Source organism: Malus domestica, chromosome 07 (genome assembly GCF_042453785.1).
Source record: "Malus domestica chromosome 07, GDT2T_hap1".
In the NCBI taxonomy this organism is placed as follows: Eukaryota; Viridiplantae; Streptophyta; class Magnoliopsida; order Rosales; family Rosaceae; genus Malus; species Malus domestica.
The window spans coordinates 24,295,431-24,351,504 of record NC_091667.1 but is presented as its reverse complement, the minus strand read 5'-3'; the positions used below and the strand labels follow the sequence as shown (position 1 = coordinate 24,351,504).

Sequence of the window (56,074 nt, the reverse complement as noted above, 5' to 3'; positions counted from 1 at the left end):
TTTTTCCTGTTTTGAATTAGTTTTGAGAAGTTGGATACCAAACAAAGTTTTGAATTTAAAATTTTTAAATCAAAATATGTGTTCTGAAAAAAATCAAAATTTTGAGTTCCGTTCTCAAGTTAGATACCAAACAGGCCCTAATATTTTGTTTACCCTAATATAATCCTTCAATAAATTAAAGAGCACAAGATGATAGAGAAAATTTGGATCTTGTTCAAATAAACCGGCTGTATTCGAACTAAAGACTAGCTTTTAGTATAATAATGTTGTTCTTTCAAATGTTAAAAAATGTTCGAAGTTCGGATTGATAATACATGAAAAAAAAATGACAGTATTATAATTCGTAACCGATAGTGTTTTGGGAATACGACATTAATAAAGGTAATGTTGTATGGTAATAAGGTTACATCACTACTAGTAGGCAGTATATGTTGACTCCCTACCATGCATATAAATGGTTACATGACAAATGCAATTTTGAAGATAATATGAACCCATTATCGTTGATTATTAAAAGCATGCAGTCATCATCGTAGGGCTGCTTGCACCGACTTAAAGTAGCTGTTGTTATTGCAAGCGATATCCCTTGTCGAAACTACACTGTAAAGAGAAAGAAAAGTTTGATTTCAAGATGCAGTGGGTTAAAAAAAAGGGTAAATTATATTTTATCCTCTCATGTTTGGGGTCGATTTCAATTCCTTACAACATCTTTAAAACATTTCAATTTCATACATTTACTTATCATTTTATTTCAATTTCATACAACCGTTAGAAAATTTGTTAAGTTAACCGTTAAGTGATGACATGACAAATATGAGATACTCATTTATGATGACATGACTACCACATTTATGCCACGTAGCTAAAATCTTAACAAAAAATTTAAAATATTAAAATAATTAACGAAAAAAAAAAAAAAAACCAGAAATCGTCTTCCTCGACCCACACCCTTCTCCCATCCAGGGCCAATCTAGAGATTTTTGAGGCCTGGGGCACGACAACAAAAAATGTGCCCTCACTTTATATAAAAAAAAATTATTTGTTTTCACACGTAAGACATCGATAAAATTATACTTAGAAAATCAATTCAAACTTAATAATTTAGAAACACGGAAAAACTAATTTATTTTGTATCGTGAGAAGGAAACAAAAAAACTCTGGGTTTACAAGTAGATAGATATGAGTTTGGTTTTCCATCTGAACTTTTAAAGTGTTTTTGTATAAATCATGAGGTGTTTTTTCATATTTACTAACCTTGTCAATATGGGATTAAAAAAGTAATGATGTTTTTGAGTCTTTAATTGATATGTATAAGTAATAAATGGGTACTAAATTAATTTTTTTGATAACACGTCATATGATTTGCAATTTGGTCTAAATTTGGTTAACACATTACTCTTTGTTGAAGCTTAGATTTGAATTAGAACAAATCTTTAAAAATAACAACCCACATAACTACTAACTACTAATTAAAAATAAATTAACAACCAAACAAAAATTCGTAAAATGCATGCATGTATATATAGTTGTCCACACGCAAACAAAGCAAGTTGCTAATATTTTGTTTACCCTAATATAATCCTCCAATAAATTAAAGAGCACAAGATGATAGAGAAAATTTGGATCTTGTTCAAATAAACCGGCTGTATTCGAACTAAAGACTAGCTTTTAGTATAATAATGTTGCTCTTTCAAATGTTAAAAAATGTTCGAAGTTCGGATTGATAATACAGGAAAAAAAAATGACAGTATTATAATTCGTAACCGATAGAGTTTTGGGAATACGACATTAATAAAGGTAATGTCGTATAGTGATAAGGTTACATCACTACTCACTAGTAGGCAGTATATGCTGACTCCCTACCATGCATATAAATGGTTACATGACAAATGCAATTTTGAAGATAATATGAACTCATTGTCGTTGATTATTAAAAGCATGCAGTCATCATCGTAGGGCTGCTTGCACCGACTTAAAGTAGCTGTTGTTATTGCAAGCGATATCCCTTGTCGAAACCACACCATAGAGAGAAAGAAAGGTTTGATTTCAAGATGTAGTGGGTTAAAAAAAAAGGGTAAATTGTATTTTACCCTTTCAGGTTTGGGGTCGATTTCAATTCCTTACAATATCTTTAAAACATTTTAATTTCATACATTTACTTATTATTTTATTTCAATTTCATACAACCCGTTAGAAAATCTGTTAAGTTAATTGTTAAGTAATGATGTGACAAATATGAGGTCCCCATTTGTGATGATGTGGCTACCACATTAATGCCATGTGGCTAAAATCTTAACAAAAATTTTAAAATATTAAAATAATTAACTAAAAAAAAAATCCAAAAATCTTCTTCCCCAACCCACCCCCTTCTCCCATCCAGGGCCAATCTAGAGATTTTGTCACATCTCGGTCCAGACCCTCACCACATTCTGGGCTCGACTCCACCGTAGCGCGATATTGTCCGCTTTGAGCCCCGATCACGCCCTCACGATTTTGTTTCTGGAAACTCACACGAGAACTTCCCAATGGGTCACCCATCTTGGGATTGCTCTTGCGCGAACTCGCTTAACTTCGGAGTTTTGATAGAACCCGAAGCCAGTGAGCTCCCAAAAAGCCTCGTGCTAGGTAGAGATGGGAATATACATATAAGGCTTATAGGATACACTCCTTTGGGATATGTGGGATGTTACAATCCACCCCCTTAGGGGCTCGACATCCTCATCGGCACACTTCCGGCCAGGGATTGGCTTTAATACCAAATTATCACATCCCGGCCCAGACCCCCACCACACTCTGGGCTCGACTCCACCGTAGCACGATATTGTCCGCTTTGGGCCCCGACCATGCCCTCACGATTTTGTTTTTGGGAACTCACACGAGAACTTCCCAGTGGGTCACCCATCATAGGATTGCTTTCGCGCGAACTCGCTTAACTTCGGAGTTCCAATGGAATCCAAAGCTAGTGAGCTCCTAAAAAACCTTGTGCTAGGTAGAGATAGGAATATACATATAAAGCTTACATGATCCACTCCCCTGGGCGATGTGGGATGTTACAATATTAGGCTATGTAGTCGGCCCAAACCCAAAACCTAATCCCCTAACCTAGCCTAACCCAAGCCTCATTTCTATTAACCCAAGCCTTGTGGCCCAAATGACCCAAAACCCAAACCCTTTGAACCTAGGGCCTTCGGCCCACTAAACCCTTTAACCTAAACCTAACCCTAAGCCCAACCCGATGGAATATTCCATGGAAAAATACCCGGGACACTTCTTAGGGTAATTCGACGTCCTGAATCCGTTTCCAACATCCGTTTTCCCAAATTCAACTGTTATAATAGAGTTTTATTAATTGGACCCTTTATGTGCTTAGGGGTAATTATTTGTGGCGTCTCCGTCTTTGCTAGTTTACGTGGCTCTTCAGCGGTGAAGTATCTGTTAGTGGGCCCCTTATAAAATGCATGTTTTAATAGTAGAAATGCATATTCATTATATTTTATATTTATAAGTCTTATGTATTCGTTGTTTTCATCATTTGCACTAAAAAATGGCTTTCGTCACCCTCGGGTGTCAGCCAGCACGTGGCTATCCTGATATTCGACGAAATATCTGGATCGGGGCGTGTCATATTTTAGGCCTGGGGCAACATAAAAAAATGTGCCCTCACTTTATATAAAAAAAATTATTTGTTTTCACGTAAGACATTGATAAAATTATACTTAGAAAATCACTTCAAACTTAATAATTTAGAAACACGAAAAAAATATTTTATTTTGTATCATGAGAATGAAACAAAAAAACTCTAGGTTTACAAGTAGATAGATATGAGTTTTGTTTTCCATATGAACTTTCAAAGTGTTTTTGTATAAATCATGAGGTGTTTTTTCTTATTTACTAACCTTGTTAATATGGGATTAAAAAAGTAATGATGTTTTTTAGTCTTTAATTGATATGTATAAGTAATAAATGGGTACTAAATTAGATTTTTTGATGACACGTCATATGATTTGCAATTTGGTCTAAAAATTTGGTTAACACATTACTCTTTATTGAAGCTTAGACTTGAATTGGAACAAATGTTTAAAAATAACAACCCACATAACTACTAGCTAATAATTAAAAATAAATTAACAACCAAACAAAAATACGTAAAAATTGAAAAGAATAAACATGCACTTAGCATTTCGAACTTAGGACCTCTCATTAATTTTAAACAAAAAAAACCATTGATACTAATTAAACTTCTTAATCATTTAGCCAATGTTTTTTTATATTTATACTCTTATGAAAAGAAATTTGTAAAAATTAAAAGGTAAATAAAGCACACATGATGTTTTGAACCCAAGACCTCCTCATTAATTTCAAACAACAAAACCACCAGTTCTATTTAAATTTCATTGTCATTGAACCAACTTTTATAAATTTATACTCTTATGAAAACATATATAAATATACCGCCATAATAATTTTGGTGCCACCAAGTTTTTTGGACCCCGAACGGTCGCCCTGGCAGCACTGGGCCTAATCACAAATGGGAACCCCATATTTGCCACATTATCACTTAACGGTTAACTTAACATATTTTTTTAACAGTTGTATGAAATTGAAATAAAATGATAAGTAAATGTATGAAATTGAAATGTTTTAAAGATGTTGTAAGGAATTGAAATTGACCCTAAACCTGAGGGGGTAAAATATAATTTACCCTAAAAAAAGACTCTATTCCACACAACATGTTCTGAATTCGATTCCTGACATTGGTGAATCGCACAATGATGGCTATGAGGAGGCTGAAAGACTCTATTTATCTATTTATTGAGAGTATAGAATGATAATAAAAGTTGAATCGTCATTAAAATATGTTATGTTGAAGAAGGTTGATGGTCCACCATAAAACTAAATGACGATATGAAAAGTAGTCAAACTCGTTATAATTGTTTATCTATGAAAGAAAGTAGCTCAAATGCGACTCCTTTCTGCCGTGAAACTCCTTTCTGCCATTCAACATATGTTATTTCTATATCTTCATACGTACTCCAACTTAATGTCTAATTTATGTATGAATGCAATTAGGGTTTCCATCATCCAAGTTGCAATTGGGACAAAAAGTATTGTGCTTAATCTACTTGTATTTGTTTTGATTGCAAGAAAAGTACGATCCATTATGTAAAGATACAGAAAGCCCACAGAGAAATTAAGCCGATCTGTATATGCTTTTGCAATTTTGCAGGACTCGTCATAAAATTTCTTTTTCCACAAAAAGAAGAGATACTAATTTTTTTTAATAAATAATAGTATCCACACTAAGAGGCTGGGGAACCGGAGTGAGCTAAACCTTACAATGAGTTTGTCATAATAATGTGGTTCAGCTTCGCATTTGGTGAGAATCAAACCTAAGACCTTTCACGTACAAATGAAGAGAAATACGATTAAACCGTAGTACTAAATAACTAAAACAAAATGTTTTTAAAAAAAAAAAAAAAACTCATAAAACATAATAAAAACACAAGCAAATTAGATTTAAGAAAAGTGAACAAAAGGGATTAACTTCTACGGTATGATGATATTCCTCTTTCCTTGTAAGTAAGAGGTCTTAGGTTCAATTCTCGTAAAAAACACATTATTACTAGCTCATTGTAAGACTAAACCCACCCTCTCTCGCTTAGTATAGATAATATCGTTTGTTAAAAAAAAATTAACTTAAAAATTAAATAAATAGATTAAGTTGAAGTTGGAAAAAGGGCAGGGAATAGAAGCATTTTGAGGCATGATTTCTTGGCTTTTTGAAGTGGGAAAGATTCTAAACCAACCAGGAAAGAAATGTAGGGTTGTGAAATATAACATGCATGGGACCCACAAGAATCAAAATTATGTATCCAAAATTCCAAATTCATCCAAGTTGGCCACAAACCTAATCAAGAGTCAAATTTGGTTTATGGTATAGATGGTCCTACTCTAAGACTTACATGGCAAAACCATGTGTCAAAAATGCCTTCCCCATTTTCCTCTAATTATCCATTGTGTCTATTTCTATGCCTCCTTGTCATGGAAAATTTATATTGTTTTTTTATTGACGAGGGAGGGAATTCGAACTTGAATCTTCTTTCATTGTTAAAAAATATGTATGTACTACGAAGTTAAAGATTAGTTACAAATAATTCAGGATACACTTTTAAGTTATTGTTTTTACCACGTTGGTATAACCATCATTTAAAAATGTTTTACGATTTTATTTTATTTTATCTTCACAATTTAAGATTCACTCACGAATTACTTGAAATAGTAAAGAAACTTGTTTAGGTACGGTAAAGTAGTATACTTATATTTTTACTCTGATCAGTGATTCTGATAATGAGCTATGTATGCATCAATAATGGACGATACTTCTTTCTAATAATTTCGTTAAATAGTACTAATGGGTGCATATTTTCATATACTTTTATCATATGTTTCATTTGAATTTTGTATACATGAATGGGTTAAATGCAATAAATTCTATTGTTTTATTTATAGGCATTCAGTATTGGAGTTACAAGAAAAAAAAATGGAAAATGAGCTTTTTGGGTGTCTAGAGTAATTTCAGTGGAGCAAGAGGCTAATTAACTGCATCAAGACATATGCATTACAACAACAAGATGAAACCGAGCGGTTTTGGAATCAAATAGACATGGGAATACCATTCAATGAATTTTAGGAGAGAACTTAATTACTAGTTTTATTACTTCCGTTTATTTTTTTCATTTCTTAAATAAGGACATAAAGTGCACTAGGATTAGTAATTAGTAGGCTTTTAATTGCCTTTAAGCACTTGCTTGCCGATTGTTTTATATAAGGAGATCCTTCTCCTTATGATAAGGGGGTCAGCCACCAAAAAAACCACAAAGAACAATTCACATAGGGGTTGCGGCAAGGAAGGGCAAAGAGGAAGAGTTACATTGAACTTTTTCTTTGCTAGGGCTACGATGTAGCCTGATTATGAATACTTAATTGTCTCGTGATATTGTTATTATCAAGTTTTTCTTCCTTATTGAGTATCTTTTGCTATTTGTAATACGCTTGATTTTTATTTAGATGTTTGATCACCATCTAGGTTTAGATTAAGTTGATTTGATGCAAGTTAGAGTAGATGTCATACTTAACTTGAGTTTAGCTTCTTGCAATTGATACACCTATTTGCATATGCCATACAATTAGAGTTTATGTAATTTTCCAACGATTTCCATAGAGTTTAATGGGTTCTTACCTGTTTAAATTCATCTAGATGCCATAAAGGGTTAACATGTAAGGATATTTTTGATGCAACCAGATGCCATGGCCGTTGAATAATTTAGGGAAAATCAATCATCAATATTATTGGAGAACTACTTGAGCATAACATATTAAGAGAATGAAGTAGAATTAATTTCGGTGAATTCGGATGTCCTAGGTCTTATTTTCTTATGTCTCAATTTATAATGCATTTTATTTTCAAGCTTTATTAATTTTAAGTTTAATTCAAAATATCATATATTTTCCATTAAAGTTTCTCCACTATAATTTGTTTCAATTTAGTTAGTAAAATTTTTAGAATCAATTCTATCTCTGTGGAACGATATATGTGCTTCAATACTATACTATTATCTAATTCGTATGCTTGCGAGCACTAAAATTTAAGACTTAATGAGGTAAATTTTACTTATCTAATTTTCCTAACAAGTACCTACATCAAAAGAAACTCTTGTGGAAAACTTTGTATAGGCACCATACCCAATTGATGTGGCTCTCTTGTCAGGTGTGTCGGACGGATGACGTGACCCAACAGTCGGACCTTCGAATTTCTCCTACATTACAAACACAGACACATACGATGATATATTATATGTCACGCAAGTGGAATTGAGTTTTATTTACAGTCGAATGGAGTTGAGTTAGCCCAATGGGTTTGTTTTGGGCCATTGGCCAAATGCGACCGTCAGCCATAGGTCCGGGGTCTGGGATTAGCTTCGGAAAGCCGTAGGTGTCCCGGGCCTCTCAAGATATATTTACTATTGTACCCTTCCCTCTGTCCCTCCATTTCCCTCCTTATTCAATTTCCAATACGTAACGATCGACGACGGCGTTTCTCCCTCCATCAATCTCAGTGTCCCACAGTCTCACAAGCAATGAAATTCTAGAGAGAGAAAGAGAGAGGAGAGAGATATTGAGAGAGAAGTTAGGGTTTCAGCTCGGGTTTCACGATGGAAGGTCTCATCATTCTCGATACGGACAACGGCGGCGCCGGAGGTAAAAATTTCTCAGAATTTGATTTTCTTTAGGTCTTGAAACTCGATCTTCTACTATTGTTTTTGTTTATTCATGAATCAGTTTTTGATTTTGTGGTATGAATCCATTTCTTGATTTAGAATTAAATAAATTAATGAATAAATTAATGTTTGAGGGTTTACGATTTGGGACGAAATGAAATTACGAACTCTGGTGCTGTTTGGGTGGGATTCATAGGACTAGGGTTTGCTGAAGTTCTTAAAATCTCGTTATTGCTAGCTATCAAGGTTTTCTCGAGTAAAATTTGTGTAGGATAAGTGCAAATATGTTGGATTTTGAGAGGCACAAGCACAACTAGTTTCAAGCTCTGGTTAGTTGCTGACAAATGTAGGGAAAGAGGGGAATTTTTATTTCTGACCGGTGTAGCTATTCGATTCAGTCCGCGGGAGCTTTCCGTTATCTGGAAATTTTTGTGGACATCTGCTTTGTTGTGATGGTAGGCTTGGTAGCCATTTAGTTATAGGGATTTTTGGGTTAGCTTTTGCTGAAAATGCCAGAAGGTTTGGTGTGAATGCCAGATAACAAGGCAAAAGGTGAGAAAATTGCTAAGGGGTTGTCGATTGGAAGTAACTCACGGAAGAGGCTTGCTGATATTAGCAACTTGCAGCAGCGGCGACCGAAACCATCGATTCAACAGGTGAAGCAGCAATTTGATTCAGATACAAATAAAGAGTATATTGACAATCTTCAGAAGGTACATTCTCGGTTGTATCTCTCTTAATCTCATATGGCTAAGTATGTTGATGATGCGGTCGGTTTAGCTAATTTTGGGTTTGTTGAACCTGTTCACAGGAAAACAGGACATTGATGAAACTTCTTACTGACAGAAAGTATCCTTTTGGGCCATCTATTTTCCTCATTGTGTTCGAAGGAGAAATTTTGGGAAGATCTTGGAGACTTGGTGCAAGGAATTGCTCAGACGGAGAAGTTATTTATAGGAGGAGATTTAAATGGACACGTGGGCAGGGAGACAGGCAACTATGGAGGTTTTCATGGTGGCCATGGTTTTGGGGAGAGAAACGAGGATGGGGAAGCTATCTTGGATTTTGCAATGGCATATGATCTCTTCTTAGCCAACACCTTCTTTAAGAAGAGAGAAGAACATGTGATCACCTACAAGAGTGGGTCGTCAAAAACACAAATAGATTTTCTTCTAATGAGGAAAGGGGATCGTATAACTTATAAGGATTGCAAAGTTATACCAGGAGAGAGCGTGGCTAATCAACATCGCTTGTTGGTGATGGATGTACATATCAAAAGAGTAAGACAAAAGAACAAGACTTGGAAGTGCCCAAGGACTAGATGGTGGAATCTAAAAGAAGAAAAACAAGTCATTTTCAAAGAGAAGGTAATCACCCAATGTGTGTGGGATAGAGAGGGGGAAGCTAGCCAAATGTGGGATTCCATGGCTAGTTGTATCCGAAAAGTAGCAAAAGAGGTATTAGGAGAGAGTCCAAGGGCTTTGCCCCACACCAAAAGGAATCTTGGTGGTGGAATGAGGAGGTACAAACAAAGGTGAAGGCTAAGAAGGAATGTTGTAAAGCCTTATACAAGGAGAGGACCGATGAAAATGGTGAAAGGTATAGAAAAGCGAAGCAAGAGGCGAAGAAAGCTGTCAGAGAAGCTAAGTTAGCGGCTTACGACGATATGTATAAACGACTAGATACCAAAGAAGGAGAGTTGAATATCTATAAACTATCTAGAGCAAGGGAAAAGAAGACAAGGGACCTAAACCAAGTGAGGTGCATCAAGGATGAGGATGGAAAGGTTCTTGCTACAGAGAACGCGGTTAAAGACAGATGGAGAGGTTATTTTCATAATCTTTTCAATGAAGGACATGAAATGAGTGCTTCTTTAGGGGAGTTGAGTAACTCAGAAGAGTGTAGAAACTACTCTTTTTATCGTCGAATCCGGAAGGAAGAAGTGGTTGTAGCTTTGAAGAAGATGAAGCATAAAAAAGCAATAGGCCCAGACAATATACCAATCGAAGTGTGGAAACTTTTGGGAGAGACAGGTATAACATGGCTCACTGACCTTTTCAATAGGATTTTGAAAACGAAGAAGATGCCAAATGAGTGGCGAACGAGCACTTTGGTGCCTATCTACAAGAATAAGGGCGACGTACAAAATTGCATGAACTATAGGGGTATTAAGCTAATGAGTCATACAATGAAGCTCTGGGAGAGAGTCATTGAGCATAGATTGAGGCAAGAGACACGGGTTTCGGACAACCAATTCGGGTTCATGCCAGGGCGCTCAACCATGGAGGCAATCTATCTCTTACGAAGATTGATGGAAAGATATAGAGATGGGAAAAAGGATTTACACATGGTCTTTATAGATTTGGAAAAAGCGTATGATAGGGTCCCAAGAGACATTCTTTGGAGGATTTTAGAGAAGAAAGGAGTACGAGTAGCATATATCCAAGCTATAAAGGATATGTATGAAGGAGCAAAGACTGCCGTAAGAACTCATGAAGGACAAACCGAAAGCTTTCCCATAACTGTAGGATTACATCAAGGCTCATCCTTAAGTCCTTACCTTTTTGCGTTGGTAATGGATGAGTTAACAAGACATATTCAAGATGATATTCCTTGGTGTATGCTTTTCGCAGACGATATAGTGTTGATAGATGAAACTCAGGAAGGGGTAAATGCAAAGCTTAACCTTTGGAGAGAAGTGTTGGAATCTAAAGGTCTTCGCCTAAGCCGATCAAAGACAGAATATATGGAGTGCAAGTTCAGTGCAAATGGAGGCCAAAACGAGTTAGGGGTGAGGATCGGAGATCAAGAAATACCAAAGAGCGACCGTTTTCGTTACCTAGGATCTATCTTGCAAAAGAACGGAGAATTAGATGGAGATCTCAACCATAGAATACAAGCTGGATGGATGAAGTGGAAGAGTGCATCCGGCGTGTTGTGTGACCGCCGTATGCCACTGAAGCTCAAGGGAAAATTTTATAGGACGACAATAAGGCCGGCGATGCTGTATGGCACAGAATGTTGGGCGGTGAAACATCAACACGTACACAAAATGAGTGTAGCGGAGATGAGGATGCTTCGTTGGATGTGTGGGCACACGAGAAAGGATAAGATTAGGAATGAGGATATCCGGGGTAAAGTAGGAGTAGCCGAAATTGAAGGAAAGATGAGAGAAAATCGGTTACGGTGGTTTGGACATGTGCAAAGAAGGCCTACTGACGCTCCGATTAGAAGATGCGACTATGGGACAGAGGTTCAGGGCCGAAGGGGTAGAGGAAGACCTAGGAAAACTTTGGAAGAGACTCTAAGAAAAGACTTAGAGTACTTGGATCTAACGAAGGACATGACACAGGATCGAGCACAATGGCGTTCTAAGATTCATATAGCCGATCCCACTCAGTGACTTGGATTTTCCAAGTCTCCAACCGAGAAGTTTTCCTCACTCGGGAAATTAAGGGAACACTACCCCAACCTACATGCTCCACTCAGAAAGCTTCAACATACAAGCTTCAACAAAAGAAAATTCAAAGACCTTAGCGAAGAAGGCTTTGGTGTATTTAACACAATACGTTGAAATGAAGGAAAGCTTATTTATTGATATCCCCGATAAGCTACAAATATGTACATATACATGAGTCAAAATAAACACACAAGAGGGAGCCTTCACAAAGGTTGCTTAGGAGAAGTCTCAGCAGTCGGTAGAGCCCCAGAAAGAGAAGGCACCGGAGGGGGATCATTTGGAGCCTCAGTACTGGACAGAACCCTAGAAGGAGGAGGCATCAGAGGTTGATCATTCGGAGCTTCATTACGCGGTACAGCCCCAGAAGACGAAGGCAATAAATGCCTTTGGAACAAACCCACAAATCTCTGATGATCAAGTAAAACCTGACCATCAGTTTCCTTCATTTGGTCAAGCTTCCTCTTCATGTTTGTAGCATAGTCATGTGCGAGCCGGTGCAACTGTTTATTCTCATGCTTGAGCCCTCTAATCTCCTGTTTGAGACTCATCACTTCAGCCGCCAATGATTCAACTTGGCGGGTTCGAGCAAATAGGCGTTGGGCCATATTAGACACAGAACCTGCACACTGAACACTGAGAGCCAGCGAATCCTTAACAGCTAACTCATCAGACCGTTTGGAAAGTAGTCTGTTATCTTTGGGAGTGAGAAGGTTCCTGGCCACCACCGCAGCGGTCATATCATTCTTCATCACAGAATCCCCAACGGTAAGAGGACCAGTAGGGGAGACGAAGGATGGGCGCCATATGTTGTCTGGAGAAGGCGGGGCTGCCTCTTCAACAAGGTTCAAGTCAAAACGACGGTCGGAGGGGCCAGACATTTTCAAAGGTGTTGAAGAGAGAAGAGGTCGGACAAATGAAGATCTTAGAAGTGCAAGAATGAAGCTTCTACTGGTGGAGATTCAAGTGTGCTTTGGAACTTAATGCCAGCCCCTATAAAAATCTGCACTCGACGGAGCTTCAGAAATCGAAGAGGCGCCTGCTCAGAAATCGAAGAGGCGTTTGCTTTCTCAAAAGTTGGGCTGCTCAAAGACCACGAAGGCCGATCTCAGAAATCGAAGAGGCGCTCGCTTTCTCAAAAGCTGGGCTCCCCAGAGACCACGAGGGCCGATCTCAGAAATCGAAGAGGCACCTACTTTTCCAGCCTTGTCAGCACCTGTCACACGCACACTCAGCTTTGCGGAAATTATGGGCATTCTGTCGAAGACTTCTGGGGAAGTAGAAAACACATGAATCTTACTGTTCAATCACCCACTTCCCACACGCAACAATAGCTCATGGGTACCACAGATAATTTTGCCAAAGTTCTCTGCCAAAGTTGAGCACGTGAAGCTTGCAGCTCCCACTACATCGCTCTGACCAAGAAGGGTAAAAGAATAGCAAAGAAACAGCACTAACAAAGTTTAGACCCATAAATTTTGAAGGTCTAGCTACCATATTATTACCCACAAGGGTAAAGGAACAGTACCACTGCTGGATAATTGGAAAGTCCCTGTGTGTCAACCTCTGTGCTTCGTGGCAAGGTAGACTAGCAAACATGCCCAACCTTTACTCACATTCGAGAAAACACTCCCAATAAGATTGCTTGCTCCAAAATCGAAGAGGCACCGTCCTCCGAATCTCGAGAGCCAGACTCCCAACATGACTACTTTCTTAAAAATCGAAGAGAGGGTAAAGGAACAGTACCATTGCTGGATAATTGGAAAGTCCCTGTGTGTCAACCTCTGTGCTTCGTGGCAAGGTAGACTAGCAAACATGCCCAACCTTTACTCACATTCGAGAAAACACTCCCAACAAGATTGCTTGCTCCAAAATCGAAGAGGCACCGCCCTCCGAATCTCGAGAGCCAGACTCTCAACATGATTACTTTCTCAAAAATCGAAGAGACACTACTCCCCGAATCTTCGAGAGCCAAACCCCCAGCATGATTGCTTTCTCAAAAATCGATGAGGCATCGTTCTCCGAATCAATCGAAGAGGGGCTCGCTTTCTCAAAAGCTGGGCTGCTCAGAGACCACGAGGGCCGATCTCAGAAATCGAAGAGGCACCTACTTTTCTAGCCTTGTCAGCACCTGTCACACGCACACTCAGCTTTGCAGAAATTATGGGCATTCTGTCGAAGACTTTTGGTGAAGTAGAAAGCACATGAATCTTACTGTTCAATCACCCACTTCCCACACGCAACAATAGCTCATGGGTACCACAGATAACTTTGCCAAAGTTCTCTGCCAAAGTTGAGCACGTGAAGCTTGCAGCTCCCACTACATCGCTCTGACCAAGAAAGGTAAAAGAATAGCAAAGAAACAGCACTAACAAAGTTTAGACACATAAATTTTGAAGGTCTAGCTACCATATTATTACCCACAAGGGTAAAGGAACAGTACCACTGCTGGATAATTGGAAAGTCCCTGTGTGTCAACCTCTGTGCTTCGTGGCAAGGTAGACTAGCAAACATGCCCAACCTTTACTCACATTCGAGAAAACACTCCCAACAAGATTGCTTGCTCCAAAATCGAAGAGGCACCGTCCTCCGAATCTCGAGAGCCAGACTCCCAACATGACTACTTTCTCAAAAGCGAAGAGAGGGTAAAGGAACAGTACCATTGCTGGATAATTGGAAAGTCTCTGTGTGTCAACCTTTGTGCTTCGTGGCAAGGTAGACTAGCAAACATGCCTAACCTTTACTCACATTCGAGACAACACTCCCAACAGGATTGCTTGCTCCAAAATCGAAGAGGCACCGCCCTCCGAATCTCGAGAGCCAGACTCCCAACATGATTACTTCCTCAAAAATCGAAGAGACACTGCTCTCCGAATCTCGAGAGCCAGACCCCCAGCATGATTGCTTTCTCAAAAATCGAAGAAGCATCGTTCTCCGAATCTCGAGAGCCAGATACCACAGACCACTTTTTCAAAGTGCTCTGACAGAGTTAAAACATGTGAAACTGGCAGCTCCCACTACCGTGCTATGACTAAGCAGGGTAAAGGAATAGCATTACTACTTGTTGTTAGGGAGACTCCTATATATGTCGACCTCCATCCCCAACGGACAGGCAGACCTGTAAAAATGCTCAACCCTTCATCATATCTGAGAGGGCACTCCCAACGAAGCCTTTCGAAATATTCAGCTTTCTTTCCCCCCGATAATACCTCTGCAAACAAGCTATACTAGAGCAAGAATATCTCATATCATCAGGGTTAAAAGCAAGAGTATCCCATATCATGCTTTTTCCCTGTCTTTTCCTTTGGCCTTGTTTTTACCTGCAAGACAAGGAGAAAGAGAGCAATCAATCAGCACTTGGAATCAAGCTTCCAGCCAGGAACTGACTGCCTGGAACCCCTTACCTGATTACTTACTTGGCATTGCTCTCGAGTACTCATCTTCAACATCTTATGTTTCCAGGGAAGATTCCGCATCTGCTTGAGGAACAGATAGGGCAAGTGCGAAGGATACAAGGAAGCATGTGGAGACAAGCGTAACAACACACGTGCCGATACATCCATTACTCTGTCAAAAGCAAAAGTATCCCATATCAGCAGGGTGGAACGTACTCTAGATTTGATGGACTTGTTTTGACCCTCAAATTCTTCAGTCGGCCTTATACTCTGGAGGAAACCAGAAAACCCTCCAGCTCAGTTCAAGAATAAGCCTGTGGAAAGTTACTTCTTCAAAAGCAAAAGTATCTCATATCATCTCTTCTCATTTTTCTTCTCTTTATCCTTCATGCTGCTGCAAGATGGGGAGAAGGTGAACAATCAGTCGGAGCTCTGATTGCTTACCTTGTCTGTCACCTCTTTCAGCAGACCCCCTAGCTCGGCGACTTGGGGGACTCCTACTACATGGTTTGTATCGCGCTTGACCAAGCCTGAAACTACAAGTAAGCTTCAAGTGAAATTGATACATTACCTTGTGCATCTCCACCAGTTGAAGATACCACCCCTGGATGGAGGAAGAGTACTTCCAGAGAAGATGCCACATCTACCTATGAGACAGATAAGGCAAGTTAAGACGACACCACACTCCGATACTTAGAAGTTTCGTGATTACGAGATCATTCTCCCACAATATTTCCTAATGTCATTTGTACTAAATCATTCACTTGTACTCACTAAAGGAGAGCTTGAACCTATGTACTTGTGTAAACCCTTCACAATTAATGAGAACTCTTCTATTCCGTGGACGTAGCCAATCTGGGTGAACCACGTACATCTTGTGTTTGCTTTCCTATCTCTATCCATTTATATACTTATCCACACTAATGACCGGAGCAATCTAGCGAAGATCACAAAAAGCGACCGTTTTCGCTACCTAGGATCTATCTTGCAAGAGAACGGAGAATTAGATGGAGATCTCAACCATGGAATACGAGCTGGATGGATGAAGTGTAAGAGTGCATCCGGCGTGTTGTGTGACCGTCGTAGGCCACTGAAGCTCAAGGGAAAATTTTATAGGACGGCAATAAGGCCAGCAATGTTGTATGGCACAGAATGTTGGGCGGTGAAGCATCAACACGTACACAAAATGGGTGTAGTGGAGATGAGGATGCTTCGTGGGATGTGTGGGCACACGAGAAAGGATAAGATTGGGAATGAGGATATCCGAGGTAAAGTAGGAGTAGCCGAAATTGTAGGAAAGATGAGAGAAAATCGGCTCCGGTGATTTGGACATGTGCAAAGAAGGCCGACTGACGCTCCGGTTCGAAGATGTGACTACGGGACAAAGGTTCAGGGCCGAAGGGGTAGAGGAAGACCTAGGAAAACTTTGGAAGAGACTCTAAGAAAAGACTTAGAGTACTTGGATCTAACGGAGGACATGACACAAAACCGAGCGCAATGGCGTTCTAGGATTCATATAGCCGACCCCACTTAGTGGGAAAAGGCTTTGTTGTTGTTGTTGTTGTTGTTGTTGTGTGTTTCTCTCATTGATGTTCCTAATCTGCTTCGGCATGGCTTGCTTTTTCGGTTTTCTTAATTCTATTTGGTAGCAAAATCATAGAATTGAGCAGAGTAGAGATACAGAACTTGAGAATCAATCTGCAGAAAGTACAACAACAGAATTTACAACTCGCCCAAGCAAATAGCCAGATCTTAGGGGTACTTTTTTACATGTTTTAGTTGTTGATTATTCCAATCTTCCACGATACCTGGTAATTTCATCAACTAATATAAAATCGACTTTCTAATTCAATTTTGCAGGAACTCAATTTAGGTAAAGATAGGGTATGTTAAGTTTCGACTGGTGAAGTCAGAGTAGTGTGTGCTTTCACTTTCTATTTTATATTCAAGTGAAGAAGCATGAACTAACAGCATTATGCTTTTACTTTTAGCTAAAGGCACTTCAACATGAAATTGGGTGCAAAAATGGTTTGCTCAAAGTGAGAAAACTGGAGGCTGAGGTGAGTTTAACTAATTAAGACTTTAACCTGTTTTGTAAGGTTATAGACTTTTTTGTTGAACTGTAAACCCTGTGTTCCTAGGAGAAACCCAAAAGAGTAACGTGCCAAAGTACAGAAAATCAGGTAGTTAGCACATTCCTTTCTTGGTTCTGAATTAAACTTTGAAGGAGTGATCTGATTTGTTGACCTCCTGTATTCTTTACAAATTTCCTTTCACTATCCACAGGTAGAAGGTTTAACTAAGTGTTTTGAAGCGGGGGAGTCCTTGCAAGCAGACAAGAAGGATGGTCCTTGTAATACCCAAGGGGATCGACATCTAAAAAATCCACGTAAATGTTAACTTGACAACTCATTGTATTTCTGATATCTTGTTTCTGTGCTAACAATCTTGAGATATAATTTGCATGCAGTTGTGGCTTCTCATACTGTTGAAGCAGTCGAAGTTAAAGAGAAGGCTGATAATAAAAGGTTTGTTTGTATATGTTTGATTGCTTAATGCATACATGTTTTCGGGTTTTACTTTATTTACATGTGCTCTGTGGTTTCCTCATAGAGGCTTGAGAAGACAGTCTGCAAGGTTTAAAACTGAAGAACACGAAGCAACGGAAGAAATGCTGGAGACCAATGGTTGCAAAATTCCCGTCCTTCCTCTTTGCAATAATGTGGTTCATGAAAGTGAGACGACATTTTCATCAGTGGAAAAAGAGGCTCCTACTATTGAAGCAGTCCAAGCTAACAAGAAGGCTTACCACAAAAGGTTTGTTTGTGTATGTTTGATTGTTTTGTGAAGTACATGGTTTCAGTAGGTTTTCATATTACTGACAGATGCTTTATGGATTCTTAATAGGCGTTTTACAAGGCAGTCTGCAAAGTTAAAAACTGAAGAACAGGAAGCCACTGAAGAAATGTTTGAGACCAATGGTGACAAAATTCCTGTCTCTCTTCTACGTGACAACGTGGTTCATGCAAGTGAGACGATATGTCCATTAGGGGGAAAAGACGATACTACAAGTGCAGCAGTCCAAGCTAAAGAGAAGGCTTACAACAATAGGTTTGTTTATTTATGCTTGATTGCTTTGAGCAAGTACATGATTTCATTAGGTTTTCACATTGCTAACAGATTCTTTATGGTTACTTAATAGGCGTTTTACAAGGCAGTCTGCAAAGTTAAAAACCGAAGTACAGGAAGCACCTGAAGTGTTTGGGACCAATGGTGAAAAGTTTCACGTCTCTCATCTATGTCATAATGTGGTTCATGAAAGTGCTCCGACATGCTCAGTGTTGGAAACAGAGGATCCTATTACTGAAGCAGTCCAAGCCAAAGAGAAGGCTGACAACAAAAGGTTTGTTTGTGTATTTTTGATTGCTTTAAGGATGTACATGTTTTCAGTCGGCTTTAACTTTATTTACAGATTCTTTATGGTTTCCTGATGGGAGTTTGACTAGGCAATCTGCAAGGTTTAAAACTGAAGAATTGTTTGAGACCAACGAAGACACGGTCCATGTCTATCCTCTAAGTGACGATGTGGTTCATGAAAGTGGTTCAACATGTTCTTCGGTGAAAAAGGAGGATGAAGGATACACTGCCCCGAGATCTGAAGGCCAGGAATGTCGAAGATCATCTGCAAGGCCACTGCGGCGGCGAGCAACTCAGGCGATTAAGTCATACAAGGAAACTCCAGTTAATGTGAAGATGCGCAGAGAAAATTGAGTCAGTTGATGCTTAGAAGATTAACTACATTGTTGTGCCTTTTGGTATTAACTAATTGTTTTGTAAAATTACTCTCGGTTCAGGAAACATGCCTTTAACTTTGTAAAGTTTAACGCTAATCTAGTTTCCGTTAATATAAGCAGCAGATGATGGATTAAAATGCACAAACTTAACCTGAAATGTGCAATGGGGCTCGTAGTTCAAGCAGTTAAGAGCATACTTTGCATCCGAGGTTCTAAGTTCGACTCCTCCTCCCTACTATTGTATCCAAAACTCAAGCTTCTCTCTCTCTCTCTCTCTCTCTCTCTCTCTCTCTCTCTCTCTCAAGGTATTGAGATCATTGAAAGTATGATTTTTGTCGATTTTTTATTCCCTTGCAGTAAAATATTGTTCTTACTTCTTACCAGTCATCTAATTAATCACAGGAGCTTATGATTTTTTTCCTTCTGGTTTTTTTTTTTTTTTTGGTATTGGCTTTTTAGCTAAAATGGTTTTGAGATTTGCATAACTCTTCACTTTGTTCCTTGAGATTCGAAATCAATAAAAGTTGTCATTGAGTTTATCCACCATCAATTATTTTAGTCATTCCGTGAAAAATTATGTTAAATAAGAAGGACAAATGTATCCTCAACTTAATAAACAATGTGCCAAAATGATTTGATAGAAATTGAATGTATTTTTGTCATTTTATATTTACTTAATAGAGATTTTTCACGGAAAAACCAAAATGATTGATGGATGGACAAATTCAGGAACAACTTCTATCAATTTCAAATCTCAAGAACCAAAGATAGAAGTTATGCTAATATCTGAAAAAAAAATCTTTCGTATATAACCTAGATTAATCTTGAATAAATAAATGACTAGCCCATATCACATCTTCACATGCAAAAGAGGAGACAAAAGGGGTCGATTCTTTCTTTCTTTCTTGCATCGTGATCAAATCACCCCTTTACAACGCCAAGCCGCGTTCTTGCATGAACAAAACAGGGAAAAGGAAAGCCTAAGCAAATGATCCAAGTTGAGGAAAAAGCTTGTTTTGTAGAGTCTTGGACAACAAACAAATATGCTTTAAACTTGGAATTGTGAGTATCCTTTGACTAAGACATATATGCATATTTTAGTTGGACCATAGAAAGTTTTCACATCTCATCTCATGCTAGTTTTTTTTTTATATATAATTATCATGGATACTCAGTATTACGGTTTGGTGGTATTCCTCTTTATTTGTGAGTCAGATGTCTTAGGTTTGAATCTCATGGATGACGAATTCGATACCAAATTATGTTGCCCATTATGTGGTTTAGCCGAACTTTCCCATTCGCTTAGTGTAAAATATATTGTTCTACTACAAAAAAAAAATCATGTATTGTTATTAACAAAGCAAAGCAAAACAAAACAAAGAAAAAAGAATTGAATATTATTTTTAAGTGTTGCTAACAATCCTACGCCTCAAATTCAATATAGGAAGTGGTCGAGACTCAAATTTGTACCCACTGAAACATAATATTTAGGAAACTGTATAAGGAAAATGTGCGTTAGCAATCGACAAGAAGTTTGACACGGAAATGATCAATCAACACGATCGGCAACCTTAAATTCAATTTCGTCTTTCATAGGCAAGATTCTTAGTTCACGTTTTTTAATTTGCATGGTATATGTAAAGAAACATGTGAGACATTTCACTTGCAATGCTTCGTGTCCATCGTGCCAATTTCCCAACGGTAAAAAGAATTTATAATTGTCCTATATTTCTCAAAAGTGCATTCATTATGGTGCTATCCATACACCCATTGACGGATGCAAGTAGGATCAAGGTGGTCTTGAGATTAAAAAAATATACATGTGAGAATATTCTGAGGATTATTCAAATGTTTGGACATGTCATTTTTGTGCCTATTAAATGTTTGATGTAATGCATACTAGGCATTTCTTGACAGGTTGTGTCGACAACAATCGACAAATATTACTCATCAGTTTCTTTCGGCATGTGCCGCTATCTGTTGTCATGTGTGCAACATAGTTTGGTTGACAACAACAAGCCCACCAAGCGTTCGACGAACCTTAGTGAATAAGCTAATTCTTTTTTGCGCACTTTGAGCTTTGTTCCTATCTAAAAAACTTGTCTTTAACACTGGGACCCCTAAGGTTCAAATTCTGAATCTGCCACTACATAAACCAATATCACACCTCTCTCAATTCAACCATCAGATCAAATGAATTAAAGAAGATCAATATACGAAATTAACAATTATGTGTGCGAGGTAAAAAGATCTGTTTGAATAGTACCATTCTATTTAATATTTTTATGACGTGTCGCATTCTTATTGCACCACACAAAAGAGCCCACATAAGTTTTTCATATATGCTTTGCATGTGTGTGCATGTGAATATAGAGCCGTAAAAAATGACAAATTGGAGAAGGTGGACTCATCATGGCATGTAAGATGTAGGAGGACCCACGCGCAAGTTATGGTTGGACTGATCTTCCAATACGACGAGCTCACGAAATCTGAAAACAAAGGATCGAATAGGAGGAGGATTCTATCTTTTTCAAAATTTTGGGATAAATTTGTTACCCTAAAGAGGGTCCTCAAGGACCCTACCATTATCTCCTCTGCCATTTTTTCGAACGTTACTTTTGGTGCAGTTCACTTATCTCAGTCATGGATATGAACAGGAGATCTCCATGCAGACATTGTCACATGTGGTTGGAGGAAAAATATTCGTTCTAATTCTACGACACACCATAACATCATACATGATGCCATTGTTGTTTTCAATTTTGAGTTTATCGAAGTTTTAATTTTTTTTTTTACAAGTAGAAGGAATATCAATGGCATCATGTAGAAGGAATATCACTAATCAATGATGTACACCAGCATATTGAAAATCTCTCCATTCTTAACAATTTTACATGCAAAAAGTAATATCACTAATTAAATTGTACTGCTAGTGACATCTAGGTTTTATTAATGAGTAATAAAATCCATTCATTTATTTTAAAAAATTATTGTGTGGTACGTGAACATGTATTTGTTCCTACATAGAATTTGCAATGTTATCGTACTATATAATAATTGTTCATTCATCAGCTGCAATATTTTTATTTTTTAAGTAATTTTCTAATTCATGCAATTATCCGCAAATCACACATCCTAATCCATCAAGATTCAGTGGCTTTACAGCCGCAATATCTTAGTGCGGTCACTATTGTCAATATTACTAGTTTCAAAATTTTAACTCTAAGGATTTGGTCTAGTACAAAACGAGCAAGGTTTGAAATCCCAACTCAAGTTCAAACTTCCAAATATGTATTTTTTGAGATTATCTGTTATGGTTTGACGTACTATGTTAATAGATGCTAAAAATACGTTGTCATCTTATGTGATAGTCTGCCTTCAATGGTGGAATATTTTCACATTCAATCTATTATATATAAGGGATACTTTAGATGCGGTCCCTAATCCTTAACATTCTTTGATTAGAGCCTTAATGGTATTCAAAGTTTGATCAAAGTCCCTTGACTTTGTACACCTCATTATATTACTATTAATATTTATATTTTTATAGTTTTGACATTAATTGTTTGATATTTTATGAAATTTATAATCCTATAAATTTAAAATCCCTCATTATAATACTATTAGTGTAACATCTCACATTGCCCAGGGGAATGGATCCTGTAAGCCTTATATGTATATTCTCATCTTTACCTAGCACAAGGCCTTTTGGGAACTCATTGACTTCGGGTTCCATCGGAACTCTGAAGCTAAGCGAGTTTGCACGAGAGCAATCCCAGGATGGGTGACCCATTGGGAAGTTCTCGTGTGAGTTCCTAGAACAAAACTGTGAGGGCGTGGTTGGGGCCCAAAGCGGACAATATCACGCTAGGGTGGAGTCGAGCCTGGGATATGGTGGGGGCTCAGGCTGGGATGTGACAATTTGGTATCAGAGCCAATCCCTACTCGAAAGTGTGCCGACATGGACGTCAGGCCCCTAAGGGGGGTGGATTGTAACATCTCACATTGCCCAGGGGAGTGGATCATGTAAGCTTTATATGTATATTCTCATCTCTACCTAGCATGAAGCCTTTTGGGAGCTCACTGGCTTTGGGTTCTATCGGAACTCTGAAGTTAAGCGAATTTGTACGAGAGCAATCCTAGGATGGGTGACCCACTGGGAAGTTTTCGTGTGAGTTCCCAGAAACAAATTCGTGAGGACGTGGTTGGGGCCTAAAGCGGACAATATCACGTTAAGGTAGAGTCGAGCCTGAGATGTGGTGGGGGCCTAGACCGGGATGTGACAATTAGAAACGGTTACAATAAAAAAATTCAAACATTTTCATTGAATAAATGGATAAAAACTATGTAAAAATAAGAAATAATAAATGGCAAAAGAATGTATCCATAGTGTTAAAAAAATTGGTACATTTCACATATGTACATTAATAAGAAGAATGGGTACATTATAAATAAATTAGGGTACATATAAAAGATTAAAAAGTTATGAGTACAAATGAATTTTTAAAAAATATAGGCCCTAAAAGAAATTAATACATGGGTACAAAATAAAACTAAAAAGAAAATATTGCAAATTTTAAAAAAATGTTACAAATTAAAAGTCGGTACAAACTAAAAATATAAATATATGATACAAAGTTTAGGCATAAAACATAGATATATCATATGTAATTTTTCTATCATTGATTAAATATACAATGTCACGTGACGGTATACACATGGGTACAAACACAAATAAAACTTTAAAAAATATGGGCACAAAAAAAAAAACTAATATATGGGTACAAATTAAAAATGAAAAGAAAATTGATACAATTTAAAAAATATTTGCAAATTAAAAATAGGTATAAACTAAAAATAAAAATATATGATAAAAAATTTAGCCATAAATATACTAATTGTAACATTTTTAACACTAAAGGATTATATTTTAAAATAAAAATATTTTATTATTCAAATAATTAATGATGTTATTAATACCCAAAGACCTTGATCAAAAATTAAAAATGAATAGGATTTTAATCAATGAAGAACAAAAAGAATGATGTGAACCTAATTTCTCCTAGAACACAAAAGATGAATAGTGTTGGTGTCATAATGCTTTACCAAAGATAATTGGACAAAAATGCCCTCAAAACAAAAAACTTCAAAAGCATCTCAAAATAATGCATCAAATAAGACAAGGACATTTTTATCATTTTAATAGTTTCTATTTCTAATAATTAATGATTTTGTGGTTTTTTTTAATTTTTAAATGAGTATCTCACAATAGACTAATAATAATGTGATTCAATTTATCTATTTTTAAACACGTTCAAAACATCTTAAGAGGTGTGTAATGCCGATTATAAAAAAGATCATTCGTACGTGGATAATAATGTGATTAAATTAGTTGTCAAATGATTGTTTTTTTTTTCTGTAACAAACGATATTATCCATACTAAGAGGGAAGGAGGTGGACTTTCATAATGGGCTAGCAATAATGTGATTCAGTTAGTTGTTTATTAAATATTATTCTCACTATTTTAAACACATTCAAAATATCTTAAGAGACCTGTAATGCCGGTTATAATAAAGTCTTTCGCACACGGATAATAAAGTGATTAAATTAGTTGTCAATTTTTTTTTTTTTTAGCAAACTATATTATCTACATTAGAGCAGTTCTAGCCATGCTGGTTGCTCGGGCCACAGGGGAGGAGAAAGGGCCCTCGGGCCGGTGGGTGCAGCTCCAGCCGTGTGGAGGCCGAGCGACGGTGGGAGCCCGAGCGAAGGGGGGTGGGGAGTCGACGGGCCTGTGGCCCGAGGGTTTTACAATTTTTTATGTTTTTTTGTGTCAGAGAGAGAGAGAGAGAGAGGGGGGGGACCGGTTGCAATTTTTTATTATTTAAACAAACAAAAAAAATTATTATTTTAATTGCTTATTGCCAGGGGGAGGGTTCCAAGGGTGGAGATGTAAATGTCAATTACTGTTCATTAATGGTAGTTACCATTCATTTAAGGCAGTTACTGTTTAATAGGGTGGATTAAATAGTGGATTGCCAGGGGGGAGGGCTCCATGGCTGGAGTTGCTCTTAAGGGGGAGGGGGTGGGTTTTTCCTCACAATGGGCTAACAATAATGTGATTCAATCAATTGTTTATTACATATTATTTTCTCTATTCTTAATGTTAAAGGGTAGAGACTGATTTTATTATGTAAATTCAGCTGCTTCAATTGGTTTATGAGGGATTTCTTCTAGCATGATATAAGATTATTCATTTACTTCGAATATTTGATTTTTTTTCGAACATGATTTAAAACGTGTAAGTCGCGCATAGTATGCCGTGATTCAAAAAATACCTTCTGCATCTGTGTGAGTGCGTGCATGAAGGCTAGTAAATTAAAATTTGCTCAGTGGTTGCGGCTCAATGAAATACGTATAAGCTCGACTTTTTCTCCTTCTGAGAGTCAAAAAGAACACCTGAGAATAAACCATAAAGGAGAAAAGTGTTACAGATCAATCGGCTTTAATCATTCATCAAATATGACCTTTTTCTTATTGTTATATTATCTGACCAAGGAATTTCTCCAACATTAAAGTAATGGATATGGATTGTCTGTTGTTTATGATTCGAGAAGCTCTCGTCACTTTAACGTCTTGAAGCGATAATGATTTTATCTTTGTTTGAGATGTGATTAGTGATGTTATAAATGAAAAAAAAACAAAATATATATATATATATATATATATATATATATATCATACGCGTTGAACAGTGTATTCAGCGAGTGTGATAATTCGAATACTACTCTGTGTAAAATTCGTCGATAGTCACACGTGCTATGCGGGGCTCAGCTACAGGCAAAAGGTGCAGCTGATGAAGACTTAGGTCTCTTAAACTGCAGATTTCACATTCACATTCCTAAAAAGTTTAGTCCTTGTGTACACAATAGGTAGGGTAGAAAAAAAGCACTTGGCGCGCAATTGAGCATCTATAAATGCTTTTGGCCTTGTGTGTTTTGTTCAACGTCCATCATATCACAAGAACTAGAAACCAAAGTATATACTTCTAAGCAACCAACACTAAACCTAATGGAGGTTCAGTGTAGCCCTTTTAGTTGGGAATTCTTCTATCAGGAAGAGGTATTGGGTTTCGTTCGAGCTCGTATGACGACAATTTCAGCTTTCAATTTCTCAAATTCTATTTTCTTATACGCATGGCTAATTAATTTTATTTATTTGTATTTTTTTTGCAGGGGATAGAAGAGCTAAGGCATTCTCTTTTGTGCACAACTTTGGAGCTTGAGGCAACAATTTTATCAGCAAAGGAGAAGATTTCAACAAGAGAAGAAGAAATTGTTCGTCTCAAAGATCTCCTCAGCAAAGCCCTCCAAGAGAGAAATGAAGCTGAAGCAAAATGCCAAACCCTAGTTTTGGACAAACTCGTGCTCCAACAAGAGCTACGGAAGCAGCAACAAAAAGATGAGGATAATGAATCAAAAGGCAGTCAATCTAACAAACACTTAACCTCTTCTGACTCCGAAGAAACCATTGTTCCATCTCCGAATTCAGACCCTATTATGATGCCGCCGGCACCATTGTCATCACCGCCGCCACTGCCACTGGCTGCTTTGAAATTGGGAGCTATGAAGCCGTTGCCGGAAAAAGGGAGGCTACTTCAAGCAGTGATTGAAGCCGGACCGCTGCTTCAAACCCTTCTCCTGGCTGGACCGCTGCCTCAGTGGGAGCACCCTCCTCCCCAACTAAAGTACATTGAGATTCCACCGGTTGCCATTTCTCCTCCACCACGGCGACTTCAACACCATGACTCTTGCAATTGTAGCGGTACTAGTTGTTTCGGTCACAAGAGAAGTTTGGTAAGCTCTGATGATTCTGGTTCTGATTCATCACCCAACACCAAGCGCCGAAAGCTTGTTCTCCATTGACCAACATTTTGTGCGTTTTAGTTACATAATTTTCTAAGGCTGCACATCCTTTTCATACTGTCAAACATGCAAGGGCAGCAGTATGGAATGGATTGCTACAATCCATATCAGTTAGAATTTTTCAAACATCCATCTTAGAAATGAAAATCATAGCTTCTTTAGGTTCGTCTGATAACTATTTTGTTTTTAACTTTTAACTTGGAGGAAGACTTGAATGATTCAATCTTCTCTTCTCAGAATTTAGTTGCTCTAATTCTCTAGTTAATGTAAAATTAGTGGGAGCTATAGCCTCCAATTAATGTAGAATCACATTTTGTGTGTGCCTTTGGTATATTGGGGATGATCAAAAGTGACAAAATTTCGGAAAATGTTATGATCTAGTTTAAGGCCATAATTGTGCTCATGCTATTTCTTCTCACTTTTTTGCTTTTTTTCTTGGTACATAAAAGTAGCATAATTATTGTGACAAATAATCATAAATCTCCCAGAGATTTTTTCTTTTTATGAAGCATGCATACCTACCATTCACCTTCACTGTGAGTGTCTGCCATAATCCCACCAAAGACATCTATAATTAGATTCTTTGTTATCATGACTAATGCATTTGCACAAACCATACCTTAAAAAAAAAACCCGATCAATTAAAAAAGGTTTTTTTAATTTTTTATTTTAGTTAAAATGGTTTTTGAGATTGGCATAACCTCTTAATTTAGTTTCTAACAATAAAAATTGATAGAAGTGATCCATGTAAACGTCCACCGTAAATTATTTTGGTCCTTCCATGAAAGTCTGTCAATATCCTCGTTACATTGTCACGTAAATGACTACTTGACCACATTTTTAAGGGTGTTTTTGTCAAACCTACCCATCCACTTAATGAGGATATTGACAGATTTTTCACAGAATGACCAAAATGATTTACGATGGACAAACACAGGTACCACTTTTATCAATTTTCATTGTCAAGGACCAAAGTGGAGTTATACTAATCTCATAGACTATTTTAGCTAAAAATTAATTAAAAAAAAGAAGAAGAAAGAAATAATGAAAAATGATCTCAAATAGCACTATTACGACAATGTTCTCAAGTCGCAATGTTGTTGTAGCAAATCAATAGCAATAATACTTTTTTATGGTATACCAAGATTATCTTCTATCAGATAATATCAGCATCATATCGCGATGATATCGATATTTGAGAGCTTTTATCATAAACCTTCATAGCCAGCAAAGGTTCAACAGGAAACTAAGTTCACACAGTAAGATCAAATTTGAACTGGAATGTTTGTACAATAATATGGTTCACTTGGAGGGTTTGGTTTAGACTAATGAAGTAAGTCAATGAAATTAAAGGAAGTAATAATATATAATGTTTATGGACGTTGCTTTCTTATTTTGAAACCATTGAGCCATACGATCATCATGAACTAACATGCTCATTGCTCAGTGAGAAATCTGACAATAAGGTCCCATACTTTTTGCAAGGGTAATGGTCTACTCAACAACATATCAAATTTTCTCTAACTTCAATTTCTATTCACTTTTACATCAATCTAAAAAATTGTGCACAAATAAAACCAATAATAAAATTTTGATCAAAACAAGAAATGGAAACACTATAATAAGCTGTATATAAACGACCAGGAAGTGCTTTCTGTTATATATTTAGTGTTTGTCCGATTCCACTTTTTTTTTTTTTTGAGAACTGGAAATAGAATAATCAGGGCCGAAGCCAAAGGAACACGAAGCCCACCCAAGGGGGAACAACACAGAAAGCAACAAACATAGAGCAGGGGAGGGCGTACAGAAGCAAAGACGCTGCACCAAGTGCCAAGCGTCGGCCCCTCAACTGCAAAGAAACCAAAAACTAGGGAGGGCAAAGAAGCCCATCATTGTCCGATTCCACTTTTGTTTAAAAGTTAGTAGCCAATTTTATTGTGCGTATTTCCCATCAATCCATTGTCACTGTCGATTGGTATGTGATCACATGCTTTGTAGGTCAGTTTGTATTTAACATTCACGAGCTAAAGTGTACATAATCGGGACATTACGAAAACGAATATTAAGCACAAATTTTAACGTTAAAAAAATAGTAGGATAATATCGATGGTAGATATATAGAGAGCATTGAGATGCGTGAAAACTATTTTTAAAGTGCAATCTTTTCTTTCAAAAGCAAAGTTTTTTTTTTTTTTTGTTTTTTTTGTTTTGGGCTCAATATGTAGCTTTACGAGCTAAAATTGTTATGGACCCTAATGAAATGAATATTAAATTACTTGAAAATTATTATTAGCGTTCCAACTGGCATGATATATATATATATATATATATATATATTTTTTTTTTTTTACCGTGCATGATAAAATCATTAGTTTGTTGCTAGGCTAGAGCAAAAATGAAACGGTAATTTAAATGTCATTTAACCTCTTGAAATATTATTTCAGTTGAAATTGACCTCATGAACTATTTTTTTGGTAAATTAATCCCCTGAACTATTTGAAATAAGTCAATTGACTCATTGTCGGTAGATTCCATCCACTGTTTCATCAAATTCAAAGGAAAATTAGTTTTTTCCTTCATCAATTCTTACTTGTCAACTATAACCAACAATGTAATTATAACATGTGAAAACAAAATAATATGTAATGGTCCATTATGTAAACGTTTGGTTTTTTATGTTTTCTAGTTATGCTATATATTTTTGAATTATTTTGTGTATGTTTCAAAATTTTATTGGTGGTTATAGTTGACAAGTAACAATTAATGATGAAATAATCAAATTTCCCTTGAATTTGACGGAATTGATTCCGCAATCTAACGATAAGAGGTTAATTGGCTGATTTTAAATAGTTCAGGAGGTTAATTTACCAAAAAAATAGTTTAGGGGGTCAATTTCAATTGGAGTGACAGTTTAGGAGGTCAAACCGCAATTTACCCCTTAAAATAACATCGTCAATGGTAATTTAAAATAAAACAGTAGAAAACAATTTACAAGAAAAATGGAAGAATCTGAAGAAAAAAAGCAAAGGGTTTTTATCACAAATCGTCCCTGAAATTGACCCATTTCATCAAAACAGTCATTGAAATTGAAAATCGATCAATGTAGTCCCTGAAAATGGATGTTGCAAATAAATGTGGTCCTTCCGTTACCATTTCGTAAAAAACTCTGTTAAGTGATGTTGTGGCACTTAAATGGATCTCACAAATTTAATAAAATATTATTTTGTGAATAAAAAATATTTAAGTAATAAAAAAGTTTTTTTTTTTAAAATAAAAAACTAAAAATAAAAAAAGCTTGCTTTGCAACAACCATGGCGCTCATAGTCTTCTCCTCCTCCTCCCCTACCGCTTCTTTCAAGTTCAGCACTTCCTGGTGGGGTTGTGTTTGGCTGTGATTACATTTGCAACAGTGACGACGAATGCAAGAAAGGCTCAAACGTCGGTGTTAAACTCCTCGAGCCAAACAACAGGGTTAAACGCCTGTTGCACTATGCAACTTTCCTCCCACAGTTTAATGATTCGGGTCTGATTGATTCGAAGCAGGTCATGGGTTGCACGGCTCGGGTGTGGCTGCAGGCCGAGATGGATGAGGAGGGCAAGATGAGATTCACGGCTGACAACAATTCCTAAATCACCAGGGGCTTATACTCCTGCCTGGTTTTGGTGCTCGACGACGTGTTGCTGGATGAGGTGTTACGGGTCAAGACCCATGTCTTGTTGTCACTTAGTGTGGGATTGCCGGGCCCACAGAGGAAGCATCTTATTCTTTTTTTTTTAATTTTTTTTAAAAAAAATTTGAAGTCTTAAAAAAAAAAAAGGAAAAAAGAAGAAGAAGAATATGAATTGTTCATCTTCTTCTTCCCTTCCCATCCGAGCAACCTAGACAACCCTCCCCACCCAGTCGCACATGAAACCGCAGTGATGACAAGAAAGGGTCAAAGCAGTAGTTGACAATATTGGGAAGGAGGGAGAGGGAGGAGAGCTTGGACTGGTAGTTTTGGACGCAAGAAATGGGGGTGGGGAGGTTGGGGAGTTGGAAGAGGGAGGTTTCTTTGAGGCATTGGGCCGTCTGTTTGGCTGTGATTACATGTTCGACGGGGTGGGGTGAGGATTGGGGTGGTTGCTCCTGTGGGAGGCGAAGAAGAAGACGAACTTTTCATCTTCTTGTTTTTTTTTTTTAATTTTTAATTATATAAAACTTAAAAAATTATTATTTAAATATTTTTAATCCACATGGTAATATTTAATTAGATTTGTGGGACCTATTTATGTGCCACGTCAGCACATAACAGAAATATTGATGGAATTCTAAGGGAAGGACTACATTGATTTGCGTCATCCATTTTCAAGAATTACATTGATTGATTTTCAATTTCAGGGACCATTTTGATGGAGTAGGTCAATTTCAGAGATCATGTATGATAAAAACCCAAAAGCAAAATTTAGAGCCTCACAATCACACCCTCTTTCTCTGAAATTCTCTTAAAACAAAAAGCCAATGCCTTTATTATATTCGTCTCCAATTCTTTTTTACCCGCCACCACCAACCGCTCCAACGACCATACGCCACTTCCCTCCTCAACGCCTCGCCACGTGTCCTTCATCCTCTCTACGGCGCCGTTTCGCCTCCGAACCAAACCCCCTTCCACTCCACTCTGCCGAGGTTTTCAGAAACCCCAATTGGCAATGCAATGCAAGCCGTCTTCCTCCGTATCAATGTCGGCCGAGGAGCAGTCCACTTCGACCTCCCAGGTTTCTTATTCTCTCTCTTGCACCTAAAACCTGTCGAGAATTTCTACATTGTTTTTCCGTAAATTTCGGAACCAAATGTTGCATTAGAATTTGCTGGCAAAAAAAATTAGGGGTGACAAATAAAAATATGAGAAACTTGTGTAAAAGTAAGATTAAGGAGTTGTTGTGGGTTTTGATTAAAGGATTAAACTTTGTTACTGTTGTGATAAATTTGCATTGTGTATTGAATTTTGTAGAATTTATTTTATTCGAGCGATATTCTAATTTAATCCAAACTACGGGAGGGAGGGGAATTCGGAACAATTTCCATGTTAGTGCTAAGTTATGATCTTGTAATGCCTGTGCAGAGGGGTGATCAACTGCAGGGTGGTTTGTTGTATTCAAGGGCGTTCTGGGTTAGTGAATCCATTATTGCCTGGAATGTGGATGTTTGAAATGGTTCCTGCTACTTATTTGCTAGTAAAACTGCTGCTTTATCTTGTTCGAGTGATGGAATTATAGGTAAGGACTTTACTAATTCTTACTTCAAGTTCGAGTAATGGAGTTCATGATTAAATCATAAAATTGTTTAATGGGACTTCTGTGCTAGCAGGTGAGGATATATAAGTAAAGCTTGAAGAAGGTAAACACGGGCTTCCGGAAAATGTAAGATGTTATGTTATCTGTAGAAGCAGTTTCATGGAGCCTCTTATTGCTGTTTTTCTCAATGTAACTTCTGAAGAAGTTTTGAAACTTCTTCGAACTGGCACATGTATAAAATGATTTTTGTTAGGTGAAAGAAAAATTTCCACCTATCAAAGATTACAGAGCTTTTAATGTGTCCCCTGATTTGGACGCCAAACCTCTTCTCAAATGCCAATTGGCAGTTGCCACTTTCGATTGTAAGAATGTTTTTGCATTTGTTCTTTGCCAGTCAGTTTTATCAATGCACCGCTAGATAAACTGTTTTGTCTCCCTAGACTAAATACAATGAATTCTGATCAATTAACTTTTTGTTTTAAATTTTCAATCTGTAGCCTTACACATGAGAGGAGTATCGAGGTGTGCATGCGATTGAGAATGCTGAAGTAGATAAAATCATAAAACTCACCAATTCTAACAAATTAAGTTTTGAAGATTCTTAGTTTTTGGTAATTTAATTGTTTTATGGTAGTCACCCGTTTATGCTAAAAGTTATTCGTGGACCATTTAAAGTGATTTAACTATAGTTGGCATTGCTGTTTTACATAACTATTATCTACTATCTTTCAGATTGAATATGTAATTAAACTCCCATCAGAATCCTGACTAATTGTTTCCAGTGTCCTTTAAACATACATCGGATACTGTTTCGATTTACATTTAAATTTTCTCTGATCTTGGATCAATATTTTTATTTTCTTTGTTTTGGTGCTACTGCTACATAAGCTTGGTATTTCTTGAACACACAATTTCTTTTTATGACGGAACATAGTCATCACAGTGAGTGTGTTTTGTGAAAATCTTAACCAGGTTGAGTGCCAGCTGTAAAGTGGGCTTAGTCTGAGTATCAGCAGTTTATGAACTTTAGTCAATCTGGAGTCTAATATTTACATGCTTACATTTCGTTCAGGATGTTATTGCATTGTTCATGTTGATGCTTTAAAGGTCAAATGACGATAATTAACATAGCAAAACGATACGATTGACAACTACATTTGTTTTCAAGATCAATTATGTTTCTGCGCATGACAACGAAACTCTGTTTGACATCGTGACTCTTAAGGTATGTGTACTTCTGCAGTATTTATTGGACTTCAGACTGGTAACTTCTTGTCTAACTCAGTCCATTCCTTGTAGCTCCTATGGAAATTTCTTTAGAGGAGAGATTCAGGATAAATCACTTGGCGACAAGTATAATAGCACTTGGACAGGTCTTAACTTGTATTTAATGTTGGTGAATGAAAAATTCATGTATTTTTCTCTGTTCTTTGGATAATGTTTATTTTACACTGTTGCATTGACCATACGTTATCAAGTGTTTGTAGTATACTATAACCTATAAAGTGACAATTATGAAATGGCAGGCTGCTAGGATTACTTTTAATGTTTATTAATTCATTTTTCTGTAGTTCATTTCTGGGATATTGTATGACCAATCAGTATTTAAACGATGAGCTGCTTCGGTCAAAATCACTTGATCGTGACTCATACAGTTCTGGTGATTGGTTCAATAGGTCAATTGCTAATCTAATTCCCAAGTTAAGAGTCTTAGTTATAGTTGTTACATAAGATTTCGAGATTTTAGCTGATCGCATATCGAGCTGCTAGAATAAATGTATGATCTTCTGCATTGTAATGCTACTTCGGAGTTACAAGTTGAATGCTTTCTGCGATCCAAGAATAAATTCCACTCCTATAGTCCTATGTCATGTTTTCTGATTGAGTAATCCATGCCTGCTAGAACATGTCTGTGTCTTTCTCAAATATAACGTTTGGGGTGTTGGCCTTCCTCCAAAAGCGAAGAACGAACACTGCTGGCCGCTGTAAGCACTCGTGTATTTCCACAATCATTTGATCGTATGTATTTCTTAGTGATGTTGACAGGTGATGCAGAAACCTCTGATAATGGTGTGTCTGGCATCACAAACTTTATAACGACTGCTATAACATGTCAAGTGATTATATTTTGGTTCTGCTTCTTTTTTCTTTTTCTTTTTTCAGAAGGAAACCAAGGTTAGCAGATCCATCCTTTTAAGCCTCAGAAGTCGCATCATCCTCGCTGCTGTGGAGAACTTTTCAAGTTTGTTACGTATTACTATTAGGTACTGTTCGCCACTTTTCCGTTTGAGGACGGCAAATGTTATTCAGGTGAGAGGCCTGGTGATGTAAATTTAAATTAACCTAAATAATAGATTAATTTAAACCAAATTAAACTCCCAAGTAATTAATGAAACAAACTAGGAAAGAGTCCTTCTTGACTTGGGAAATACGGCATCTGACTTGCACGCCAGATTTGGGTTCGATTTATCTTCTGGAAAAATCTGTGAAAATATGGAAAACGTAGCTTTATCTCTTATCTTTCCAGGCATATATCGCACGTCACTAGGAAAAATCGGGAAAGCCTCCAAATCTTCATTCTCCCATAGCTGTGCAATTCAAACGGGAAAGTTACTTCTGCGGGATTGATTTGTAAAACTGGAACGTTTGGCTCCATGAAAAATTACGAAATTTGGACACAATGATCTTCCACCTCTTAGATTCCTTCTCCAATTATCTTTGCATCAAAACTCCTCCAAAAAGTTGAATTATTCCCAAAAACGTTTTAAGTGCACAGATTGGCTGAAACTGAGAAAAGGAAAGTAATAAGGCTCTTTTATAATCAATTCCTTAACAAAACTTAGGGTTAATTAATATGAAAATATGATAAATAATGCACCTATCGCCTGGCATCTGTACTTATGTTCCACTACAAAAGTTTAAAGTTTTTTCTTGGAATTGACATTTCCAATAAAAAGTGCTAGGCTTGTTGCATAGTAAACGCTATGAGCCGACCCATCTCTTTTAGAGATAAACCAAATTCACTCCCAAGTTTTAATACATAATATTCAAATTTTCAGGAACGGGTACGTTTCTATAATACTGGTCCTTCATTTCTCCCTGGAGTCATAGTAGTTAGCATTGAAGATGGTCATGAAGGCGTGCCAGGGCTATCTCAGCTGGATGCAATGTCGGTAGAATAGCACCAGAGATTTTCTGCATAACATCTCAAGCCTAAAAAAAGATTCTGAATGATGAGATCATACCTCCTGATTTAGTTGTTTATTTTTATGAGCTCATATCACTAGAATTTGCTTTAAAGATAGGCCTCCTTGATTTGTTTTCTTATAGATCTTTAATATGAACTTGTTGCAGCTAACGTCAACGGATGAAATAGTTAAGAGATCTGCGTATGATGCTTCCTCAGGATGCTTCACTGCGCCCCCAAGAACTACATCTGTGTTTGTTAAACCTCGGGAAGTTTGAGTAGCTCTGCCGTAGACATGGTGTTCTGCGGAGAATGCGTTAAATCTCTTCAATGAAGGACATGACATGGTACTTCTTTGGGTGAGTTAGTAACTCAGAAGAGTGTATAAATTACTCATTCTACTGCACAAATCAGAAAAGAGGAAGTGGTTGTAGCTTTGAAAAAGATGAAGTAAAGAAAAGCAGTGGGTCCCGACGATATATTGATTGAAGTATGGAAGGTCTTGGGAGACATGAGTATAGCATGGCTAACAAACATTTTCAATAAGATTTTGAAAATGAAGAAGATGTCCAGTAATTGGTGAGAAAACACTTTGTTGCCTATGTACAAGAATGAGTGCGACATACAAACTTGCATGAACTATAAGGGTATTAAGTTAATGAGTCATACAATGAAGCTCTGGAGAGATTAATTGAGCTACACAAGTCTCATAGAATCAATTTGGGTCAATGTCAGGGCGCTCGACAATGGAGGCAATCTATCGTTTACGAAGATCGATGGAGCGATATAGAGATATGAAAAATGATTTGCACATGATCTTTATAGATTTGGAAAAAGCGTATAATAATGTCCCAAGAGAAATCCTTTACAAGTAGCATATATTCAAGCAATAAGGAATACGTATGACGGAGTAAGGATTGTAGTAAAACTCATGAAGGACAAACTGAAAGTTTTCCCATAACTATAGAGTTACACCAAGGCTCAGGTTTAAGTTCTTACCTTTTTGCATTGGTAATAGACAAGTTAACGAGACATATACAAGATGATATTCCTTGATGTATGCTTTATGTAGGTGATATAGTGCTACTAGATGAACCACATGAAGGAGTAGATGCGAAGCTAAACCTTTGGCGGAAAGTGTTGGAATCTAAAGGTTTTCACCTAAGTAAGTCAACAGCAGAGTATATGAAGTGCAAGTTTAGTGAGAATGAGGGTGCAAATGAGTTAGAGGTGAGGAATTGGAGACCATGAAGTATTGAAGAGTGAATGCTTTCAGTATCTTGAATCTATCTTGCAAAATAATGGAGATTAGATGTAGATCTCAACCACAGAATACAAGCTCGATGGATGAAGTGGATGTGTGCATTGGGTGTGTTGTGCGGCCATCTTATGCAACTAAAGCTCAAGAATTTTATTTTTATTTTTTATAGGATAACAATAAGGTCAGCGATTCTTTATGACACAGAATATTAGGCGGTCAAAAAGTAACACGTGCAAAAAAATGAGTATAGCGGAGATGAAAATGCTTCGTTAGATGTGTGGCCTCATGAGAAAAGATAGGATTAAGAACAAGGTTATCCGAGGTAAAGTAGGAGTGACCGAAATTGAAGATAAAATGAGAGAACATCGGTTAAGATTGTTTTGACATGTGAACTGAAGACCTACATATACTCCGGTTAGACAATGCGATTAAGAGTCGGAGGCTCACGGCAAAAAGGGTAGAGGAAGACTTTAAAAGAGACTATAAGAAAAGATGTGGAGTACTTGGAGCTAGCAGAACATTTGGAGCAAAACTTAGCACAATAGCGTTCTAGAATTTATACAGACAATCCTACTTAGTGGGACAAAACTTGATCATTGTTGTTGTTGTATTTAAAAAAAATTAAAATAAAAGGTTAAAATTTTTGGATGGGATGTGTTAACACCGTTACTCATAAAAATTCAAGAATCCAATCTTTCTTTTAGCCTTAATATTTTTTTTGGGATAATAATTTATATTTACAAGAAGAGAACGTTTAAAGATAGAAGTTTGATGAAAGGTGTTTTCGAAAAAGAAAAAAAATAGTTGGATGAAAGGTGGTGATGGACCAAAATAATTCTTGTTAAGATGTCAATTAATTATGAATTAATGCATTCCCTGTCCGTTGTTATCGTGGATGGAGCCTGCTTAAGGTCATGTTTTGTGCCGATTAATGAAGCTCTTGTGTCTTATTCTGATGAAGCAATTTGCAACCTGTGTTGTGTGTTAGTATTCTCATGCCCTTTTTGAGCAATCAACAATTCAACATGCACCATATGGCTTTCAGTCCTCTACCAATTTGACCTTGTTGTACATGCCTTAATGCATGTCCATCGTTACTTTATCACTTAATTCATAAGGTTGATCCATCATCTCGTGACTTGTTGACTTTGTGTTATATCTAAGTTTAACTCCAATTGAACAAAAGCTGTAAGATTTTTCATTTTCTCTTTTCCAATCACTTGCTTTCACACAACACCGTCCAAAATATGACTAATTGAAAATTTTAGTGCTAATTTTCATGAAGTTAATCTCTTAAGTGAAAATTTACTCACCCCGCCAGACTAAAACTTGGCCTAGTCCCCGTTAACAACTCCTAATTAAGTTCGTAACACAAAGTCAGTTACATAGCCACACATAGCAGACAGGAAAAAAGATTTTTTTTGTTTGATCAAAAGTACGATATTCATTAAGTAAGATTGAATTCGTACAAATTAAGGATATTGTGCATAATGGGCCTCGATAAAAACCTTGCTAGAGATTTCAACCCGGTCAAAGGAAAAGAGCGTCCCGCACAAAAGAGAACTATCCTCAAATGAACAATTGAAAAGAATTACACTTTCTTGAAGGGGTATATCTTGGATCAAATTTGGGGATTCCTCAACTCCCACTACCTCTTGAACACTATTACAGCCTTACATTTGTGAAAATTCCTAGATTCATCATTGATCATAACTATGAGTAAAAGAGCAATTATTTACTCAAAGGTGTTCATTGTATTAATTTCTAAGAAAATATCGTGTCACACATTTTTACTTGAATTGTTTCTCTAATTTGGGGATAGAGCTCATCATCTCTAGTATTTCTTGTTGTTAGTGTTTTTGTGTCTTGATCAGTGAAAGTTATACATGTAAGCACGTAGAATTGGTCATTGTCATGTATGGTGAACAAGTATAAAAGTGGTTGTCGCTCGAAAGCAGAATAATTAACTTCTAAATCAAAATTAATTGGGTCATAATCTTTCTATTTCATTCAAATCACACCTACCACACCACCACTCCCATGTAGTAGCAAGTTAGTAACCCATAGCTATTAGCTAGCAAAGAGAGAGTGAGTGCAATTATAAATAGAAGGAAATCATATTCAACACTAATTTAATATTTGGTTAATTCTGAAAATTGGTGGAGATGTTATTTTCCTACTCTTAATCAACAGTGAACACTAATTTCATATTGTAGCACTCAATTTTTGGACAATGACTTTGGTGTCTATATAGATTAATGCAAGTTGATATAATGCCAATTAAAAAAAACACATTTTATACATAGTATACTACACATCACTAGAAGAAAAAAGCTCATCTATCACGGTGAATGCTCGTGATAAATTGCAATCCACCACGGACATTGTGCCCGTTAGTATTCTGGATGTGATAAAAAATCTCAATTTCTATCACGGGCTATGCCTGTTGTGAAATGCAATATAACCACGAATTGTACCCGTGGTAGATTGAGATCTAACATCACGTGCTAATGCCGTTGTCGATTACTAATTTATCACAACTAATGCCCGTTATAAATTATTTTCCAAAATTAAAAAAAAATAAAACTATTTAACAAATATATATATATATATCTGTATTTATTTATTTTAGTACAGAATAACCAACAAAATTGCATATTTACTACAATATAATAACTACATAAAAATACTTGATAATATTATAACATAATTTAAAAATACTTGAGTTTCCAAATGAATACATAAACAACGGAAGTCATAAAATACTATCCATGTAGTGCCAAAGTACTATTTTCTAGTCTAAGTACGAACTAAAATTACTCTCCAACTCAAATGTACTAGATATAGCATCCTCCATGACACGAAATTCACTTGTAGGACGGTACAAAGATATATTCCCCACTTTGACAACAGTTACCCAAACTTTCTAGCAATCAGGACCAAGCACCATGTGATGAACTTTCGCCTCAGGATTTGTTGATTCTATTTCTCCAGTTGAAGACATCAAAACAAGTTAAACAAAATCAGTTTCATACCTGGGGAGATGATTTGGAAACCTGGTAACTGGAATTGGGAACCTGTTTTACACCATTCTTAGTTCTTTGGAGATCTATTCCGCCTCCCTGAGATCTATAAAACCCCAAAATCTGACCCCACAGGTCGTGCATTTTGTAACTACCTCATCGGGGACCTAAAATACAACAGTAACGAAATAAGAAAGAGTAGAACAAGATTATTTTATTACTTACCAAAAGAACTGCAATAGTCATATCCTATATTGAAAGGTGTACATGGAGACATATAGAGCACTACCACGTTTATATCATTCTATTGAAACGAACAAAAGTGGAAGGAAGGCAAGCTAATATTACCCAATGATCTTTCTCCACATTTCACAGTTTTATAATGTTCATTCAATCGGTTAATCCTTTCTTTCTCTCTGTAGACCGTTCGCTTGGCCTTACCGATTCCGTTGGCCTGATTCTTCCACCCATTTCCTTAAGCTGGGTAACAAGGGGTAAGAACAATACATCACTAAAGATAATCAACATTCAAAATCTCTCTGATAAGGTTAAACAGTCTTGTGGACATAAACATGAACCATATTATGCATCATTCAGATCTTCAATAAAAGAATATAATTTAATAAAGAATATAATTTAATAAAGACATAACCATCCAATAATAATATCAACATAAACACACAGTAAGCTCATAGTTCTATTTTCAAAATAAGAGGGCTAAACATGCATTGATAACAATTTCAATAAGTTCGCAAAATGAATGATAGAGAGTTTATTAGAGATTATGCATTGAAGGAATACATTTGATATTCATGCACTTTTGCACAAAGAAATCGGCTGGCATTACTTCACAACAAAACACTACCCCTCATGTAAGTACACTACTCATGCCTATTTGATCAATATGAAATACAGGCCCGAGTCTAAAAGTTCAGACACATAAGTCAATCTCTGTAGTTTACCACCCTACTCAAAATGAACACATATATAACTGAAACAAGAAATGATTAATCCGGCCCACATTCAGTAATTTTCACATAGAACCAAAGCATCACATATATCTCAAAACAAGTATCAATGTTTATACTTACTACATGATAACATGTCAAATAACAGGAGCAGAAACAAGGAAAGCATCACCTAGGCCCTAATTAATTACATGTTGTCAATAAATAAGGGGGACCATTATTTTTTTAGGACAAGGGCAAAGGCAAAATTCCCAAGTTTCCAACCTGTACAGTTGCAGCAGTCACTATATCCAAAAGGTGTTGGCAGTGTAACTATTTGACTGCAATCTAATACGCCTTGGCTCAATATCCAGAGCTCTTTGACTAAAAGGCGAAGGTAGATGAGTCAGTTTTCTGCATGAGAAGAAAAATAAACATACAAATTTCTTTTACCTCAAGACATAAATTAAAAGTTCCTTAACGAACTTGATGCTAAAGCAAAATGAATATGAATGATTTGAAAGAAAGCAGGGGGAAAGAACTAAACAAGAGCAATGGATAGCATTCTAAACACTACACATACTATAAACCAACATAAAGATGATCATCCCGAGGAATACGCTTCATGATAATATGCATTTCAAAAATAGGTGAGTCCAAGGTGGTGTTTTTATAACTCTTACCTTGGTAATCCATTCCAACATAGACCAAGAGGCCATAGTGTTAGAGTAACATTTATGTGAAAACATGATTTCTTCTGCTAAGGCTCCCAATTACAGTTGTAACCTAAGGTACAAAGTTAAGTTGTTGAAATCAGTGGCATTGAACGACATAACGGAACTAAGCCGTTCCCACAACAACACAATTACAGGTGAAAATTAACAATGTGAAAATCCAATCACAGTAAACACAATAGAAACTAACAAGTTATATGCTTCTAATTAAAGTTAAAATTTTACTTACATAGAACACAGTGTCTCCTTGTTCATACCTGGCAAAGGACATCCATAGTGCTCTGCCCTCCACTTTCAGCCAATAGCTTGACCCGAAACTTCTGCACCCCACTCTTCGCATCCTCTTGTGTATCGGCCTTGGGTACTGCCCGGACGATCTTGTTCGAGCTCACCGGTGTGGTTTTCCCAGATGGGACACTGATCGACCTCCCGTAATCATCTAACAAAGTCGAACTTGACGACTTGGGTGCGGTGCCGCGAGCTCCATACAACTCCACCTTATCACCTCCGTAAGCATAAACACCATTGCCATACCGCATCGGGACCTGCATTATACCGCTTCCCATATGGATCAGAACCCAAATCGGATCGGCTTCAGTTGTATCCCCCATACCTATCATCTAAATAGGATCCGCCGGAGCCACCGCCGTGATCGAATTTCAGAAAATTCTTGTATGGATTTTCATATACAGAACACATACATGAGCATATTGGAACAAGCTTTGGGATTTTTACCTTACAGAAAAAGCCATGGACTTGGGTGCACAGTCGACGGAAGGGAGGACAAGTTCGCGAGGAACTCGTCGGGTTTGCAATTAGAGATGGTTTTGTTTCTGATTCTGAAAAGGTGGAATTGGGCTCAGGTATGCAGAGGTGGATGCGTTTGGAAATTTTTGAAGAGGAAAGGCAGAGAAGTTGCGAGAGAGAAATGAAAAGGAGGAGGGAGAGCTAATGCACTCTCTTTGAAAATAGGGAGTTGAGATTTTGGGCGCCAAGCCAAAATTTTGGTAGCCCTCCAAATTTTTAATCTCCCGCCTCTTCCAAATGCTTTCAATTATGAACGATAAAATCATCCGCCACCGGCTAAAGGTGTGGTGAATTCACAAAAGATGATGTGGTAGTTTGAAGTAACCACTACGAGCATATCCAGTGGTAATTATGATATTTCATTACAAATTTAAATGTCTGTCGTAAATTATTCGTTTTTAACAACGGACCAAAATTTGACCGTGGTGGATTAATGTTATCTACCATGAGTTAAACTTGGCTGTGGTAATTGAATAGTTTTTACCACGAGCTATATATGCCCGTGATAGAATTGACGTGGTAGATGAACTGTTTTGTTCTAGTGCATAAACATAACCAACTCGTAAACTTTTATCATATCAAATTATTTTGAGCTATTTCTTAACTATTTAGTTCCGCATATGGTGACACCATCTTGGCTCCTCTTGAATTTATTATATACTTTTAAATTATTCACACAAACTTTTTTTTTTTTTTGAAAAATAATTTACTCACAAGTCAGCACAGCTAATTAAGTATGTGCAAAATAAAAAAATAAATAAATAATTTCCAAAGTATTGGTTTTGTGTACTCTCTGTGCTATTGAAAACAACGGCTAATTCACAGGGAAGTGCCAACTGCCAAGTATGGTTCTGATGGATTATTATGTCATATTGATACTCACATCTATTGAAGATGAAGTTAATTTATGTTAGGAGTTATAATCAACTCCAAATGTAATTAATTACCGTGACAAAAATAATTATACTACGGCCTGGTTTAATCCTTAGGATTGAACTCACAATACAAAGGTATGTTGAAGGAAAACATGAAAAAAAAATTGTTTGGTAAGTAGCAGATGAATTACTTAAGGAAACTTGTTGTTTCCAAACACCCTCAAAATAGAGAAAATTTTCAATGTACTAAAAACACGGCATGTTACACTAAATGTCATAATATAAATGGTTGGAATTTTTTTAAAATATCAAATCACTTGTATATTATGACGATTGGGTACTGAACCATGTTTTCGGGTACATTGAAAAATCTCTCCTCAAAATAGGAGGATCATAAGAGAGAAATTTCTTTATATCTAATCCCCTTCTAGTAAAAAAAAAAAAGAAAAATCATTCATCTTGGCATTTAATATACTTTGAATTTTATGAGTTATCATTCTAATTCAATCCTAATTAAAGATTAGACGAGGCGTATGTATCTTAGCTCATCCCAAAACAAAAACATAAAATGACATTATTACTAATAATTATTCATAGAAGAGTGATAAGATCAATACATCACCCCCATGAGCGCCAACGCAAATGATCTTAAATTTCCCTTGCTTATAATATCAAACTCTGGAATATTGGATGCACATCTCTTAATAAACACGTTAGTTAGTTCCATCAATCATGTCGACAAGCTCAGCAAAAACACATTAAGGGGAGTTAGTTCCATCAATCACGTCGACAATCTCAGCAAAAACACATTAAGGGGGTTGAGCTGGTTGTTGTAGTATTGTCTTGTATGTTGTTGTGGAAGCAAATTTCCGTTATTTTTTATTTGACAAAAATGCACCTGCAAAATAATAACACTTAAGATTAAGGCCAAAAGCCTCACGTGCCCATGATAAATTTGTTGGGGGGTGGGGGTGGGGGTGGGGGGAGGGATTTGACTGAAGAATTTTCGATGCCAAAGTTAGAATTCTAAAAAGAATGTGTTTAGGAGTTTGTGGGTAGCAAATGACTTAGCTTTTTAGTAGGATAATAGGGCTATTTATAAGAGAGTGGACTGCCCTATTTGGAGGTCATATATGGTGTATTTGGAGAATAATTGCAAGATATTATGTGAACTAATATCTTGCAATTAACATGGTAATTAATCCCAAATTAAATAGGAAGTTTTGGGTGTTACCTTTTGAATAAGGATTTGATGAGGAGTGATAAGAGGGATTTGAATAAATACTATTTTGATCACCTTTGACTCTTCCTTAGATGTTTCATCATGTGTTCTTCTGAGGCTTGGTTGGCGGTCAGCTGAGAATCTGAACGGATTGCAAGCTTCTTCACCATTAAGTTTTTCGCTAGTAGGGACTGCTAGTAAAGCCTTGTATTCTACTCCATCATTGGATGCTTTGAAGTTTGAAGTACCGTGGGCTTGGTCGGCGAGGTTAGGAGCCACAGGGTAAGATCGGCACAGCTAGGAGCCATAGTGACAGATTGAGGGTGGCCGGGAGTCGTGGGGCAAGTAGGCATGGCTATGAGCGTGGAACCGAGGGTCAGCTTGGGCTAAGTTGTGTGCAGTATGAGGAATTGGTCCACTAGGTCCACGATGCTCAGCTACTGGTGATGTGTTGCTCTAGTATTGAATCGTTTGAAGTGATGAAAACATGACCTGCCCCTGGTTCTTAGAGGTTAGGTTGGTGTGTCATTCTGGTACCCGTCTACCCTCGACGCGCCATTAGGCTGAGTTACTTCATTTGTTGAAACAAAAGTAATCTTTGAATCCGCCAGTGTATGTGGGATGGTTTTGTTTGCTCAATCTTGTCAATGAAATGTGACTTGCTTATATTGGTCATGTCACATCGGAGCGCCTTGTCAATAGCTTAATTGTGCTGGAAATCGCGCAATTGTTTGGTCGGGAGTCTTTCAACTTCTTCTTGAATTTACCTTTGTTGAGGCAGCAGAGCTTCTGACTGCCCCCGATCATGACATGTTGGTCTAGTTTGCTCTTCCTTATGCTTAGCTCATCAATGCCGCGACTACGATACATGTAGTATGTTCCTGGCAGGTGAGCAGGTTACTTGTAGGCTGCTTGTTGAACTTGAGTCAAATTAAAGGACTGCTTCTTTTTGTCCACTATGTTGCTTACTCCGATATGAGGTGGATGATGCTCATTGCGGGCCTAGCTGCGAATGACCATTTCACCTAGAAGATTGTCCTTGTTGATAATCAGAGTATGGCTTTAGCCGTGAATGTATGCTCGTTTGTGGGCTTAATCGAGAGTGCACACTTATTCACGCGTTAAAACGAGAGTATACGCTATCCCGAGGATGTAGACGGAAGTGTACACTGCCAGACGCTTAATTCATGGTTGGATGAAAGGTTGCTTACTGGGACGCTGTTGAAGAGGTTCGTCATCTGCCCTTGTCTTGCTTTGAGACACCTCTTCTAGGGCACACTACATCTAGGTACGTTGCAAAAGATGATTCACCAAGGTTGTTTGCAGCGCGAGGGCGCTTATCAACTCTATGATTTTTCGGGACAAGTGTTGTTCACCATGCGGGATAGAAGAGCTTGGATGGTAGGTTTCTCCATAGGTGGAAGAAGTGTAGTGGACTTCGTGTGCAAAATTTTGAGCTGCGATAGTCAAATATGTAGAAACTTGGGGTGAAAATGCCCCCGCATCAATCGTTGGTCTAGAAATCTAAAACTGAGATGGTTGAACCGGTCTTGGACCAATCAGGATTGCCAAGTGGGCCACGGAAGCAGGTCGAGCTGCGGAAGTGGGCTAAGCTATGTGTGGCGTGCGTGGGTGCGGTGCGACGCTGATAGAGTGTTAGATCTGCGCTGTTGGGGCTGTGGCTTAGGCCGAAAGGATTGTTAGCGCAGCTCGGGTTTACGATGCTCCTTAGGCCTGCGCTACTAGGGCAGCAGCTTGGGCCGGCTCGTGATGAGCCTGTCTCGGCTGCTTTGTGGCATGGGCTGCTTGGGCCGCCTCCTGGGTTGTTAGAGCAGCTGCTCCCTGCTCTTAGTAGGCTTACTGCCATGGAACTAGCCCACTCCTCACTGCCACGACAGTAATTATGGCTGCCATGGTGGTGGTGCTCCGTGGTGGCAAAGTTACTCATCTTGCCATCGCGTTCAGCCTCGTGGATCATCGTGTTTGATCCAGATCTTTAAACGTAAGAAGTTATGTTTGTCGTGGTTTCCGAAGTTCTCATCATTGTATTTTTCCCTTACCGCTATTCAAAGAATTAAAAAATTCTAGGAATAAGAAATTACGAAAAAATTTACGAATGAATGAGAAATAAGAAACTTTGAATTCGAGAATCTTCTTCGAGTATGTGAATCAAACTCTCAATGAAAGCACCAATTTGTGGATACAAATTTCCACCATCTTCTCCTTTGACAAAAATGCACCTGCAAAATAATAACACCTAAGATTAAGGCCAAAAACCTCACGCACCCACAATGAATGAGGGGCTTTGGCCGAAGAATCTTCGATGCCAAAGTCAGAATTCTGAAAAATAATGTGTTTAAGAGTTTTTGGGTAGCAAATGACTTAACTTTTTAATGGGATAATAGGGTTATTTATAGGGGAGTCGCCGACCCTATTTGGAGAATAGTGGACGGCCATATATGGTGTATTTGGAGAATAATTGTAAGATATTATGTGAAATAATATCTTTCAATTAACATATTAATTAATCCCAAATTAAATAGGAAGTTTTGGAAGTCACATTTTGAATAAGGATTTGATGAGGAGTGATAAGAGGGATTTGAATAAATACCACTTTGATCACCTCTGACTAGTCCTTGATTGAACCGTTATTGTCTATTGCATGTGCGTGGGAATCTCAGTGTGCCTCAAGGGTAATTTTGTCATTTTAATCCAAAAATCCGTATGTTACCTCCATAATTTTCTTGATTATTTTTGGCTCCACATTTGTCACTGATGAGAGGGAGAGGGAAATAAGGATTGTGGAGCCAAAAATAATCACAAGGAGACACGTAGATTTTTGGGTAAAAGAGGACAAAAATACCTTTGGGCACATCGGGATTCCTACGCGCGAACAGTGGACAATCATCCGTCAATCAAGTCAAAAGTGTCCAAAATAGGTAACAAATTCAAAGATATTCTCATCCATCCTCATCTTAGGTAATTATTTTATAACCTACATAACATTCCATTAAGTGGAGGTTAATTGGCTAATTAATGGACTAATTCCTAATTAATCCATTAATCATCAATTAAATCATCCATTACACCCCAAAAAATACCCAAGGGCCAGCCACCCTTTCTTCCAAAGAGGGCCGGTCATGCTCTATAAATAGGACTCCATTTTCTCTAAAAAGCTAGTTCCAACACTCTTGCAAAACTCCCAAAAACTCTATAAACAATTTTCTCTCTAAATTCTAACTTTGGTATCAGAGGTTCTTCAGCCAAAGCCCATCCCCATTCATCGTGGGCGCGTGAGGCTTTTGGCCTTAACCAAAGGTGTTAGTTGTTTTGTAGGTGCAATTTTGTCCAAGATCAAGGAGGAAGAAATTTGCATCCACAAATTGGTGCTTTCATTGAGAGAAGAAATCCACACTTGTAGAAGACTCTCGCATAAAAAAGGTTTTTCTCTATTTTCTAGTCTACTTGTATTTTTTCGTACGTTCTTATTATTAGAATTTTTTATTTGCAAAGATTCTTTGATAAAACATAAAAGTAGAATACAATGGCTAGAAATTTAAAAAATTCCACGAGTGAAAAATCCAATATCCAAGGAATGGGACCACGGTGATCCACGAGGCTAGATGCGATAATAAGTGGAGCGGCACCACCACCATGAGTTTCCACTACAGGAACCACCACGGTGGCTACCTCGGTAGCCATCCGTGGCGAGGTCCTTAGTACCTTCACCACAGCACGAGCCGTGCTATCCAAGGCTTACGGCACCAAGGCCATAGCCTAAGCCATGTCACTCCAAGCCCAACGCGAACTCAACGCGTTGCTAAGCCAAGCCCAAGCCTCGCACCCATGTGCATCACACTTCGAGCAACCCACTCCCGTGGCTCAGCCTGCTCCTGCCGAGCAGCCCACTTTCATGGCCCAGCCTGCTTTTGTGGCCCAACCTGCTTCAACTGAGCAACCTACTCTCGTGGCCCAGCATACTCCAGCCGAGCAATTCACTTTCGAGACACAGCCTGCTCCCGTGGCCCAGCCTGCTTCTGTGGCCTTCCAAGCAGCCTAAATCGATCCAAGATTAGTTCAACCATCCTGGTTTCAAAATTTTGGACCAACGATCGAACCAAAAGCATTTTCACCACATTTTTCTTCGGATTTGACATTTCCTAACTCAAATTTCGCGCCCGAAGTCTACCACACTTTCAAGCTATTCTAACCCTAATGGAGAACAACATTTGTCTCGACAAGTCATAGAGTTGACGAGCGCCCTCGCACAGCAGACGACCTTGGTGAACCAGCTCTTGCAGCGCATCAAGATGCAACGTGCCCTAGACGAGGTGTCTTGAAGTAGGACAAGGGCAGACAAAGAACCTCTCTAGAAACGTCCCGGTAAACAGCCACTCGACCAACCACGAACCAAGTGTTCAGGCAGTGTACACTCCCGATTAGGCCCCCGAGATAACGTATACTCCAGTCTCAGAGCGCGGAGGATCGTACACTCTAGACTAGGCCCACAGACGAGCATACATTCACGGTTGGGGTCACACTTCGATAGTCAACATGAGCAACCTTCCAAGCGAAGTGTTCATTCACGGCTAAGCTCGCAAGGAGCATCATCCACCTTACATCGGAGTAGGCAGCACGACGGACGGAGAGAAGCAGTTACTCAATACGGGTCAAGTTCAACCGGTAGCCTGCATAGAACTCGCTCGCCTACTAGGAACGCGTTACACGCATCACATCAGCGGTATAGACGAGTCAAACATATGGAAGAGCAGCCTAGACCAGCAAGTCAAGGTTGGGGGCAGCCGAGAGCTCCACTACCTCAACAAAGGCAAATTCAAGAAGAAGTAGAGAGACTCTTGACCAAGCGATTACGTAATTTCTAACGCAACGAGGTCACCGACGAGGCACTAAGACGGAACATGACCAACATAAGCAGGTTACCCTTCACGGACGAGATCGAACAGGCAGAGCCTCCACGCGAGTTCAGCATGCCACATTTCACATCTTTCAAAGGAGATGAAGACCCAGAGAGACACTTAAAACACTACCGAAGCGCAATGATCCTCTATCGAAACAACGATGATCTCATGTGCAAGATATTCACCACCACTCTACAAGGTGAAGCGCAAGATTAGTTCTACACCCTGCCGCCACAATCCATCCGGAATTTTGGTGAACTTTCTTTGGTTTTCACCAAACAATATTCATCATGTCGCTCGATAAAAAAGAAGTCCGACCATTTATTTGATGTCAAGAAGAACCCAAAAGAGTCGCTTCGCGATTATGTGAGGAGGTTCAAAGCAGAGAAGGCAAGGATAGTTGGATGCAACAACTTAATAGCTAGAGCAGCCTTCCAAAAAGAACTTCCAGTAGACCACCTGCTATTCAGAAAATTGATCATGAAAGAAGATCTAACTCTGGCAGACTCTTTCGCTCTGGCAGAGAAGCATGCATTTTGGGACGAGGCTCACCAATGCACATTCAAGGACTTGAAGAAGTACCCGATATCACCTCCCTACTATCCAAACCGGAAGCAGCGGAGGACTTATTTGTATGTTTGACGGTATCTAAAGTAACAATAAGCTCTACTATCATACTAGAAAAGTTAGGGGGCCAACTACCTGTATTCTACAGTTCAAAAGCTCTCATTGATGCTATTAGAAATTCAAAAGCTAACTTTGGCAATAGTTGTTGTAACCCGAAAGCTCAAGTGTTACCTTCAAATGTATGCAGTCATCATCATGATGTATTATTCTGCCGAATCCTGACACGTGACGATAAAGGCGTAGACCTTGACGGATGCAAAGTTTTTTTACGAACGCAACAACTCGGCCCAAAAGACACGCCAAGGGAAGACGAACATTAGAAGGAACACTCAAAAGTAAGTTTTGTCCTCGTCGCCCCAGAAGATTCTACATAAGAGCAACATGTACTGGCAGTTGAGCACTACCTCCTGTTGAGCGTCACACGGCCCTAGCCGACACTTGCTCCATTATTCAGCTCTAGAATGGTCCAATATCAGTAGTTAAGCATCTCCTGCTACATGTAACATGGCCCCAACTTCACGATTCCCTACTGCGCCTTTACGCCTAGCCTTGACAACCCAACAGAGTGGTCCAATGACACCCTGAGGGCAGCCGTGCACACTTTAGCCGCACCTGCTCCCTCAATGGAGATTTCTGGCATTTGCATGTCAACGACGCATCTAACTACAAAGGCTCGTGAGCAACCGTGATTCTTGTCACCCTAAACGGCTCAATGTTCGAGCAGGCAATCACTCTAAGCTTCAAAACATCTAACAACGAAGCAGAGTACGAGGCCCTACTAGCAGGCCTCTGAATGGCCAAAAACTTGGCGGAGAAGAAGCCTTCAATTCCTGGGCAGAGATTTGGAGAAGTTCTTCCAAGAATATGGCATCAAGTAGCACATGTCCATGCCGAGATATCCTCAAAGCAATGGGCAAGTCGAAGCATCCAACAAAACGATCCTTGACTACCTAAAGAAATCCCTCACCAACAAGATGGAAAAATGGCCAGACGAACTCCCTGGATGTCTATGGGCATATTGCACCACCAAAAGATGAGCAACCGGCGAGACTTCTTTCTCTTTGGCATTTAGTTTGGAAGCAATCATTCATCCCAATGTCATCAAACCAAGTATCACCGCTCTACTACCAAGCATTGAGTAAAACAGTAAGGAGATGGTCACAAGCTTAGATTTGGCAAAGGAAAAGCGCGAGCAGACCAGCACCCGCATTGCAGCCTACCAGTAACAGCTCCTCTCCAGCTACAACAAAAGGGCTAAGATCTGGCAGTTCTAGCCCAGAGATCTAGTCTTAAGAAAAACCTTCATCACTGCTCGCGGAAAAAACTCCAAAAAGATGGATCCTATCTGGGAAGGTCCGTACAAGATTAACAGAGTAGGCAGCAAGAGAAATTACACCCTCGCCACCATGAAACGACAAAAAGATCGAAAAACAATGGAATACCTACAATCTGAGGAAGCACCATGTGTGACATTCCGCTACATCAAAGCTCGAAGACTCAAGCAGCTCGACGGGCACCACCTCACAAGTGGAGGACTATCCAGTTGTTATGCAGTTCCTACCTTACAGCTAAGTTCTCGTTTGTTTCACTTATTTTTCAATAAGGAATTCAGAAGTAATCAAAACTTGGCTGGGCTGCATGCTTACAACAACTTATCATTCCTGCACTTCAAAAGAAGACCGCGCCCTTCTTAGGGACTCATCGCAGGAATTGCACCCCCCGAGGGACCAACAATGCTCTCCAGTATGAGAGGGTAAACTCATTGCTCTCCAGTGCGAGAGGGTAAACCAATTCCCCGACACCCACATGGGTTAGCTCTCTAAGACGAAATGATAAACTTTACACTCTGAATATCCAGACGTGGGTGAGCCTGGTTGCCCTTGTATAACTAGTTGCACGATGGCTTGCGTCGGGATTCCTAGAAGTAGCCATAATGGTCTTTTTCAAGGCTTAGCTAACTGAAGGATTTTGGGTCTCTTGGCTTAATCCTAGGGAACCGAGCCTTAGAGACGGAGGGGGCACATTATGCAGTACGCCTTACAGACGGTTGCCCTGGAACCCTAAAGTTGCTACCAAGTGCACTAAGGTAGCTTACGGTTTCCGGAAGACTGCCTACGGCTTGCCATTCGAGCAGTAAAACCATGCTAGACTTATGCAACTGCACATTTTTATGAAAGGTTAAACAAGCTAGTGTGCATATATGAAGCGTTATCCACTGCCGACATGCTACGTAGTCGATAGGCTTCACCTCTGCCAAGTGCATAACAACCTACACCAAGTCCTAAAGTGTTGTGATATTTGCTACGCAACCTACGGAATTGGAGAAAGCCAAGGTTAATAGCCTAGTGGTTACGTGGACTTGTCTACTTCTGTAAGTAAAGCATCTGGCTGCCAACCCTATGGCTAACAACTTTGCAAAGTTCTACACCAACACGTACGGCTGCATAGGTTACGCAGGCCTATCTGTTTATAGAAAAGTAGCACGCCTGCCACTGGTTTATAAAGTTTAAAGGTTAGGGCATGAACAAAAGAATTGAAGATGAAGAAAAGTGAAGGAAACATGTTTATAAACAACTAGCAAAGACCAAAGAAGTTCAAGCAAAACAAGAGCTATAAGGAAAAACAAATAAAATCCTAAAGGCTACCTAGAAGATTACAGCAGCTCGGACATCCCACGACTACTCGATCGCCACACCTTCAGTAGCTGCGACGCTCTTAACAGCGACATCATCCGACGTTTCTCCTCGGCTGCCCCAGCCTGAGCACTAACTTCTCAAACTACTTCACCAATGGAAGCCTCAAAAGTAAAAGCAAGCAAGTCTTCCAGAGAAATAAAGAAGGTCTCGAAACCTCAAACCCATCATTCTCACCCTTCAGTTGCTCATTCTTCTTAAGCAGACCTACACGGACACATTGCAGCTCATCCACTTCTTTCTTCAAACTTTCGTTGATCTTCAATACATCTTAAAGTTCCAATACTTAGGGTTCAAGCCTATTAACGATTCTTTTAAAGTGGATCACTTGATTATAAGTAGCAATCAACTCTTCATCCTTTGCATAAGCAGCGAAACGAAGCTCAGAAACTGCAAACTCAAGATCTTGAATCTGAGGCATGTAACATCCAATCTCCTTCTCTGCACTTTCATACTTAACTTGGATCACGTCAAGCTAGTCTTCAGGTCAACGATCTCGTGGCGAGCAGTCTCAAGCTGTAGAGAAGTGAGGGCAGAAATATTAGACCCCTTCAAAGCAACAAGCTCAGAATCCAACCTCTTGATCTCCTCGGCTGAGGAATAAGCTTCAGCTGCCATAGTCTTCGCCACCTCTTTGGCAGCCTTGCTATATATGCATCATAGCAAGCATAACGGTCATTCTATATTGATTTGTATGCTTCACAAAGGAACTTGGGCAAACAACCTTTCTACCGCCATTAACAAACTTGGCACAAACGTCCATGTCTTCAAGCAGATCTAGTTTCAAAAGCACACAGATCTTAGTAGCCTCCCCAGAAGCAGGCTTAGTGGATTTCTCACAGCTGCCCACTTGAGCAATCTCTTCCTTCCTAGTAGGCGAATCAGTCTCAGCAGCAAGGAGAGTGGGCCTTGACGCCATTTTAGTAGCAGAGTCCACCTTATCGCTATTCATAATAGCAAGCCTTTTGTAGCAAGCTTCTCCAAAGGTGAACCGGACTTAGCTCTTAACAGACATCTTGGAACAGACTTCGGCACTAGGGGCATGACATGACCTTTACACTGAGCAATCCTATCAACAATCGTACTAGCCATTCTCGACATGGCAGGCACCACAGGCTAAGATCTAGCAGCCTCATTTTTTCTTCCCATTGGAATAAGTTATGTCAATCACAAGCATCTCGGCAACAGGCAAGCCTTCATGAGTCGCAAAGGAAGTCTTCAGTCTTTATCAACCGGCATCTCTTGAGCAGGCGGTGAAGATCTCTTCTTTCCACCTTCATTCATAGTAGGTTCCATGACAATGATCAGACGAGCCACTGCATCCACCTTGATCCTCTTTACCTCATCTTTTGGGAGCAGTCCACATTTCTCCCGGCGAAGAGAACTAAGCAGCCAACGCCATTCACGGTACTCAGCAAGGGAGCTCAACCTAGCATTCCAGTAGGCAGAAGGCCTGCATGCCCAACACTCCAGCAGCTCATGAGGCCCATGACTTTCTTATTTCCCTCAATCACCGGCCTAGCCCGATTCAGGACCAAGAGCCCAAAAAGACATAAGCCATGCAGCCTGTCTAGCACTACATCCCAATGCTTCAACCTGCGGCCCCAGCCGCACAAGCTGTCCATGGCTCTAGCTAAGTTGAGCAGCCTAAAATAGTGGTCTCTGCCACAACATCTCCTCAGACTATGTCGAGCTGACTCCTGGCCCTTGCCAGCCGACATGCCGCACCATCCCAACCCGCCCAGCAATAGCACTATCCAAGAAGAAAACAAGAAAAATTAATTTCTTTACATCGGTGCGGCACAGAGAAGATGAAGAAATCAATGATTGCACAGGCAAGATGTAGAAGATAGGTAGAGGAGGGAGAACAAATATCCTCTAATCTCTCTCTCTCTCTTGTAGGGTAGAGTAAATCATTCTCCAAAGTTGATTTAATAACCCGCTTAAGGTGGATTTAAATAGACTTTGCGAGAAATTTATTTTCCTTTCCTAGAAGGATCTAATTTCCTATTAAAGAGGGAATTACATATAAAAAAGGAAGATGTCCTATGTTTCATAAAGCAAGAAGATCTCTACACCTACTGCCCTTTCCTACAAGTAGCCCAACAGGTGTGGGGGCATTTGTGGAGCAAAAATAATCACAAGTCGACATGTGAATTTTTGGGTAAAAGAGGACAAAAATACCCTTAAGGCATACCGGGATTCCTACACGCGAGCAACAGACAATCATCGGTCAATCAAGTCAAAAGTGTCCAAAATAGGTAACAAATTCAAAGATATTCTCATCCATCCTCATCTTAGGTAATTATTTTATAACCTCCATAACATTCCATTTAAGTGGAGGTTAATTGGCTAATTAATGGACTAATTCCTAATTAATCCATTAATCATCAATTAAATCATCCATTACACCCCAAAAAATACCCAAGGGCCGGCCACTTGATGTGAAAATTACTTGACACACAAATTAAACCCTCTTTTTGACAATTGTAGTATAAGTATAAGTAGGGTATCGTTCTAGGCCGGGGATTAGGAGGGCTTGCTAAAACCTCTTAGAAATTAAATTAAAAGACTAACAATAAAGAAAACTAACTAAAAAAATATAATTTAATAATGGATGGGTGTTTGGTTTTGATGAGAAATAAATTAAACTTAATTAAATTACAGAATTGACAAAAACATAAAATTAAGGTAAAATGATAAATGACAGACTAGCTAGAGGGTTCTTCTCCACACATGACACATAAGCAACCTAAATTGATTTTCAGTTATTCTTTCAATAAATTGTAAATCACAATGTTCCAAGTTAATTAGGTCCGCTTAAATTAACTCTTAGATTTTCCACAAGTTATTGGGTTGGATGATTGCATACGACAACCCAAAACATTTCCTACAAGTTCCCTACATGAATTGCATAATAGAGAACAAGCAAGAATCATTAAGTTCTATGAAAAACATAAACATTGACTAGGCATTCATAACTATGGAATACGCATGTTAATCCAGCCTAGAATTTACTTAACGCGATCGTTTATAAGCGACCTCCACTACTTGTGAATATAAGTTCATAACGATTAGGTGAAATTCACTTATATTCTAGCATCAAATTCATGCATGTAAATTAAGCATGCATTCTTAATCGACATACAAAAATAAGTTATCAATCAAGCAGTTAAGCAAATTAAATCACAACTCAGAAATCACAACTGAAGGTAATCAATTCATATTACAAATATATTCATGGCTTTGAATTAACCTCTAGCCAAAATAAATTTAGTTACACATTATTATCAAATTAAACCAAAAGTAAAACATGGGTTTGAGAAGATAAAACCAAGAAAAATGGAGTGAAACTTTGCTCTCTGTGTTGCTCCCGTCAGTTTCTCCTTGCCTTTGCCTTCTCTCCCCTCTGTCCTGCCTCTGCGCCTCACTGCTCTCTGTCAGTCCCTCTCGGTTTCTGTCGGTCTGACCTTGCTGCCAAAGGGCAGCGTTCAAAGCTGCATGGGCAGCTCGGCTCTCTCTCTCCATACGTCTCTCTCTGCCATGCTGCCTTGGGCAGCTTCTTCCCCCCGTTCCTACTAGCTCACTCCTTATTTATTTATTCCTCCTCTCCCTCACTCTCACCAACTCTATTCCATTTCCTATTCAAATCCTCAC

The 56,074-nt window shown here is 38.4% G+C and overlaps 2 protein-coding genes and 3 long non-coding RNA genes across 9 annotated transcripts; 4 read left to right on the top strand and 1 right to left on the bottom strand.

Moving 5' to 3' along the window:
* The first annotated feature begins 8,068 nt into the window (after positions 1 to 8,068).
* LOC103425720 (SHUGOSHIN 2) lies at positions 8,069 to 19,070 on the top strand. Of its 5 annotated transcripts, none has more exons than XM_070824834.1 (13): positions 8,069 to 8,259; positions 8,817 to 8,992; positions 9,091 to 9,128; positions 16,781 to 16,889; positions 16,992 to 17,015; positions 17,123 to 17,191; positions 17,273 to 17,314; positions 17,418 to 17,520; positions 17,602 to 17,659; positions 17,745 to 17,948; positions 18,039 to 18,242; positions 18,334 to 18,534; positions 18,650 to 19,070. In XM_070824834.1, the coding sequence occupies exons 1-13, from the start codon at positions 8,214 to 8,216 to the stop codon at positions 18,900 to 18,902; spliced, it is 1,527 nt and encodes a 508-aa protein (XP_070680935.1). In that variant the 5' UTR covers positions 8,069 to 8,213; the 3' UTR covers positions 18,903 to 19,070. The 5 variants fall into 5 exon arrangements, with proteins under 5 accessions (XP_070680935.1, XP_008362064.3, XP_070680934.1 ...); XM_008363842.4 differs by having other exon boundaries at positions 18,638 to 19,070; XM_070824833.1 differs by having other exon boundaries at positions 18,629 to 19,070.
* Positions 19,071 to 25,702: 6,632 nt separating this feature from the next.
* LOC103420716 (uncharacterized) lies at positions 25,703 to 27,219 on the top strand. Its single transcript, XM_008358759.4, has 2 exons — positions 25,703 to 26,048; positions 26,162 to 27,219. Exons 1-2 carry the CDS (start codon positions 25,998 to 26,000, stop codon positions 26,849 to 26,851), a joined length of 741 nt encoding a protein of 246 aa, XP_008356981.2. The 5' UTR covers positions 25,703 to 25,997; the 3' UTR covers positions 26,852 to 27,219.
* A 4,731-nt stretch (positions 27,220 to 31,950) lies between these two features.
* LOC103420715 (uncharacterized) lies at positions 31,951 to 32,508 on the top strand. The gene is made up of 2 exons (XR_003774916.2): positions 31,951 to 32,104; positions 32,196 to 32,508. It is a non-coding gene; the product is annotated as an uncharacterized lncRNA (long non-coding RNA).
* Positions 32,509 to 33,379: 871 nt separating this feature from the next.
* On the top strand, positions 33,380 to 34,497 carry LOC139197428 (uncharacterized). The gene is made up of 3 exons (XR_011582851.1): positions 33,380 to 33,495; positions 34,026 to 34,107; positions 34,286 to 34,497. It is a non-coding gene; the product is annotated as an uncharacterized lncRNA (long non-coding RNA).
* Positions 34,498 to 39,397: 4,900 nt separating this feature from the next.
* LOC139197870 (uncharacterized) lies at positions 39,398 to 42,251 on the bottom strand. Its single transcript, XR_011583244.1, has 5 exons — positions 41,532 to 42,251; positions 41,224 to 41,326; positions 40,826 to 40,924; positions 39,942 to 40,073; positions 39,398 to 39,760 (listed from the first exon to the last, which is right to left on the bottom strand). It is a non-coding gene; the product is annotated as an uncharacterized lncRNA (long non-coding RNA).
* Between the last annotated feature and the right edge of the window lie 13,823 nt (positions 42,252 to 56,074).

Bases quoted from the DNA above. Each gene is read 5' to 3' on its own strand.
- LOC103425720 (XM_070824833.1), top strand. From the start codon at position 8,214: ATGGAAGGTCTCATCATTCTCGATACGGACAACGGCGGCGCCGGAG. The intron at 8,993-9,090 runs GTACATTCTCGG...ACCTGTTCACAG, and splicing joins ATATTGACAATCTTCAGAAG to GAAAACAGGACATTGATGAA. The intron at 17,192-17,272 runs GTGAGTTTAACT...CTGTGTTCCTAG, and splicing joins TGAGAAAACTGGAGGCTGAG to GAGAAACCCAAAAGAGTAAC.
- LOC103420716 (XM_008358759.4), top strand. From the start codon at position 25,998: ATGGAGGTTCAGTGTAGCCCTTTTAGTTGGGAATTCTTCTATCAGGAA. The intron at 26,049-26,161 runs GTATTGGGTTTC...TTTTTTTTGCAG, and splicing joins AATTCTTCTATCAGGAAGAG to GGGATAGAAGAGCTAAGGCA.